Below are 51,676 nucleotides of genomic sequence, written 5' to 3'. Positions count from 1 at the left end.
TTTCAGGTTTGACAAAAAGCTGGTTCTTCATGAGATGCTGGAGGACCTGTCGGACGTGGAAAACGTGTTCTTGAGCTGAGCGGGAAAAGACGAACACAAACCAGTTCAACATGTCATGGAGAACATCATTAACCAAGGCCTGCAACACAGCAGGAGCATTGGTCAGACCGAATGGCATCACCAGGTATTCATAGTGTCTGCTAGCAGTGTTGAAGGCTGTCTTCAATCAATCAATCAAATGTATGTATTTATAAAGTCCATTTTACATCAGCCTATGTCACAAAGTGCTATACAGAAACCCAGCATAAAACCAGAAACAGCAAGCAACGCAGATGTAGAAGCACGGTGGCTAGGAAAAACTCCCAAGAAAGGCAGGAACATAGGAAGAAACCTAGAGAGGAACCAGGCTCTGAGTGGTGGCCAGTCCTCTTCTGGCTGTGCCGGGTGGAGATTATAACAGTGCATGTCCAAGATGTTCAAGCGTTCATAGATGACCAGCAGGGTCAAATAATAATAATAATAATCACAGTGGTTGTTAGAGGGTGCAACAGGTCAGCACCTCAGGAGTAAATGTCAGTTGGTTTCTCATAGCCGATCATTCAGATTTAGAGACAGCAGGTGCGGTAGAGAGATAGTCGAAAACACCAGGTCCGTGACAGGGTAGTACATCAGGTGAACAGGTTAGGGTTCCATAGACACAGGCAGAACAGTTGAAACTGGAGCAGCAGCACGGCCAGGTTAATTTGGGACAGCAAGGAGTCATCATGCCAGGTAATCCTGAGGCATGGTCCTAGGGCTCAGGTCCTCTGAGAGAAAGAGAGAATTAGAGAGGAGCTAATAAAAACCTCTCTATGGACAGGGTGTGACACCAGCTGGTGCGCGATGTCTAATATTAAAGAAGTCTCGAGAACAGCGGCGTCTGGTAAGACATGGGGCGGAGGACTATGTCTTTTTGCAAATAACAGGTGGCGTTGCACGATATCGAAGGAAGTCTCGAGCTATTGCTCGCCTGAGGTAGAGTACCTTAAAGTAAGCTGTAGACTACACTATCTACCAAGATAGCTCTCATCTATATTATTTATAGCCGTCTATTTACCACCACAGACCGATGCTGGCACTAAGACTGCACTCAACCAACTCTATAAGGCCATAAGCAAACAAGAAAATGCTCACCCAGGAGCGGCGCTCCTAGTGGCAGGGGACATTAATGCAGGCAAACTTAAATCAGTTTTACCAAATCTTTACCAGCATGTCAAATGTGCAACAAGAGGAAATCAATTCAAGACCACTTTTACTCCACACACAGAGATGCGTACTAAGCTCTCCCCAGCCCTCCATTTGGCATATATGACAATAAGTCTATCCTCCTGATTCCTGCATACAAGCAAAAACTAAAGCAGGAACCACCAGTGACTCGCTCAATACGGAAGTGGTCAGATGACGTGGATGCTACGCTTCAGGACTGTTTTGCTAGCAAAAACTGGAACATGTTACAGGATTCATCCAATGACATTGAAAAGTATACCACCTCAGTCATCGGCTTCATCAATAAGTGCATCGACAATGTCGTCCCCACAGTGACCTCACGTACATATTCAAACCAGAAACCATGGATTACAGGCAACATCCGCACCGAGCTAAAGGCTAGAGCTGCTGCTTTCAAGGAGCGGGACACTAATCTGACCGCCTTTAAGAAATCTTGCTATGCCCTCAGCCGAACCATCAAACAAGAAAAGATGCTCATCAGATGTGGCAGGGCTTGAAAACTATTACGGACTACAAAGGAAAAGCCAGATGCGAGCTGCCGGGTGAGCCTACCGGATGAGTTAAATGCATTGTGGAAAGCAGCACTGAAGCATCCACAAGAGCACCAGCTGTTTTGGATGACTGTGATAACGCTCCCGGTAGCCAGTGTGAGCAAGACCTCTAAATATGATGCTAGTTGTTTAAATAAATGTATTTGCTAGTTGTTTAACTAAATGTAGTTACTAGTAGTTTAACTAAATGTAGTTGCTAGATTTTGAACAACATTTGTTGCTAGTTGTTGAAATAAATGTGTTGCTTGAGTGTTGCCTGTATATGGTTCATTACACATGTATTTGATACAGTAGGAGGAGTATAGTAGGATAGTGAGTACAGTAGGATATCTAACAAGAGTGGAACAAAGCATGCAGCCCCAGAGTAATAATGTCATTATTGAGGCATGTCACAGGGCTCTGAAGAGGACTACAGCCCCAGAGTAATAATGTCATTATAGAGGCATGTCACAGGGCTCTGAAGAGGACTTCAGCCCCAGAGTAATAAAGTCATTATAGAGGCATGTGACAGAGCTCTGAAGAGGACTACAGCCCCAGAGTAATAATGTCATTATAGAGGCATGTCACAGGGCTCTGAAGAGGACTACAGCCCCAGAGTAATAATGTCATTATAGAGGCATGTCACAGGGCTCTGAAGAGGACTTCAGCCCCAGAGTAATAATGTCATTATAGAGGCATGTCACAGGGCTCTGAAGAGGACTTCAGCCCCAGAGTAATAATGTCATTATAGAGGCATGTCACACGGCTCTGAAGAGGACTTCAGCCCCAGAGTAATAATGTCATTATAGAGGCATGTCACAGGGCTCTGAAGAGGACTTCAGCCCCAGAGTAATAATGTCATTATAGAGGCATGTCACAGGGCTCTGAAGAGGACTACAGACCCAGAGTAATAATGTCATTATAGAGGCATGTCACAGGGCTCTGAAGAGGACTACAGCCCCAGAGTAATAATGTCATTATAGAGGCATGTCACAGGGCTCTGAAGAGGACTACAGCCCCAGAGTAATAATGTCATTATAGAGGCTTGTAACAGGGCTCTGAAGAGGACTTCAGCCCCAGAGTAATAATGTCATTATAGAGGCATGTCACAGGGCTCTGAAGAGGACTACAGCCCCAGAGTAATAATGTCATTATAGAGGCTTGTAACAGGGCTCTGAAGAGGACTTCAGCCCCAGAGTAATAATGTCATTATAGAGGCATGTCACAGGGCTCTGAAGAGGACTACAGCCCCAGAGTAATAATGTCATTATAGAGGCTTGTAACAGGGCTCTGAAGAGGACTTCAGCCCCAGAGTAATAATGTCATTATAGAGGCATGTCACAGGGCTCTGAAGAGGACTACAGCCCCAGAGTAATAATGTCATTATAGAGGCTTGTAACAGGGCTCTGAAGAGGACTTCAGCCCCAGAGTAATAATGTCATTATAGAGGCATGTCACAGGGCTCTGAAGAGGACTACAGCCCCAGAGTAATAATGTCATTATAGAGGCTTGTAACAGGGCTCTGAAGAGGACTTCAGCCCCAGAGTAATAATGTCATTATAGAGGCATGTCACAGGGCTCTGAAGAGGACTTCAGCCCCAGAGTAATAATGTCATTATAGAGGCATGTCACAGGGCTCTGAAGAGGACTTCAGCCCCAGAGTAATAATGTCATTATAGAGGCATGTCACAGGGCTCTGAAGAGGACTTCAGCCCCAGAGTAATAATGTCATTATAGAGGCATGTCACTGTGCTCTGAAGAGGACTACAGCCCCAGAGTAATAATGTCATTATAGAGGCATGTCACAGGGCTCTGAAGAGGACTACAGCCCCAGAGTAATAATGTCATTATAGAGGCTTGTAACAGGGCTCTGAAGAGGACTTCAGCCCCAGAGTAATAATGTCATTATAGAGGCATGTCACAGGGCTCTGAAGAGGACTTCAGCCCCAGAGTAATAATGTAATTATAGAGGCATGTCACAGGGCTCTGAAGAGGACTTCAGCCCCAGAGTAATAATGTCATTATAGAGGCATGTCACAGGGCTCTGAAGAGGACTACAGCCCCAGAGTAATAATGTCATTATAGAGGCATGTCACAGGGCTCTGAAGAGGACTTCAGCCCCAGAGTAATAATGTCATTATAGAGGCATGTCACAGGGCTCTGAAGAGGACTACAGCCCCAGAGTAATAATGTCATTATAGAGGCATGTCACAGGGCTCTGAAGAGGACTTCAGCCCCAGAGTAATAATGTCATTATAGAGGCATGTCACAGGGCTCTGAAGAGGACTTCAGCCCCAGAGTAATAATGTCATTATGGAGGCATGTCACAGGGCTCTGAAGAGGACTTCAGCCCCAGAGTAATAATGTCATTATAGAGGCATGTCACAGGGCTCTGAAGAGGACTTCAGCCCCAGAGTAATAATGTCATTATAGAGGCATGTCACAGGGCTCTGAAGAGGACTTCAGCCCCAGAGTAATAATGTCATTATAGAGGCATGTCACAGGGCTCTGAAGAGGACTTCAGCCCCAGAGTAATAATGTCATTATAGAGGCTTGTCACAGGGCTCTGAAGAGGACTTCAGCCCCAGAGTAATAATGTAATTATGGAGGCATGTCACAGGGCTCTGAAGAGGACTTCAGCCCCAGAGTAATAATGTCATTATAGAGGCATGTCACAGGGCTCTGAAGAGGACTTCAGCCCCAGAGTAATAATGTCATTATAGAGGCATGTCACAGGGCTCTGAAGAGGACTTCAGCCCCAGAGTAATAATGTCATTATAGATGCATGTCACAGGGCTCTGAAGAGGACTACAGCCCCAGAGTAATAATGTCATTATAGAGGCATGTCACAGGGCTCTGAAGAGGACTTCAGCCCCAGAGTAATAATGTCATTATAGAGGCATGTCACATGGCTCTGAAGAGGACTACAGCCCCAGAGTAATAATGTCATTATAGAGGCATGTCACAGGGCTCTGAAGAGGACTACAGCCCCAGAGTAATAATGTCATTATAGAGGCATGTCACAGGGCTCTGAAGAGGACTACAGCCCCAGAGTAATAATGTCATTATAGAGGCATGTCACAGGGCTCTGAAGGGGACTACAGCCCCATAGTAATAATGTCATTATAGAGGCATGTCACAGGGCTCTGAAGAGGACTACAGCCCCAGAGTAATAATGTCATTATAGAGGCATGTCACAGGGCTCTGAAGGGGACTACAGCCCCATAGTAATAATGTCATTATAGAGGCATGTCACAGGGCTCTGAAGAGGACTTCAGCCCCAGAGTAATAATGTCATTATAGAGGCATGTCACAGGGCTCTGAAGAGGACTACAGCCCCAGAGTAATAATGTCATTATAGAGGCATGTCACAGGGCTCTGAAGAGGACTACAGCCCCAGAGTAATAATGTCATTATAGAGGCATGTCACAGGGCTCTGAAGAGGACTACAGCCCCAGAGTAATAATGTCATTATAGAGGCATGTCACAGGGCTCTGAAGAGGACTTCAGCCCCAGAGTAATAATGTCATTATAGAGGCATGTCACAGGGCTCTGAAGAGGACTACAGCCCCAGGGTAATAATGTCATTATAGAAGCATGTCACAGGGCTCTGAAGAGGACTACAGCCCCAGAGTAATAATGTCATTATAGAAGCATGTCACAGGGCTCTGAAGAGGACTACAGCCCCAGGGTAATAATGTCATTATAGAAGCATGTCACAGGGCTCTGAAGAGGACTACAGCCCCAGGGTAATAATGTCATTATAGAAGCATGTCACAGGGCTCTGAAGAGGACTTCAGCCCCAGAGTAATAATGTCATTATAGAGGCATGTCACAGGGCTCTGAAGAGGACTACAGCCCCAGAGTAATAATGTCATTATAGAGGCATGTCACAGGGCTCTGAAGAGGACTACAGCCCCAGAGTAATAATGTCATTATAGAGGCATGTCACAGGGCTCTGAAGAGGACTACAGCCCCAGAGTAATAATGTCATTATAGAGGCATGTCACAGGGCTCTGAAGAGGACTACAGCCCCAGAGTAATAATGTCATTATAGAGGCATGTCACAGGGCTCTGAAGAGGACTACAGCCCCAGAGTAATAATGTCATTATAGAGGCATGTCACAGGGCTCTGAAGAGGACTTCAGCCCCAGAGTAATAATGTCATTATAGAGGCATGTCACAGGGCTCTGAAGAGGACTACAGCCCCAGAGTAATAATGTCATTATAGAGGCATGTCACAGGGCTCTGAAGAGGACTACAGCCCCAGAGTAATAATGTCATTATAGAGGCATGTCACAGGGCTCTGAAGAGGACTACAGCCCCAGAGTAATAATGTCATTATAGAGGCATGTCACAGGGCTCTGAAGAGGACTACAGCCCCAGAGTAATAATGTCATTATAGAGGCATGTCACAGGGCTCTGAAGAGGACTACAGCCCCAGAGTAATAATGTCATTATAGAGGCATGTCACAGGGCTCTGAAGAGGGCTACAGTCCCAGAGTAATAATGTCATTATAGAGGCATGTCACAGGGCTCTGAAGAGGACTACAGCCCCAGAGTAATAATGTCATTATAGAGGCATGTCACAGGGCTCTGAAGAGGACTTCAGCCCCAGAGTAATAATGTCATTATAGAGGCATGTCACAGGGCTCTGAAGAGGACTACAGCCCCAGAGTAATAATGTAATTATAGAGGCATGTCACAGGGCTCTGAAGAGGACTTCAGCCCCAGAGTAATAATGTCATTATAGAGGCATGTCACAGGGCTCTGAAGAGGACTTCAGCCCCAGAGTAATAATGTCATTATAGAGGCATGTCACAGGGCTCTGAAGAGGACTTCAGCCCCAGAGTAATAATGTCATTATAGAGGCATGTCACAGGGCTCTGAAGAGGACTTCAGCCCCAGAGTAATAATGTCATTATAGAGGCATGTCACAGGGCTCTGAAGAGGACTTCAGCCCCAGAGTAATAATGTCATTATAGAGGCATGTCACAGGGCTCTGAAGAGGACTTCAGCCCAGAGTAATAATGTCATTATAGAGGCTTGTCACAGGGCTCTGAAGAGGACTTCAGCCCCAGAGTAATAATGTAATTATGGAGGCATGTCACAGGGCTCTGAAGAGGACTTCAGCCCCAGAGTAATAATGTCATTATAGAGGCATGTCACAGGGCTCTGAAGAGGACTTCAGCCCCAGAGTAATAATGTCATTATAGAGGCATGTCACAGGGCTCTGAAGAGGACTTCAGCCCCAGAGTAATAATGTCATTATAGATGCATGTCACAGGGCTCTGAAGAGGACTACAGCCCCAGAGTAATAATGTCATTATAGAGGCATGTCACAGGGCTCTGAAGAGGACTTCAGCCCCAGAGTAATAATGTCATTATAGAGGCATGTCACATGGCTCTGAAGAGGACTACAGCCCCAGAGTAATAATGTCATTATAGAGGCATGTCACAGGGCTCTGAAGAGGACTACAGCCCCAGAGTAATAATGTCATTATAGAGGCATGTCACAGGGCTCTGAAGAGGACTACAGCCCCAGAGTAATAATGTCATTATAGAGGCATGTCACAGGGCTCTGAAGGGGACTACAGCCCCATAGTAATAATGTCATTATAGAGGCATGTCACAGGGCTCTGAAGAGGACTACAGCCCCAGAGTAATAATGTCATTATAGAGGCATGTCACAGGGCTCTGAAGGGGACTACAGCCCCATAGTAATAATGTCATTATAGAGGCATGTCACAGGGCTCTGAAGAGGACTTCAGCCCCAGAGTAATAATGTCATTATAGAGGCATGTCACAGGGCTCTGAAGAGGACTACAGCCCCAGAGTAATAATGTCATTATAGAGGCATGTCACAGGGCTCTGAAGAGGACTACAGCCCCAGAGTAATAATGTCATTATAGAGGCATGTCACAGGGCTCTGAAGAGGACTACAGCCCCAGAGTAATAATGTCATTATAGAGGCATGTCACAGGGCTCTGAAGAGGACTTCAGCCCCAGAGTAATAATGTCATTATAGAGGCATGTCACAGGGCTCTGAAGAGGACTACAGCCCCAGGGTAATAATGTCATTATAGAAGCATGTCACAGGGCTCTGAAGAGGACTACAGCCCCAGAGTAATAATGTCATTATAGAAGCATGTCACAGGGCTCTGAAGAGGACTACAGCCCCAGGGTAATAATGTCATTATAGAAGCATGTCACAGGGCTCTGAAGAGGACTACAGCCCCAGGGTAATAATGTCATTATAGAAGCATGTCACAGGGCTCTGAAGAGGACTTCAGCCCCAGAGTAATAATGTCATTATAGAGGCATGTCACAGGGCTCTGAAGAGGACTACAGCCCCAGAGTAATAATGTCATTATAGAGGCATGTCACAGGGCTCTGAAGAGGACTACAGCCCCAGAGTAATAATGTCATTATAGAGGCATGTCACAGGGCTCTGAAGAGGACTACAGCCCCAGAGTAATAATGTCATTATAGAGGCATGTCACAGGGCTCTGAAGAGGACTACAGCCCCAGAGTAATAATGTAATTATAGAGGCATGTCACAGGGCTCTGAAGAGGACTACAGCCCCAGAGTAATAATGTCATTATAGAGGCATGTCACAGGGCTCTGAAGAGGACTTCAGCCCCAGAGTAATAATGTCATTATAGAGGCATGTCACAGGGCTCTGAAGAGGACTACAGCCCCAGAGTAATAATGTCATTATAGAGGCATGTCACAGGGCTCTGAAGAGGACTACAGCCCCAGAGTAATAATGTCATTATAGAGGCATGTCACAGGGCTCTGAAGAGGACTACAGCCCCAGAGTAATAATGTCATTATAGAGGCATGTCACAGGGCTCTGAAGAGGACTACAGCCCCAGAGTAATAATGTCATTATAGAGGCATGTCACAGGGCTCTGAAGAGGACTACAGCCCCAGAGTAATAATGTCATTATAGAGGCATGTCACAGGGCTCTGAAGAGGGCTACAGTCCCAGAGTAATAATGTCATTATAGAGGCATGTCACAGGGCTCTGAAGAGGACTACAGCCCCAGAGTAATAATGTCATTATAGAGGCATGTCACAGGGCTCTGAAGAGGACTTCAGCCCCAGAGTAATAATGTCATTATAGAGGCATGTCACAGGGCTCTGAAGAGGACTACAGCCCCAGAGTAATAATGTCATTATAGAGGCATGTCACAGGGCTCTGAAGAGGACTTCAGCCCCAGAGTAATAATGTCATTATAGAGGCATGTCACAGGGCTCTGAAGAGGACTTCAGCCCCAGAGTAATAATGTCATTATAGAGGCATGTCACAGGGCTCTGAAGAGGACTTCAGCCCCAGAGTAATAATGTCATTATAGAGGCATGTCACAGGGCTCTGAAGAGGACTTCAGCCCCAGAGTAATAATGTCATTATAGAGGCATGTCACAGGGCTCTGAAGAGGACTTCAGCCCCAGAGTAATAATGTCATTATAGAGGCATGTCACAGGGCTCTGAAGAGGACTTCAGCCCCAGAGTAATAATGTCATTATAGAGGCATGTCACAGGGCTCTGAAGAGGACTTCAGCCCCAGAGTAATAATGTCATTATAGAGGCATGTCACAGGGCTCTGAAGAGGACTTCAGCCCCAGAGTAATAATGTCATTATAGAGGCATGTCACAGGGCTCTGAAGAGGACTACAGCCCCATAGTAATAATGTCATTATAGAGGCATGTCACAGGGCTCTGAAGAGGACTACAGCCCCAGAGTAATAATGTCATTATAGAGGCATGTCACAGGGCTCTGAAGAGGACTACAGCCCCAGAGTAATAATGTCATTATAGAGGCATGTCACAGGGCTCTGAAGAGGACTACAGCCCCAGAGTAATAATGTCATTATAGAGGCATGTCACAGGGCTCTGAAGAGGACTTCAGCCCCAGAGTAATAATGTCATTATAGAGGCAGGTCACAGGGCTCTGAAGAGGACTTCAGCCCCAGAGTAATAATGTCATTATAGAGGCATGTCACAGGGCTCTGAAGAGGACTTCAGCCCCAGAGTAATAATGTCATTATAGAGGCATGTCACAGGGCTCTGAAGAGGACTTCAGCCCCAGAGTAATAATGTCATTATAGAGGCATGTCACAGGGCTCTGAAGAGGACTACAGCCCCAGAGTAATAATGTCATTATACAACTAATAATAATTAATAATGTCAACAGAACAAATACATTAAAGAGTTGTACATGTAAAAGATAATTCAGTAAAGTAATACTAAAATGTAGTACTGTACTCTGATTCATATTTCATTACAATCTGTTGATGTTTTAGTGAGACTCAACGGTCTTCGGTAATCTATCATGTCCAAACAGGTCCTTCCTGTCAATTGTATTTTTATTGACTGTAAGTTTATTTTCAGGAACTGAAAGAGAGACATGAAAAAACATGTAAAAATAGACTTTCACAAGCTGTTTAACATACTGTGTGACTGTGCTGTACAAACAGCATGCTGCTCCTCGGACACATTCAGACATCAACTGTGGCGGTCAGAGAACACGTTGCAGCTCTGCATCCATTTCTTCATTGTCTGTGGAACATTTTATTGTTTCTTTACTTTTGGAACCAAACTAACCATTAAATATTTACTCCTGTTACCTTGAGATACAATTCAACTGCAGGGTGAAAGGTCACGACTTGCAGACTTGTTTTTGAGTTGCTGTGCGTTTTGTTGCCAACCTGTTTTGCTACCTGACAAATTTACGGTTTTTACTTTTTAATTACCGTTTATATTTTTGTTTTTTCCTACTCAACTTTTTCACTCCGGACGCTTTATCTGGACACGGTTCGTCAGGACCTCCAACAGCCGAAGCTAAGTAGTAACATTAACATGATGCCTTCTAATTGCAGTCGCTGTACTCGCCTTACGGCGAGGATAGCTGTGCTACAAGCCCAGCTTCGGACGCAATCGCTAGGCAAGGGTAATTTCAGTGTAGGAAAGGCTGAAACAGCGTCTGTGCCACCAGTAAGTACAGATAGTAGTATAAATCCCCTGGCACAGTCCCCGCAGCCGGACAACTTTCTCACGGTTTCTGGAAGGAAATGCTGTAGGAACGCTCAACCGGTGTCGCTCATTCAGCCGACAGAAACTTTCAACCGGTTTTCCCCATTAAGCAGCGGGTCGGAGTCAGAGGCCGAGTCTTCTCTGGTCTCTACTCCTCCCGTTACGGGGTCTGAGACGCCGAAGCCTCCCACAATTAGCTCTGACAAATTGAAAACTCTAGTCATTGGCGACTCCATTACCCGCAGTATTAGACTTGAGAATCATCCAGCGATCATACACTGTTTACCGGGGGGCAGGGCTACCGACGTTAAGGCTAATCTGAAGATGGTGCTGGCTAAAGCTAAAACTGGCGAGTGTAGAGAGTATAGAGATATTGTTATCCACGTCGGCACCAACGATGTTAGGATGAAACAGTCAGAGATCACCAAGCGCAACATAGCTTCTGCGTGTAAATCAGCTAGAAAGATGTGTCGGCATCGAGTAATTGTCTCTGGCCCCCTCCCAGTTAGGGGGAGTGATGAGCTCTACAGCAGAGTCTCACAACTCAATCGCTGGTTGAAAACTGTTTTCTGCCCCTCCCAAAAGATAGAATTTGTAGATAATTGGCCCTCTTTCTGGGACTCACCCACAAACAGGACCAAGCCTGACCTGCTGAGGAGTGACGGACTCTGTGCTCTCATTTTATCTACCAACATAGACAGGGCTCTAACTCCTCTAGCTCCACAATGAAATAGGGTGCAGGCCAGGCAGCAGGCTGTTAGCCAGCCTGCCAGCATAGTGGAGTCTGCCACTAGCACAGTCAGTGTAGTCAGCTCAGCTATCACCATTGAGACCGTGTCTGTGCCTCGACCTAGGTTGGGCAAAACTAAACATGGCGGTGTTCGCCTTAGCAATCTCACTAGGATAAAGACCACCTCCATTCCTGTCATTATTGAAAGATATCATGATACCTCACATCTCAAAATAGGGCTACTTAATGTTAGATCCCTTACTTCAAAGGCAATTATAGTCAATGAACTAATCACTGATCATAATCTTGATGTGATTGGCCTGACTGAAACATGGCTTAAGCCTGATGAATTTACTGTGTTAAATGAGGCCTCACCTCCTGGCTACACTAGTGACCATATCCCCCGTGCATCCCGCAAAGGCGGAGGTGTTGCTAACATTTACGATAGCAAATTTCAATTTACAAAAAAAAAAATGACGTTTTCGTCTTTTGAGCTTCTAGTCATGAAATCTATGCAGCCTACTCAATCACTTTTTATAGCTACTGTTTACAGGCCTCCTGGGCCATATACAGCGTTCCTCACTGAGTTCCCTGAATTCCTATCGGACCTTGTAGTCATAGCGGATAATATTCTAATCTTTGGTGACTTTAATATTCACATGGAAAAGTCCACAGACCCACTCCAAAAGGCTTTCGGAGCCATCATCGACTCAGTGGGTTTTGTCCAACATGTCTCTGGACCCACTCACTGTCACAGTCATACGCTGGACCTAGTTTTGTCCCATGGAATAAATGTTGTGGATCTTAATGTTTTTCCTCATAATCCTGGACTATCGGACCACCATTTTATTACGTTTGCAATTGCAACAAATAATCTGCTCAGACCCCAACCAAGGATCATCAAAAGTCGTGCTATAAATTCACAGACAACACAAAGATTCCTTGATGTCCTTCCAGATTCCCTCTGTCTACCCAAGGACGCCAGAGGACAAAAATCAGTTAACCACCTAACTGAGGAACTCAACTTAACCTTGCGCAATACCCTAGATGCAGTTGCACCCCTAAAAACTAAAAACATTTCTCATAAGAAACTAGCTCCCTGGTACACAGAAAATACCCGAGCTCTGAAGCAAGCTTCCAGAAAATTGGAACGGAAATGGCGACACACCAAACTGGAAGTCTTCCGACTAGCTTGGAAAGACAGTACTGTGCAGTACCGAAGAGCCCTTACTGCTGCTCGATCATCCTATTTTTCTAACTTAATTGAGGAAAATAAGAACAATCCGAAATTCCTTTTTGATACTGTCGCAAAGCTAACTAAAAAGCAGCATTCCCCAAGAGAGGATGACTTTCACTTTAGCAGTGATAAATTCTTGAACTTCTTTGAGGAAAAGATTATGATTATTAGAAAGCAAATTACGGACTCTTCCTTAAATCTGCGTATTCCTTCAAAGCTCAGTTGTCCTGAGTCTGCACAACTCTGCCAGGACCTAGGATCAAGAGAGACACTCAAGTGTTTTAGTACTATATCTCTTGACACAATGATGAAAATAATCATGGCCTCTAAACCTTCAAGCTGCATACTGGACCCTATTCCAACTAAACTACTGAAAGAGCTGCTTCCTGTGCTTGGCCCTCCTATGTTGAACATAATAAACGGCTCTCTATCCACCGGATGTGTACCAAACTCACTAAAAGTGGCAGTAATAAAGCCTCTCTTGAAAAAGCCAAACCTTGACCCAGAAAATATAAAAAACTATCGGCCTATATCGAATCTTCCATTCCTCTCAAAAATTTTAGAAAAGGCTGTTGCGCAACAACTCACTGCCTTCCTGAAGACAAACAATGTATACGAAATGCTTCAGTCTGGTTTTAGACCCCATCATAGCACTGAGACGGCACTTGTGAAGGTGGTAAATGACATTTTAATGGCATCGGACCGAGGCTCTGCATCTGTCCTCGTGCTCCTAGACCTTAGTGCTGCTTTTGATACCATCGATCACCACATTCTTTTGGAGAGATTGGAAACCCAAATTGGTCTACACGGACAAGTTCTGGCCTGGTTTAGATCTTATCTGTCGGAAAGATATCAGTTTGTCTCTGTGAATGGTCTGTCCTCTGACAAATCAACTGTACATTTCGGTGTTCCTCAAGGTTCCGTTTTAGGACCACTATTGTTTTCACTATATATTTTACCTCTTGGGGATGTTATTCGAAAACATAATGTTAACTTTCACTGCTATGCGGATGACACACAGCTGTACATTTCAATTAAACATGGTGAAGCCCTAAAATTGCCCTTGCTAGAAGAATGTGTTTCAGACATAAGGAAGTGGATGGCTGCAAACTTTCTACTTTTAAACTCGGACAAAACAGAGATGCTTGTTCTAGGTCCCAAGAAACAAAGAGATCTTCTGTTGAATCTGACAATTAATCTTAATGGTTGTACAGTCGTCTCAAATAAAACTGTGAAGGACCTCGGCGTTACTCTGGACCCTGATCTCTCTTTTGAAGAACATATCAAGACCATTTCAAGGACAGCTTTTTTCCATCTACGTAACATTGCAAAAATCAGGAACTTTCTGTCCAAAAATGATGCAGAAAAATTAATCCATGCTTTTGTCACTTCCAGGTTAGACTACTGCAATGCTCTACTTTCCGGCTACCCGGATAAAGCACTAAATAAACTTCAGTTAGTGCTAAATACGGCTGCTAGAATCCTGACTAGAACCAAAAAATTTGATCATATTACTCCAGTGCTAGCCTCTCTACACTGGCTTCCTGTCAAAGCAAGGGCTGATTTCAAGGTTTTACTGCTAACCTACAAAGCATTACATGGGCTTGCTCCTATCTATCTCTCTGATTTGGTCCTGCCGTACATACCTACACGTACGCTACGGTCACAAGACGCAGGCCTCCTAATTGTCCCTAGAATTTTTAAGCAAACAGCTGGAGGCAGGGCTTTCTCCTATAGAGCTCCATTTTTATGGAACGATCTGCCTACCCATGTCAGAGACGCAAACTCAACCTTTAAGTCTCTACTGAAGACTCATCTCTTCAGTGGGTCATATGATTGAGTGTAGTCTGGCCCAGGAGTGGGAGGGTGAACGGAAAGGCTCTGGAGCAACGAACCACCCTTGCTGTCTCTGCCTGGCCGGTTCCCCTCTTTCCACTGGGATTCTCTGCCTCTAACCCTATTACAGGGGCTGAGTCACTGGCTTTACTGGGGCTCTCTCATGCCGTCCCTGGAGGGGGTGCGTCACCTGAGTGGGTTGAGTCACTGATGTGGTCATCCTGTCTGGGTTGGCGCCCCCCCCCCCCCCTTAAGTTGTGCCGTGGCGGAGGTCTTTGTGGGCTATACTCAGCCTTGTCTCAGGATGGTATGTTGGTGGTTGAAGATATCCCTCTAGTGGTGTGGGGGCTGTGCTTTGGCAAAGTGGGTGGGGTTATATCCTTCCTGTTTGGCCCTGTCCGGGGGTGTCCTCGGAGTGGGCCACAGTGTCTCCTGACCCCTCCTGTCTCAGCCTCCAGTATTTATGCTGCAGTAGTTTATGTGTCGGGGGGCTAGGGTCAGTTTGTTATATCTGGAGTACTTCTTCTGTCCTATTCGGTGTCCTGTGTGAATCTAAGTGTGCGTTCTCTAATTCTCTCCTTCTCTCTTTCTCTCTCTCGGAGGACCTGAGCCCTAGGACCATGCCCCAGGACTACCTGACATGATGACTCCTTGCTGTCCCCAGTCCACCTGGCTGTGCTGCTGCTCCAGTTTCAACTGTTCTGCCTTATTATTATTCGACCATGCTGATCATTTATGAACATTTGAACATCCTGGCCATGTTCTGTTATAATCTCCACCCGGCACAGCCAGAAGAGGACTGGCCATCCCACATATGCTCTCTCTAATTCTCTCTTTCTTTCTCTCTCTCGGAGGACCTGAGCCCTAGGACCATGCCCCAGGAATACCTGACATGATGACTCCTTGATGTCCCCAGTCCACCTGACTGTGTTGCTGCTCCAGTTTCAACTATTCTGCCTTATTATTATTCGACCATGCTGGTCATTTATGAACATTTGAACATCTTGACCATGTTTTGTTATAATCTCCACCCGGCACAGCCAGAAGAGGACTGGCCACCCCACATAGCCTGGTTCCTCTCTAGGTTTCTTCCTAGGTTTTGGCCTTTCTAGGGAGTTTTTCCTAGCCACCGTGCTTCTTCACCTGCATTGCTTGCTGTTTGGGGTTTTAGGCTGGGTTTCTGTACAGCACTTTGAGATATCAGCTGATGTACGAAGGGCTATATAAAATAAATTTGATTGATTGATTGATTGAAAGGGAAGAACATTGGAACAACCAAAAGGTATGAACTGCTGTTAGTTACCAAGGAGGAACCCATCTGACAAACAACAAGAAGACCAGAGACTCCATACTGTTTACAGCGTTCATAAGGGTTTTACTGTATCAAACCAACGTCCTACAGAGATCCACCGGAACCAAACTATTCTGACAATTATCTCAGTAGATTTGACTGACGTTGGAAGAGATGAGATCTATGTTTTCCCACCCTGCCGTCCTGTTCCTGTGGATTCAGAGTTCTAGTGGATGGATGCATCCTAAATGCCAGATTTATGACAGTAGTGAAGACTTGGAAAACTTTCCCACCTGGACCTGCAGCCACATACCTCATCATGCAGAACGTTACACTGCTGCCTGTCAAGATGTCACAGCCATCGAGGAGGATCTACTTGGACTTCCCCCTAATATCAATACCCTCTGCATATATATGACACATGGTGAAAATAGATCCATGTCTCTGGGCTTTTTCTCTCAGTTTCAGGATCTAGAGTACCTGTACATTGATGGCTGTTTTACTCAAATCCTTCCAACTGCGAATAGTCACCTTCCAAATCTGCAACATATGCACTTAGGTAAATGGGGAACTGACTCAGATTGCTGTGAATGTCATATTGGGCCCCATACATTCAGAGATCTCGTCAACCTAAGTCATTTGATTCTTTGGAGATATAGACTGTCAGCAATGTCCCCGGATGTTTTCCATGGCATTCCTCTGTTACAAAGTCTCATCATTAGGGAACCCTATTTAGAGGATTTGTCAGAGATAGCATGCAGAATAATGAATATTAAGTCACTTGTTAGGTTATATGTAGACGCAACAAACATACGATCGTTAAACATTTCAAACTGCTCCGTCTTAAACACCAACGAAAGCATGACACCTGTTTATATAAATCTAGCGAGGGTTGGCTTATCATTTGGTGAAATAACACACATAGAGGAAGGTTCACTGGCTTGGCTCCAGAACCTCACAAGGTTAACAGGGGCTTTCAGCCAGGAAGTCCTACTGGACCTTCCCCTGTCTGGGATAAAACAAATCCAGGTCCTCAGTTGCTCTGGGATCAATGTCATTGATATTGAAAGTATCTGTAATGTAGTGTTTTTGCTTTCAATCAAGAAAATATATGTAAACAATGCCAATACAAGCAGCCTCTCTATGTCCAGTGTTGAATTGTGCACTGGGCTAGAATATATGTATTTAAGTGTACCTTTGTCTTTCCATCCTACTACCCATTTGGATTGGCATTTTATTTCCAGTCTCAAAAACCTTAGTCAATTAAACATAGTCGGCCTGGAAGACAACAGACTTGATATTTGCTCCTTCCAAAAACAACCAATAACATGGTTAACAAATCTCACTTTAGGGTTGAAAAATCAAATGCTTTTTGCTAAACAATTTATCTGTCTTGTTAAGCTCCTGTATCTGGATATAAAATATAATTTAATTTCAAACATTGAAGACTTTGCTTTCCTGGGATTGACAAATCTGGAGTCCTTAGACATTACAAGGAATAAGATAACACAGATAAATGCAAACACATTTTATGGTTTACATAGTTTGACATGGTTAGACCTCAGGAACAATCCACTTATTCACAACATTGAGGCAATGTCTTTCACACACCTCATGTCTCTTAGACAAGTGTTTCTCGGGCAAGTGCACTACCCACTAACAGAACCTGTGATCAAGCTGAATCTGACACTTATATTTGGTGGAATTCTGAGTCAGCTGACTCATCTGTACATTAGTTCAGCTATGAGGCCAATGCAGTTGACTATCGGCAGTAACATCACATCTAAACAGAACCTGAGTCTCCAGCTCAAAGGCCAGACGGTGTCATTTCAGGACTGTGACAGACCTTTCTTTCAGTCTGTAACCCATCTTCATGCTGATGCTGAAGAATTCCTTTGTGGATCTGAATTCATGGGAAAGTACTTCACGTCTGTGGAGACATTTGACTACAGATCAAAGCTTTCAGCTAAAAGGGTTGATTTAACATCAATTAATCAGCTGATTCACCTGAGGAAACTGACTCTACGACAGGTGGATCTTTTAATACAGCGTTCTGCCGACATCATTTTTCACAACTTGACCAAACTGGAGGTTCTGGAAATGTACCACTGCAGGATTTACTCTTTAGAGGGGAGTTTAACTAAAGACTTGAAATCTTTGAAAAGAGTGTATTTGCATATAGAGAACATTTATAATGTATTCTACAGCTTTATTGAACCTCTCTCTAGTCTTAAGCTTTTGACATTTGATAATTTACAGATGTTTTGCAGTTGTGACAATGCTTGGCTCATTACATGGGCAAAGGGGTGCAGGCAGGTTGAAGTGATCATGCTTGGTCCGTATGCTAAAACCGGTATGTATGCTTTGGAGGACTTGATATGCTTGTCGGACAATGGAATAGACACACCTAATTTTGTCAAGTACACAGAAGCCAACTGCACAACAGAGGTTGGCTTTGTGCTCTTTGTTGCGACTGAACAGGAGTCCTGTTCTTCATGCTGGTGGTGTTGGTCCATAACCTGGCCGGCCCCTACCTCCTCCCCCTCTACCACATCACCCTTGGCTGGCTGTTAGAAGCCATGCGATCCAACACCAGGGGGCGCTACCACTACGATGCGTTTGTCTCCTATAGCGGGAAGGACGAGCGCTGGGTGGTGGAGGAGCTGCTTCCCAATCTGGAGCAGAGGGGTCCTCCTTTCCTGCGCCTCTGTCTGCACAGCAGGGACTTCCAGCTGGGGAAGGACATTGTGGAGAACATCACAGACAGCCTCTACCGGAGCCGCCACACTCTCTGCCTAGTCAGCCGCCACTACCTACGCAGTAACTGGTGCTCTCTGGAGATGAAGCTGGCCACCTACAGGCTGCAGCTGGAGCAAAGGGACATCCTCCTTCTGGTCTTCCTGGAGAAGATCCCCCCTCGACATCTGTCTGCCCACCACAGGCTGGCTCGCCTGCTGAAAACCAGGACTTATCTGGACTGGCCCCAGGACCCCCTTCAGCACCAGGCATTCTGGGACAGACTGTGGGCTAAACTGAAACCTCAGACCGAGCTTGAGATCAGAGGTTGATGTTGAACCATGTGGACTGAAGCTAGACATCAGCTGTTGATGTAGAACCTTGTGAACTGAAAAGTGACATCAGAGGTTGATGTAGAACCTTGTGGACTGAAGCATGAGATCAGCGGTTGATGTAGAACCTTGTGGACTGAAATGTGACATCAGAGGTTGATGTAGAACCTTGGGTATAGAAATTTGACCAGAGGTTGATGTAGGACTGTGTAGACTGACTTGTGTCTTCAGAGGTTGATGTAGAACCTTGTGGACTGAAATGTGACATGAGAAGATGATGTTTAACCTTGTGGACTGAAATGTGACATGCAATGTTGACACATATGTTGAGCTGTTGAATTTGTTGTTAAAAGTCCTCCGTACAAAATGTCTACCGCTGTTTGAAATTTGTCTTGTCAATTCCTTTTAAATGCTCTGTCTGGAGTGTACTTTTTGCGATTCATCTGAAATTACTTTTAATAGCCTTATTTAAATTGCTCATAAAAATGCCTAAACATTTTATAAATTCCCTAAATTTTATCAGATCCTATTTGTATTTTTAAACACCTAATTGCTAACACATATCTTTGTTTGTATATTTGTTGCTAAGAGGAACTGAAAAAGGGTGTGACTACTGTGTACTGCAGTGAATGACTAAACATACATACAACATATCCAATGACCATGAACCAGTTATTAATGACTATACATGAATGACCAATGACCATGAACCAGTTATTAATGACTATACATGAATGACCAATGACCATGAACCAGTTATTAATGACTATACATGAATGACCAATGACTATGAAGCAGTTATTAATGACTATACATGAATGACCAATGACCATGAACCAGTTATTAATGACAAAACATAAATGTCCAATGACCATGAACCAGTTATTAATGACTATACATGAATGACCAATGACCATGAACCAGTTATTAATGACTATACATGAATGACCAATGACCATGAACCAGTTATTAATGACAAAACATAAATGTCCAATGGCCATGAAGCAGTTATTAATGACAAAACATAAATGTCCAATGACCATGAAGCAGTTATTAATGACTATACATGAATGACCAATGACCATGAAGCAGTTATTAATGACAAAACATAAATGTCCAATGACCATGAAGCAGTTATTAATGACTATACATGAATGACCAATGACCATGAAGCAGTTATTAATGACAAAACATGAATGACCAATGACCATGAAGCAGTTATTAATGACAAAACATGAATGACCAATGACCATGAAGCAGTTATTAATGACAAAACATAAATGTCCAATGGCCATGAAGCAGTTATTAATGACAAAACATAAATGTCCAATGACCATGAAGCAGTTATTAATGACTATACATGAATGACCAATGACCATGAAGCAGTTATTAATGACAAAACATAAATGTCCAATGACCATGAAGCAGTTATTAATGACTATACATGAATGACCAATGACCATGAAGCAGTTATTAATGACAAAACATAAATGTCCAATGGCCATGAAGCAGTTATTAATGACAAAACATACATGTCCAATGACCATGAAGCAGTTATTAATAACAAAACATAAATGTCCAATGACCATGAAGCAGTTATTAATGACAAAACATAAATGACCAATGACCATGAAGCAGTTATTAATGACTGTACATGAATGACCAATGACCATGAACCAGTTATTAATGACAAAACATAAATGACCAATGACCATGAAGCAGTTATTAATGACTATACATGAATGACCAATGACCATGAAGCAGTTATTAATGACTATACATGAATGACCAATGACCATGAAGCAGTTATTAATGACTATACATGAATGACCAATGACCATGAAGCAGTTATTAATGACTATACATGAATGACCAATGACCATGAAGCAGTTATTAATGACTATACATGAATGACCAATGACCATGAACCAGTTATTAATGACAATACATGAATGACCAATGACCATGAACCAGTTATTAATGACAATACATGAATGACCACGATGCAGATATTTTATTTGAACATCGATCGAAGAGATTTGTACAGAAACGTTGTTGCTAGTTGTTTAACTAAATGTTGTTGCAAGTGTTTTAACTACAGTGCCTTGCGAAAGTATTTGGCCCCCTTGAACTTTGCGACCTTTTGCCATATTTCAGAATTCAAACATAAAGATATAAAACTGTATTTTTTTGTGAAGAATCAACAACAAGTGGGACACAATCATGAAGTGGAACGACATTTATTGGATATTTCAAACTTTTTTAACAAATCAAAAACTGAAAAATTGGGCGTGCAAAATTATTCAGCCCCTTTACTTTCAGTGCAGCAAACTCTCTCCAGAAGTTCAGTGAGGATCTCTGAATGATCCAATGTTGACTTAAATGACTAATGATGATAAATACAATCCACCTGTGTGTAATCAAGTCTCCGTATGAATGCACCTGCACTGTGATAGTCTCAGAGGTCCGTTAAAAGCTCAGAGAGCATCGTGAAGAACAAGGAACACACCAGGCAGGTCCGAGATACTGTTGTGAAGAAGTTTAAAGCCGGATTTGGATACAAAAATATTTCCCAAGCTTTAAACATCCCAAGGAGCACTGTGCAAGCGATAATATTGAAATGGAAGGAGTATCAGGCCACTGCAAATCTACCAAGACCTGGCCATCCCTCTAAACTTTCAGCTCATCCAAGGAGAAGACTGATCAGAGATGCTGCCAAGAGAACCATGATCACTCTGGATGAACTGCAGAAATCTACAGCTGAGGTGGGAGACTCTGTCCATAGGACAACAATCAGTCGTATATTGCACAAATCTGGCCTTTATGGAAGAGTGGCAAGAAGAAAGCCATTTCTTAAAGATATCCATAAAAAGTGTCGTTTAAAGTTTGCCACAAGCCACCTGGGAGACACACCAAACATGTGGAAGAAGGTGCTCTGGTCAGATGAAACCAAAATTGAACTTTTTGGCAACAATGCAAAACGTTATGTTTGGCGTAAAAGCAACACAGCTGAACACACCATCCCCACTGTTAAACATGGTGGTGGCAGCATCACAGTTTGGGCCTGCTTTTCTTCAGCAGGGACAGGGAAGATGGTTAAAATTGATGGGAAGATGGATGGAGCCAAATACAGGACCATTATGGAAGAAAACCTGATGGAGTCTGCAAAAGACCTGAGACTGGGACGGAGATTTGTCTTCCAACAAGACAATGATCCAAAACATAAAGCAAAATCTACAATGGAATGGTTCAAAAATAAACATATCCAGGTGTTAGAATGGCCAAGTCAAAGTCCAGACCTGAATCCAATCGAGAATCTGTGGAAAGAACTGAAAACTGCTGTTCACAAATGCTCTCCATCCAACCTCACTGAGCTCGAGCTGTTTTGCAAGGAGGAATGGGAAAAAATGTCAGTCTCTCGATGTGCAAAACTGATAGAGACATACCCCAAGCGACTTACAGCTGTAATCGCAGCAAAAGGTGGCGCTACAAAGTATTAACTTAAGGGGGCTGAATAATTTTGCACGCCCAATTTTTCAGTTTTTGATTTGTTAAAAAAGTTTGAAATATCCAATAAATGTCGTTCCACTTCATGATTGTGTTCCACTTGTTGTTGATTCTTCACAAAAAAATACAGTTTTATATCTTTATGTTTGAAGCCTGAAATGTGGCAAAAGGTCGCAAAGTTCAAGTGGGCCGGATACTTTCGCAAGGCACTGTAAATGTGTTTGCTATTTGTTTACCAAAATGTAATTGCTAGTTGTTTAACTAAATGTAGTTGCTAGTTGTTTAACTAAATGTAGTTGCTAGTTGTTTAGCTAAATGTAGTTGCTAGTTGTTTAACTAAATGTAGTTGCTAGTTGTTTAGCTAAATGTAGTTGCTAGTTGTTTAACTAAATGTAGTTGCTAGTTGTTTAGCTAAATGTAGTTGCTAGTTGTTAAACTAAATGTGTTGTTAGTTGTTTAACTAAAATGCAGTAGCTAGATGTTTAACTCAATGTGTTGAAGTTTTTTAACTAAATCTAATTGCGAGTTGTTTAGCTAAATCATGTTGTTATTTTTTTAAATAAATGTGTTGCTATTTGTTCAACTAATTGTAGTTGCTAGTTATTAACTAAATGTAGACTTTTGTGGTTTAACTAAAGGTAGCTTGTTGTTTAACATTTTGAAGATGCTAGTTGTTTAACTAAATTTAGCTGCTAGTTGTATAACTAAATGTAGTTGCTAGTTGTTTAACTAAATGTGTTGCTAGTTGTTTAATTAAATGTAGTTGCTATTTCTTTAACCAATTGTAGTTTCTATTTGTTTACCTAAATGTGTTGCTAGGTGTATAACTAAATGTAGTTGCTAGGTGTTTAACTAAATGTAGTTGCTAGTTGTTTAACTAACGGTGTTGCTTGAGTGTAGCCTGTATATGGTTCATGGCTCATATATTTGATACATTTCTTAACTCATGGGTGTGGGGAGGTGTACCCCTTTCTGGACAATGAAGTAATTTCTGCGCAATATTGGAGGTAACATAGTTTTATTGAATTATTTCATTACTGTTTATGCTTTTGATAAAGACATACAGCCGAAATGTTGGAAACTGTCTTCTGTTTTCTGTTTTTAAATAAAGAGCATCCCTGCATTAGAATAACTCATTGTATTGTTCTATTCTAGAATGCCTCCATATTCTCTATTCTATAAGTTCTTAGATCTGACACATGCAGAACAGATAACAGTCTCTAACTGAGGCCAGCTTTCAGCAGCTTGCCCAGGCTATCAATGCTCTGACTACAGTAGACCACAGAGTAAGCCTGATATGTCTGGTTAACCTCCATTATCATGGTGTATGATGGAGACTCCAGCCTTATCAGTTCTAGTCACAGATAAGCATCATCCCTCCAGCTGAAGGTCAGGTCTTCCCCGGTGGTAACCTCGACTGAGACCTGAAGAATTATTCTACTAGAGTCCTAGGCTTGAGTTCTGTTTTAATTTAATCTTTATTTTACCAGGTATTTTGACAGAGAACACATCTTCATTTACATCAACAACCAGGGGAATAGTTACAGGGGAGAGGAGGGATGAGCCAATGCTGGGGAGAGTTAGATGGTCATGACGGTATGAGGTCCAGATTAGAAATATAGCCAGGACATCGGGGTTAACACCTCTACTCGTATGATAAGTCCTGCATGTACAAATAACCTCAACTAACCTGTAACCCTGAAAACTGACTCAGTACCACTACCCCTGCACACTGACTCAGTACCTGTACCCCTGCACACTGACTCATTACCTATACCCCTGCACACTGACTCAATACCTGTACCCCTGCACACTGACTCAGTACCTGTACCCACACACACTGACTCAGTACCTATACCCCTGCACACTGACTCAGTACCTGTACCCCCGCACACTGACTCAGTACCTGTACCCCCGCACACTAACTCAGTACCTGTACCCCTGCACACTGAATCAGTACCTATACCCCTGCACACTGACTCAGTACCTGTACCCCCTGCACACTGACTCAGTACCTGTACCCCCGCACACTAACTCAGTACCTGTACCCCTGCACACTGACTCAGTACCTGTACCCCAGCACACTGACTCGGTACCGGTGCCCCTGTATATAACCTCATTATTGATATTCTAATTGTGTTACTTTTAATTATTACTTTTTTTTAAAAGTCTACCTGGTAAATGTTTTCTTTAGCTCTGCATCCATTTCTTCAATGACCATGGAACATTTTATTGTTACTTTACTTTTGGAACCAAACTAACCATTAAATATTTACTCCTGTTACCTTGAGATACAACTCAACTGCAGGGTGAAAGAGAAGAACATTGGAACAACCAAAAGGTATGAACTGCTGTTAGTTACCAAGGAGGAACCCATCTGACAAACAACAAGAAGACCAGAGACTCCATACTGTTTACAGGTACTGATTCAGTGTCCAGGGGTACATGTACTGAGTCAGTGTCCAGGGGTACATGTACTGAGTCAGTGTGCGGAGGTACAGGTACCTAGACAGTGTACAGGGGTACAGGTACCTAGACAGTGTACAGGGGTACTTATCATACGAGTAGAGGTTTTAACCCCGATGTCCTGGCTAAATTTCTAATCTGGACCTCATACCATCATGACCATCTAACTCTCCCCAGCATTGGCTCATCCCTCCTCTCCCCTGTAACTATTCCCCTGGTTGTTGATGTAAATGAAGATGTGTTCTCTGTCAATTTACCTGGTAAAATAAAGATTAAATTAAAACAGAACTCAAGCCTAGGACTCTAGTAGAATAATTCTTCAGGTCTCAGGCAAGGTTACCACCGGGGAAGACCTGACCTTTAGCTGGAGGGATGATGCTTATCTGTGACTAGAACTGATATGGCTGGAGTCTCCATCATACACCATGATAATGGAGGTTAACCAGACATATCAGGCTTACTCTGTGGTCTACTGTAGTCAGAGCATTGATAGCCTGGACAAGCTGCTGAAAGCTGGGCTCAGTTAGAGACTGTTATCTGTTCTGCATGTGTCAGATCTAAGAACTTATAGAATAGAGAATATGGAGGCATTCTAGAATAGAACAATACAATGAGTTATTCTAATGCAGGGATGCTCTTTATTTAAAAACAGAAACACAAGACAGTTTACAACGTTTCAGCTGTATGCCTTGGTCAAGAGCACGAACAATAATGAAATAACACAACAAAACTATGTTACCTCCAATATTGCGCAGAAATTACTTCATTGTCCAGAAAGGGGAAATGTATCAAATATATGTGCCATGAACCATATACAGGCTACAGTCAAGCAACACCGTTAGTTAAACAACTAGCAACACATTTAGTTAAACAACTAGCAACTACATTTAGGTAAACAAATAGAAACTACAATTGGTTAAAGAAATAGCAACTACATTTAGGTAAACACCTAGCAACACATTTAGTTAAACAACTAGCAACCCATTCAGTTAAAAAACTAGCAACACATTAAGTTAAACAACTAGCAACACATTCAGTTAAAAAACTAGCAACTACATTTAGGTAAACAAATAGAAACTACAATTGGTTAAAGAAATAGCAACTACATTTAGGTAAACACCTAGCAACACATTTAGTTAAACAACTAGCAACCCATTCAGTTAAAAAACTAGCAACACATTAAGTTAAACAACTAGCAACACGTTCAGTTAAAAAACTAGCAACTACATTTAGGTAAACAAATAGAAACTACAATTGGTTAAAGAAATAGCAACTACATTTAGTTAAACAACTAGCAACACATTTAGTTAAACAACTAGCAACTACATTTAGTTAAACAACTAGCAACACATTTAGTTAAACAACTAGCAACTACATTTAGTTAAACAACTAGCAACTACATTTAGTTAAACAACTAGCAGCTAGATTTAGTTAAACAACTAGCATCTACAAAATGTTAAACAACTAGCTACCTTTAGTTAAACAACTAAAAACAACATTTAGTTAACAACTAGCAACTACAATTAGTTGAACAAATAGCAACACATTTATTTAAACACATAGCAACATGATTTAGCTAAACAACTCACAATTAGATTTAGTTAAAAAAACTTCAACACATTGAGTTAAACATCTAGCTACTGTATTTTAGTTAAACAACTAACAACACAAATAGGATCTGATAAAATTTTGGGAATTAACGTTTTTTTGGGGCTTTTTTATGAGCAAAAGTAATTTCAGATTAATCACAAAAAGTAAACTCCAGACAGAGCATTTAAAAGGAATTGACAAAACACATTTCAAACAGTGGTAGACATTTTGTACGGAGGACTTTCAACAACAAATTCAACAGCTCAACATATGTGTCAACATTGCATGTCACATTTCAGTCCACAAGGTTCTACATCAACTTATGATGTCACATGTCAGTCCACAAGGTTAAACATCATCTTCTCATGTCACATTTCAGTCCACAAGGTCCTACATCAACCTCTGAAGACACAATTCAGTCTACACAGTACTACATCAACCTCTGAAGTCAAATTTCTATACCCAAGGTTCTACATCAACCTCTGATCTCATGCTTCAGTCCACAAGGTTCAACATCAACCTCTGATGTCACATTTAGGTCCACAAGATTCTGCATCAACCTCTGATCTCATGCTTCAGTCCACAGGGTTCTACATCAACCTCTGATCTCATGCTCAGTCGGAGGTTTCAGTTTAGCCCACAGTCTGTCCCAGAATGCCTGGTGCTGATGGGGGTCTTGGGGCCAGTCCAGATAAGTCCTGGTTTTCAGCAGGCGAGCCAGCCTGTGGTGGGCAGAAAGCCGGCGAGGGGGGATCTTCTCAAGGAAGACCAGGAGGAGGATGTCCCTTTGCTCCAGCTGCAGCCTGTAGGTGGCCAGCTTCATCTCCAGAGAGCACCAGTTACTGTGTAGGTAGTGGCGGCTGACTAGACAGAGGGTGTGGCGGCTCCGGTAGAGGCTGTCTGTGATGTTCTCCACAATGTCCTTCCCCAGCTGGAAGTCCCTGCTGTGCAGACAGAGGCGCAGGAAAGGAGGACCCCTCTGCTCCAGATTGGGAAGCAGCTCCTCCTCCACCCAGCGCTCGTCCTTCCCGCTGTAGGAGACAAACGCATCATAGTGGTAGCGCCCCCTGGTGTTGGATCGCATGGCTTCTAATAGCCAGCCAAGGGTTATGTGGTAGAGGGGGAGGAGGTAGGGGCCGGCCAGGTTATGGACCAACACCACCAGCATGAAGAACAGGACTCCCAGGCCAGTCGCAACAAAGAGCACAAAGCCAACCTCTGTTGTGCAGTTGGCTTCTGTGTACCTGACAAAATAAGGTGTGTCTATTCCATTGTCCGACAAGCATATCAAGTCCTCCAAAGCATACATACCGGTTTTAGAATACGAACCAAGCATGATCACTTCAACCTGCCTGCACCCCTTTGCCCATGTAATGAGCCAAGCATTGTCACAACTGCAAAACATCTGTAAATTATCAAATGTCAAAAGCTTAAGGCTAGAGAGAGGTTCAGTAAAGCTATAGAATACATTATAAATGTTCTCTATATGCAAATACACTCTTTTCAAAGATTTCAAGTCTTTAGTTAAACTCCCCTCCAAAGAGTAAATCCTGCAGTTGTCAAGTTCCAGAACCTCCAGTTTGGTCAAGTTGTGAAAAATGATGTCGGCAGAACGCTGTATTAAAAGATCCACCTGTCGTAGAGTCAGTTTCCTCAGGTGAATCAGCTGATTAATTGATGTTAAATCAACCCTTTTAGCTGAAAGCTTCGATCTGTAGTCAAATGTCTCCACAGACGTGAAGTACTTTCCCATGAATTCAGATCCACAAAGGAATTCTTCAGCATCAGCATGAAGATGGGTTACAGACTGAAAGAAAGGTCTGTCACAGTCCTGAAATGACACCGTCTGGCCTTTGAGCTGGAGACTCAGGTTCTGTTTAGATGTGATGTTACTGCCGATAGTCAACTGCATTGGCCTCATAGCTGAACTAATGTACAGACGAGTCAGTTGACTCAGAATTCCACCAAATATAAGTGTCAAATTCAGATTGATCACAGGTTCTGTTAGTGGATTGTGCACTTGCCCGAGAAACACTTGTCTAAGAGACATGAGGTGTGCGAAAGACATTGCCTCAATGTTGTGAATAAGTGGATTGTTCCTGAGGTCTAACCATGTCAAACTATGTAAACCATAAAATGTGTTTGCATTTATCTGTGTTATCTTGTTACTTGTAATGTCTAAGGACTCCAGATTTGTCAATCCCAGGAAAGCAAAGTCTTCAATGTTTGAAATTAAATTATGTTTAATATCCAGATACTGCAGCTTAACAAGACAGATAAATTCTTTAGCAAAAAGCATTTGATTTTTCAACCCGAAAGTGAGATTTGTTAGCCATGTTATTGGTTGTTTTTGGAAGGAGCAAATATCAAGTCTGTTGTCTTCCAGGCCGACTATGTTTAATTGATTAAGGTTTTTGAGACTGGAAATAAAATGCCAATCCAAATGGGTAGTAGGATGGAAAGACAAAGGTACACTTAAATACATATATTCTAGCCCAGTGCACAATTCAATACTGGACATTGAGAGGCTGCTTGTATTGGCATTGTTTACAAATAATTTCTTGATTGAAAGCAAAAACACTACATTACAGATACTTTCAATATCAATGACATTGATCCCATAGCAACTGAGGACCTGGATTTGTTTTATCCCAGACAGGGGAAGGTCCAGTAGGACTTTCTGGCTGAAATCCCCTGTTAATCTTGTGAGGTTCTGGAGCCAAGCCAGTGAACCTTCATCTATATGTGTTATTTCATCAAATGATAACGCAACACTTGCTAGATTTATAAAAACAGGTGTCATGCTTTCATTGGTGTTTAAGACAGAGCAGTTTGAAATGTTTAACGATCGTATGTTTGCTGCGTCTACATATAACCTAACAAGTGATTTAATATTCATAATTCTGCATGCTATCTCTGACAAATCCTCTAAACAGGGTTCCCTAATGATGAGACTTTGTAACAGAGGAATGCCATGGAAAACATCCGGGGACATTGCTGGTAGTCTATAACTCCAAAGAGTCAAATGACTCAGCTTGACGAGATCTCTGAATGTATGGGGCCCAATATGACAATCACAGCAATCGGAGTCCATTTCCCATTTACCTAAGTACATATGTTGCAGATTTGGAAGGTGACTATTTGCAGTTGGAAGGATTTGAGTAAAACAGCCATCAATGTACAGGTACTCCAGATCCTGAAACCGAGAGAAAAAGCCCAGAGACATGGATCTATTTTCACCATGTGTCATATATATGCAGAGGGTATTGATATTAGGGGGAAGTCCAAGTAGATCCTCCTCGATGGCTGTGACATCTTGACAGGCAGCAGTGTAACGTTCTGCATGATGAGGTATGTGGCTGCAGATCCAGGTGGGAATGTGTTCCAAGTCTTCACTACTGTCATAAATCTGGCATTTAGGATGCATCCATCCACTAGAACTCTGAATCCACAGGAACAGGACGGCAGGGTGGGAAAACATAGATCTCATCTCTTCCAACGTCAGTCAAATCTACTGAGATAATTGTCAGAATAGTTTGGTTCCGGTGGATCTCTGTAGGACGTTGGTTTGATACAGTAAAACCCTTATGAACGCTGTAAACAGTATGGAGTCTCTGGTCTTCTTGTTGTTTGTCAGATGGGTTCCTCCTTGGTAACTAACAGCAGTTCATACCTTTTGGTTGTTCCAGTGTTCTTCCCTTTCACCCTGCAGTTGAGTTGTATCTCAAGGTAACCGGAGTAAATATTTAATGGTTAGTTTGGTTCCAAAAGTAAAGAAACAATCAAATGTTCCACAGACAATGAAGAAATGAATGCAGAGCTGCAACACTGTTGATGTCTGAATGTGTCCGAGGAGCAGCATCCTGTTTGTACAGCACAGTCACACAGTATGTTAAACAGCTTGTGAAAGTCTATTTTTACCTGTTTTTTCATGTCTCTCTTTCAGTTCCTGAAAAGAAACTTACAGTCAATAAAAATACAATTAACATGAAGGACCTGTTTGGACATGATAGATTACAGAAGAACGTTGAGTCTCACTAAAACATCAGCAGATTGTAATGAAATATGAATTACAGTACAGTACTTCATTTTAGAATTACTTTATTGAATTCTCTTGTACATGTAAATATAAATATCAAATGAGGAGGTGGGTATTGTAAGGGTTTTCCTCGTCCTCTTCATCTGTAGAGGAGAGGCGAGAAGGACCAATGCTCAGCGTCGTAAGTGTCCATGGTTTTTTAATAAGAGAACTCAAAACATAAACACACTACAAAACAATAAACGTGGCAGAACCCGAAAACAGTCCTATCTGGTGCAGAGAACACAAAGACAGGAAACAACCACCAACAAAACCCAACACAAAACAGGCTACCTAAATATGGTTCCCAATCAGAGACAATGACTAACACCTGCCTCTGATTGAGAACCATATCAGGCCAAACATAGAAACTGACAAACTAGACACACAACATAGAATGCCCACCCAGCTCACGTCTTGACCAACACTAAAACAAGGAAAACACACAAGAACAATGGTCAAATCAAATCAAATCAAATGTATTTATATAGCCCTTCGTACATCAGCTGATATCTCAAAGTGCTGTACAGAAACCCAGCCTAAAAAACCCCAACAGCAAGCAATGCAGGTGTAGAAGCACGGTGGCTAGGAAAAACTCCCTAGAAAGGCCAAAACCTAGGAAGAAACCTAGAGAGGAACCAGGCTATGTGGGCTGGCCAGTCCTCTTCTGGCTGTGCCGGGTGGAGATTATAACAGAATGTTCAAATGTTCATAAATGACCAGCATGGTCCAATAATAATAAGGCAGAACAGTTGAAACTGGAGCAGCAGCACGGCCAGGTGGACTGGGGACAGCAAGGAGTCATCATGTCAGGTAGTCCTGAGGCATGGTCCTAGGGCTCAGGTCCTCCGAGAGAGAGAGAGAAAGAGAGAATTAGAGAGAGCACACTTAAATTCACACAGGACACCGAATAGGACAGGAGAAGTACTCCAGATATAACAAACTGACCCTAGCCCCCCGACACATAAACTACTGCAGCATAAAAACTGGAGGCTGAGACAGGAGGGGTCAGGAGACACTGTGGCCCCATCCGAGGACACCCCCGGACAGGGCCAAACAGGAAGGATATAACCCCACCCACTTTGCCAAAGCACAGCCCCCACACCACTAGAGGGATATCTTCAACCACCAACTTAGCATCCTGAGACAAGGCTGAGTATAGCCCACAAAGATCTCCGCCACGGCACAACTCAAGGGGGGGGGGGGCGCCAACCCAGACAGGAAGATCACATCAGTGACTCAACCCACTCAAGTGACGCAGCCCTCCCAGGGTCGGTATGAAAGAGCCCCAGTAAGCCAGTGACTCAGCCCCTGTAATAGGGTTAGAGGCAGAGAATCCCAGTGGAAAGAGGGGAACCGGCCAGGCAGAGACAGCAAGGGCGGTTCGTTGCTCCAGAGCCTTTCCGTTCACCTTCCCACTCCTGGGCCAGACTACACTCAATCATATGACCCACTGAAGAGATGAGTCTTCAGTAAAGACTTAAAGGTTGAGACCGAGTTTGCGTCTCTTACATGGGTAGGCAGACCATTCCATAAAAATGGAGCTCTATAGGAGAAAGCCCTGCCTCCAGCTGTTTGCTTAGAAATTCTAGGGACAATTAGGAGGTCTGCGTCTTGTGACCGTAGCGTACGTGTAGGTATGTACGGCAGGACCAAATCAGAGAGATAGGTAGGAGCAAGCCCATGTAATGCTCTGTAGGTCAGCCCTTGCCTTGACAGGAAGCCAGTGTAGGGAGGCTAGCACTGGAGTAATATGATCACATTTTTTGGTTCTAGTCAGGATTCTAGCAGCCGTGGTTAGCACTAACTGAAGTTTATTAAGTGCTTTATCCGGGTAGCCGGAAAGTAGAGCATTGCAGTAGTCGAACCTAGAAGTGACAAAAGCATGGATTCATTTTTCTGCATAATTTTTGAACAGAAAGTTTCTGATTTTTGCAATGTTACGTAGATGGAAAAAGGCTGTCCTTGAAATGGTCTTGATATGTTCTATATATATATATTTGAGACGACTGTACAACCATTAAGATTAATTGTCAGATTCAACAGAAGATCTCTGTTTCTTGGGACCTAGAACAAGCATCTCTGTTTTGTCCGAGTTTAAAGTAGAAAGTTTGCAGCCATCCACTTCCTTATGTCTGAAACACATGCTTCTAGCGAGGGCAATTTTGGGGCTTCACCATGTTTCATTGAAATGTACAGCTGTGTGTCATCCGCATAGCAGTGAAAGTTAACATTATGTTTTCGAATGACATCCCCAAGAGGTAAAATATATAGTGAAAACAATAGTGGTCCTAAAACGGAACCTTGAGGAACACCGGAATTTACAGTATATTTGTCAGAGGACAAACCATTCACAGAGACAAACTGATATCTTTCCGACAGATAAGATCTAAACCAGGCCATGTCACGTTTCTTCAAAATCGAACTCAGAAGCAGACCAGGACAAGGAGAGTAGGAAGAAGGTGAGAATTTATTTACAAGTGAATGTGAATGGGTAGATATATCCAGGTGGCGTAGCGGGTAGCGTTGGTGAGTTGATGGGAGTAAATAGGTGGATCCAATGGGGAAGCGGAATCCTCAAACGACCAGGCGGGAATGGGGTAAATGATCCGGGTGAGTAACTGAAGACAGGACAAACGGAGGTAAGTTCAAGGCAAGCAATACGTAACAAACAACAAAACAAATTCTATCCAACTTGAGGCTGATACTCTGGCACAACATACTGTTCATGGCTAACGATCCGGCAGGGAATGGATGTCAGGTCCGGGCTTATGAAGAGGAGAGATGATGATCAGGACCAGGTGTGCAGATAGCTGATGGGATACAGGTGCGGGTAATCAGAAACCCCAACTGGCTACATTGCCCGGCAACCAGACAGGGTGCGTTCCAGGACGCCGGAAAAAAACACTCCAGGACAGAACATAGGCAAAAAACAGAGACTCAGGAAACGGGATTCGTGACAGGCCAGAACTTGTCCATGTAGACCAATTTGGGTTTCCAATCTCTCCAAAAGAATGTGGTGATCGATGGTATCAAAAGCAGCACTAAGGTCTAGGAGCACGAGGACAGATGCAGAGCCTCGGTGTGATGCCATTAAAAGGTAATTTACCACCTTCACAAGTGCAGTCTCAGTGCTATGATGGGGTCTAAAACCAGACTGAAGCATTTCGTATACATTGTTTGTCTTCAGGAAGGCAGTGAGTTGCTGCGCAACAGCCTTTTCGAAAATTTTTGAGAGGAATGGAAGATTCGATATAGGCCGATAGTTTTTTATATTTTCTGGGTCAAGGTTTGGCTTTTTCAAGAGAGGCTTTATTACTGCCACTTTTAGTGAGTTTGGTACACATCCGGTGGATAGAGAGCCGTTTATTATGTTCAACATAGGAGAGTCAAGCACAGGAAGCAGCTCTTTCAGTAGTTTAGTTGGAATAGGGTCCAGTACGCAGCTTGAAGGTTTAGAGGCCATGATTATTTTCATCATTGTGTCAAGAGATATAGTACTAAAACACTTGAGCGTCTCTCTTGATCCTAGGTCCTGGCAGAGTTGTGCAGACTCAGGACAACTGAGCTTTGAAGGAATACGCAGATTTAAAGAGGAGTTCGTAATTTGCTTTCTAATAATCATGATCTTTTCCTCAAAGAAGTTCATGAATTTATCACTGCTAAAGTGAAAGCCATCCTCTCTTGGGGAATGCTGATTTTTAGTTTGCTTTGCGACACTATCAAAAAGGAATTTGGGATTGTTCTTATTTTCCTCAATTAAGTTAGAAAAATAGGATAATCGAGCAGCAGTAAGGGCTCTTCTGTACTGCACGGTACTGTCTTTCCAAGCTAGTCGGAAGACTTCCAGTTTGGTGTGGAGCCATTTCCGTTCCAATTTTCTGGAAGCTTGCTTCAGGGCTTGGGTATTTTCTGTGTACCAGGGAGCTAGTTTCTTTTGAGAAATGTTTTTAGTTTTTAGGGGTGCAACTGCATCTAGGGTATTGCGCAAGGTTAAATTGAGTTCCTCAGTTAGGTGGTTAACTGATTTTTGTCCTCTGGCGTCCTTGGGTAGACAGAGGGAATCTGGAAGGACATCAAGGAATCTTTGTGTTGTCTGTGAATTTATAGCACGACTTTTAATGTTCCTTGGTTGGGGTCTGAGCAGATTGTTTGTTGCAATTGCAAACGTAATAAAATGGTGGTCCGATAGTCCAGGATTATGAGGAAAAACATTAAGATCCACAACATTTATTCCATGGGACAAAACTAGGTCCAGCGTATGACTGTGACAGTGAGTGGGTCCAGAGACGTGTTGGACAAAACCCACTGAGTCAATGATGGAACGTGACAGAATCCCCCCCCCCCCACCTAAATCTATAGGGGAGGGTCTGGGTGGGCATCTGTCCGCGGAGGCGGCTCTGGCGCTGGACGTGGACCCCACTCCATCATTGTCTTAGTCCACCTCCTTAGCGTCCTTTGAGTGGCGACCCTCGCCGCCAACATTGGCCTAGGAACCCTAACAAAGGGCCCCACTGGACTGAGGGGCAGCTCCGGACTGAGGGGCAGCTCGGGACTGAGGTAGCTCAGGACTGAAGGGTAGCTCAGGACCGAGGGGTAGCTCAGGACCGAGGGGTAGCTCAGGCCTGAGAGGTAGCTCTGGCTGGTTGATGGCTCTGGCAGCTTCTGGCTGACTGACGGCTCTGGCAGATCCTGGCTGAATGGCGGCTCTGGCAGATCCTGGATGAATGGCGGCTCTGGCAGATACTGGCTGAATGGCGGCTCTGGCAAATCCTGGCTGAATGGCGGCTCTGGCAGATCCTGGCTGAATGGCGGCTCTGGCAGATCCTGGCTGACAGGCGGGAGACTCTAGCAGCTCTGGACAGACGGGAGACTCTAGCAGCTCTGGACAGACGGGAGACTCTAGCAGCTCTGGACAGACGGGAGACTCCGGCAGCGCTGGTGAGGAGGAAAGCTCTGACTGCGCTGGACAGAGGAGCTCTGGCGCCTCTGGACTGAGGGGCTCTGGCACCTCTCGACTGAGGGCCTCTGGCGCCTCTCGACTGAGGGGCTGAAACTCTGGTAGCGCCGGACAGGCGGGAGCACCTGTATTGATGGGACGGAGAGACAGCCTGGTGCGGGGTGCCGGCACTGGTGGTACCGGGCTGGGGACACGCACCTCAGGGCGAATACCTTGCATACTACGCCAAATCAACTGCTCTCTCTCTTCACTCTCCCCCAATTCTATTAACACCTCCTCGAGTGTCTCCTCATCTCCCATCCGTTCACTCTCCTCCATTCTGTCCAATAACTCCTCGACCCTCTCAGACTCAGCCCTCAGCTTCACCGACAGCTCCAAGTGCCGGCCCCCAATACATTTTTGGGGCTGCCTCTAGGGGCTTCCTTGCCAGTCTCGTTCCCTCGTATCGATGGATCCTCTCTCCGGCTGCCTCTGCTTTCCTCAATGCCTCCACCTGTTCCCATGGTAGGCAATCCCTACCAGCCTGGATCTCCTCCCATGTGTAGCAACCCTTGCCATCCAACACATCATCCCATGTCCAGGAATCCTGACATTTCTACTGCTTCTGCTGTTGCTGCTGCTGCCGCTTCCTCTGCTGCTTCTGTTGCTTCTTCTGCTGCTGCTTTTGCTGCTGCTGCTGTTTCTCCTGCTGCTGCTGCTTCTCCTGCTGCTGCTGCTGTTTCTCCTGCTGCTGCTGCTTCTCCTGCTGCTGCTGCTTCTCCTGCTGCACCTTGGGACGGCGACACTCCCCTGGCTTTGCCCAGGGTCCTCTCCCGTCAAGTATAACCTCCCATGTCCAGGAGTCTTGTGTCTTCGGCCGCTGTTGCTGCTGCCCGTTACCACTGCTTCTTCTGCTTGGTCCTGTTGTGGTGGGTGGTTCTGTAAGGGTTTTCCTCCTCCTCTTCGTCTGAAGAGGAGAGGCGAGAAGGATCAGAGGACCAATGTGCAGCGTGGTAAGTGTCCATGGTTTTTTAATAAGAGAAAACTCAAAACATGAACACACTACAAAACAATAAACGTGGCAAAACCCGAAAACAGTCCTATCTGGTGCAGAGAACACAAAGACAGGAAACAACCACTAACAAAACCCAACACAAAACAGGCTACCTAAATATGGTTCCCAATCAGAGACAATGACTAACACCTGCCTCTGATTGAGAACCATATCAGGCCATACATAGAAACGGACAAACTAGACACACAACATAGAATGCCCACCCAGCTCACGTCCTGACCAACACTAAAATAAGGAAAACACACAATAACTATGGTCAGGTATACTCGTTAATGTATTTGTGCTGTTGACATTATTAATTATAATTTTAACATTTTAATTATTATTAGTTGTATTACTCTGGGGCTGAAGTCCTCTCCAAAGCCCTGTGATATGCCTCTATAATGGCATTATTACTCTGGGGCTGTAGTCCTCCTCAGAGCCCTGTGACATGCCTCTATAATGACATTATTACTCGTGGGCTGTAGTCCTCATCAGAGACCAAGGCTCTATAATGACATTATAACTCTGGGGCTGTAGTTCTCTTCAGAGCCCTGTGACATGCCTCTATAATGACATTATTACTCTGGGGCTGTTGTCCTCTTCAGAGCCCATGCTTCTAGAATGACATTATTACTCTGGGACTGTAGTTATCAGACCTGAGGATAAGACCCAGATGAAGACAGTTAAGAATAATAAAAGGTTATTACAAAAACAGGGGGCAGGCAAACGACAGGTCAAGGGCGGGCAGAGGTCAGTAATCCAGGGCAGAGTCCGTAAGGTTCAGAACTGCAGGCAGGCTGGGGATCAGTCTTGTTCTGAGCACTGAAGGCGGCGACGAACACGGAGACGTCAGGGACCACGGTGTGACACCAAAAGGGTTGTCGCACAAAGGCCAGGGTCTGACGGGAACCAGGGTGACAGGCAAGCCTGGAGGAACGAGCCCATACCAGGACCGTGGAGCGGGCAGCATCTGAGGTAGGAGGAATGGTCTCTGGGTCCGAGGGTGTAGATGTGGGGCTAGAGGCATGAAAGTGTGTCCAGGAGATGGTGAATTTGAACCGGCCCACTGAGCTTGCCTGGAGTTGAGACCCTTGGTGATGCGAAAATATTCCAGGTTCTTGTGGTCCGTCCACACTATGAACGGACATTCCGCCCCCTCTAACCAGTGTCTCCTCTCCTCCAATGCCATCTTCACCGCATGCAGTTCTCGATTCCACACATCATAATTCCCCTCTGTGGCGTAAAGACGATTGGAGAGGAATGCGCATGGATGTAGCTTAAGGCCCAGGGCAGAATGCTGGGACAGGACGGCCAGCACTCTCTCATCCGAGGCGTCTACCTCCACCACGAGCTGACGGGACGGATCCGGTTGGATCAATATGGGAGGGTTGGTGGAGAGGTGTTTAATGTGAACGGGACATTGGAAGAGGTGGGTGCTCTTACCTCTCCTGGATCCATCTGCACAGTCCCAGCAGCTTTCACATATCCAAGGAAGGAGATGGTAGAGTGATGGGAATCACATTTTTCAGGTTTGACAAAAAGCTGGTTCTTCATGAGATGCTGGAGGACCTGTCGGACGTGGAAAACGTGTTCTTGAGCTGAGCGGGAAAAGCCGAACACAAACCAGTTCAACATGTCATGGAGAACATCATTAACCAAGGCCTGCAACACAGCAGGAGCATTGGTCAGACCGAATGGCATCACCAGGTATCCATAGTGTCTGCAGTGTTGAAGGCTGTCTTCAATCAATCAATCAAATGTATGTATTTATAAAGTCCATTTTACATCAGCCGATGTCACAAAGTGCTGTACAGAAACCTAGCATAAAACCAGAAACAGCAAGCAACGCAGATGTAGAAGCACGGTGGCTAGGAAAAACTCCCAAGAAAGGCAGGAACATAGGAAGAAACCTAGAGAGGAACCAGGCTCTAAGTGGTGGCCAGTCCTCTTCTGGCTGTGCCGGGTGGAGATTATAACAGTGCATGTCCAAGATGTTCAAGCGTTCATAGATGACCAGCAGGGTCAAATAATAATAATAATAATCACAGTGGTTGTTAGAGGGTGCAACAGGTCAGCACCTCAGGAGTAAATGTCAGTTGGTTTCTCATAGCCGATCATTCAGATTTAGAGACAGCAGGTGCGGTAGAGAGATAGTCGAAAACACCAGGTCCGTGACAGGGTAGTACATCAGGTGAACAGGTTAGGGTTCCATAGACACAGGCAGAACAGTTGAAACTGGAGCAGCAGCACGGCCAGGTTAATTTGGGACAGCAAGGAGTCATCATGCCAGGTAATCCTGAGGCATGGTCCTAGGGCTCAGGTCCTCTGAGAGAAAGAGAGAATTAGAGAGGGGCTAATAAAAACCTCTTTATGGCCAGGGTGTGACAACAGCTGGTGCGCGATGTCTAATATTAAAGAAGTCTCGAGAACAGCGGCGTCTGGTAAGACATGGGGCGGAAGACTATGTCTTTTTGCAAATAACAGGTGGCGTTGCACGATATCGAAGGAAGTCTCGAGCTATTGCCCGCCTGAGGTAGAGTACCTTAAAGTAAGCTGTAGACTACACTATCTACCAAGATAGTTCTCATCTATATTGTTTATAGCCGTCTATTTACCACCACAGACCAATGGTGGCACTAAGACTGCACTCAACCAACTCTATAAGGCCAAAAGCAAACAAGAAAATGCTCACCCAGGAGCGGCGCTCCTAGTGGCAGGGGACATTAATGCAGGCAAACTTAAATCAGTTTTACCAAATCTTTACCAGCATGTCAAATGTGCAACAAGAGGAAATCAATTCAAGACCACTTTTACTCCACACACAGAGATGCGTACTAAGCTCTCCCCAGCCCTCCATTTGGCATATATGACAATAAGTCTATCCTCCTGATTCCTGCATACAAGCAAAAACTAAAGCAGGAAGCACCAGTGACTCGCTCAATACGGAAGTGGTCAGATGACGCGGATGCTACGCTTCAGGGCTGTTTTGCTAGCAAAAACTGGAACATGTTACAGGATTCATCCAATGACATTGAAAAGTATACCACCTCAGTCATCGGCTTCATCAATAAGTGCATCGACAATGACGTCCCCACAGTGACCGCACGTACATATCCAAACCAGAAACCATGGATTACAGGCAACATCCGCACCGAGCTAAAGGCTAGAGCTGCTGCTTTCAAGGAGCGGGACACTAATCCGGACGCCTTTAAGAAATCTTGCTATGCCCTCAGCCGAACCATCAAACAAGAAAAGATGCTCGTCGGATGTGGCAGGGCTTGAAAACTATTACGGACTACAAAGGGAAAGCCAGATGCGAGCTGCCCAGTGAGCCTACCAGATGAGTTAAATGCATCGTGGAAAGCAGCACTGAAGCATCCACAAGAGCACCAGCTGTTTTGGATGACTGTGATAACGCTCTCGGTAGCCAGTGTGAGCAAGACCTCTAAATATGTTGCTAGTTGTTTAAATAAATGTATTTGCTAGTTGTTTAACTAAATGTGTTGCTAGATTTTGAACAACATTTGTTGCTAGTTGTTGAAATAAATGTGTTGCTTGAGTGTTGCCTGTATATGGTTCATTACACATGTATTTGATACAGTAGGAGGAGTATAGTAGGATAGTGAGTACAGTAGGATATCTAACAAGAGTGGAACAAAGCATGCAGCCCCAGAGTAATAATGTCATTATTGAGGCATGTCACAGGGCTCTGAAGAGGACTACAGCCCCAGAGTAATAATGTCATTATAGAGGCATGTCACAGGGCTCTGAAGAGGACTTCAGCTCCAGAGTAATAATGTCATTATAGAGGCATGTCACAGGGCTCTGAAGAGGACTTCAGCCCCAGAGTAATAATGTCATTATAGAGGCATGTCACAGGGCTCTGAAGAGGACTTCAGCCCCAGAGTAATAATGTCATTATAGAGGCATGTCACAGGACTCTGAAGAGGACTACAGCCCCAGAGTAATAATGTCATTATAGAGGCATGTCACAGGGCTCTGAAGAGGACTACAGCCCCAGAGTAATAATGTCATTATAGAGGCATGTCACAGGGCTCTGAAGAGGACTTCAGCCCCAGAGTAATAATGTCATTATAGAGGCATGTCACAGGGCTCTGAAGAGGACTACAGCCCCAGAGTAATAATGTCATTATAGAGGCATGTCACAGGGCTCCGAAGAGGACTTCAGCCCCAGAGTAATAATGTCATTATAGAGGCATGTCACAGGGCTCTGAAGAGGACTTCAGCCCCAGAGTAATAATGTCATTATAGAGGCATGTCACAGGGCTCTGAAGAGGACTACAGTCCCAGAGTAATAATGTCATTATAGAGGCATGTCACAGGGCTCTGAAGAGGACTACAGCCCCAGATAATGGTGACATCATAGAGGCATGTCACAGGGCTCTGAAGAGGACTACAGCCCCAGAGTAATAATGTCATTATAGAGGCATGTCACAGGGCTCTGAAGAGGACTTCAGCCCCAGAGTAATAATGTCATTATAGAGGCATGTCACAGGGCTCTGAAGAGGACTTCAGCCCCAGAGTAATAATGTCATTATAGAGGCATGTCACAGGGCTCTGAAGAGGACTTCAGCCCCAGAGTAATAATGTCATTATAGAGGCATGTCACAGGGCTCTGAAGAGGACTACAGCCCCAGAGTAATAATGTCATTATAGAGGCATGTCACAGGGCTCTGAAGAGGACTTCAGCCCCAGAGTAATAATGTCATTATAGAGGCATGTCACAGGGCTCTGAAGAGGACTTCAGCCCCAGAGTAATAATGTCATTATAGAGGCATGTCACAGGGCTCTGAAGAGGACTTCAGCCCCAGAGTAATAATGTCATTATAGAGACATGTCACAGGACTCTGAAGAGGACTACAGCCCCAGAGTAATAATGTCATTATAGAGGCATGTCACAGGGCTCTGAAGAGGACTACAGCCCCAGAGTAATAATGTCATTATAGAGGCATGTCACAGGGCTCTGAAGAGGACTACAGCCCCAGAGTAATAATGTCATTATAGAGGCATGTCACAGGGCTCTGAAGAGGACTACAGCCCATAGAGTAATAATGTCATTATAGAGGCATGTCACAGGGCTCTGAAGAGGACTACAGCCCCAGAGTAATAATGTCATTATAGAGGCATGTCACAGGGCTCTGAAGAGGACTACAGCCCCAGAGTAATAATGTCATTATAGAGGCATGTCACAGGGCTCTGAAGAGGACTACAGGCCCAGAGTAATAATGTCATTATAGAGGCATGTCATAGGGCTCTGAAGAGGACTACAGCCCCAGAGTAATAATGTCATTATAGAGGCATGTCACAGGGCTCTGAAGAGGACTACAGCCCCAGAGTAATAATGTCATTATAGAGATATGTCACAGGGCTCTGAAGAGGACTACAGCCCATAGAGTAATAATGTCATTATAGAGATATGTCACAGGGCTCTGAAGAGGACTACAGCCCCAGAGTAATAATGTCATTATAGAGGCATGTCACAGGGCTCTGAAGAGGACTACAGCCCCAGAGTAATAATGTCATTATAGAGGCATGTCACAGGGCTCTGAAGAGGACTTCAGCCCCAGAGTAATAATGTCATTATAGAGGCATGTCACAGGGCTCTGAAGAGGACTACAGCCCCAGAGTAATAATGTCATTATAGAGGCATGTCACAGGGCTCTGAAGAGGACTTCAGCCCCAGAGTAATAATGTCATTATAGAGGCATGTCACAGGGCTCTGAAGAGGACTACAGCCCCAGAGTAATAATGTCATTATAGAGGCATGTCACAGGGCTCTGAAGAGGACTACAGCCCCAGAGTAATAATGTCATTATAGAGGCATGTCACAGGGCTCTGAAGAGGACTACAGCCCCAGAGTAATAATGTCATTATAGAGGCATGTCACAGGGCTCTGAAGAGGACTACAGCCCCAGAGTAATAATGTCATTATAGAGGCATGTCACAGGGCTCTGAAGAGGACTACAGCCCCAGAGTAATAATGTCATTATAGAGGCATGTCACAGGGCTCTGAAGAGGACTTCAGCCCCAGAGTAATAATGTCATTATAGAGGCATGTCACAGGGCTCTGAAGAGGACTACAGCCCCAGAGTAATAATGTCATTATAGAGGCATGTCACAGGGCTCGGAAGAGGACTACAGCCCCAGAGTAATAATGTCATTATAGAGGCATGTCACAGGGCTCTGAAGAGGACTACAGCCCCAGAGTAATAATGTCATTATAGAGGCATGTCACAGGGCTCTGAAGAGGACTACAGCCCCAGAGTAATAATGTCATTATAGAGGCATGTCACAGGGCTCTGAAGAGGACTACAGCCCCAGAGTAATAATGTCATTATAGAGGCATGTCACAGGGCTCTGAAGAGGACTACAGCCCCATAGTAATAATGTCATTATAGAGGCATGTCACAGGGCTCTGAAGAGGACTACAGCCCCAGAGTAATAATGTCATTATAGAGGCATGTCACGGGGCTCTGAAGAGGACTTCAGCCCCAGAGTAATAATGTCATTATAGAGGCATGTCACGGGGCTCTGAAGAGGACTACAGCCCCAGAGTAATAATGTCATTATAGAGGCATGTCACGGGGCTCTGAAGAGGACTACAGCCCCAGAGTAATAATGTCATTATAGAGGCATGTCACAGGGCTCTGAAGAGGACTACAGCCCCAGAGTAATAATGTCATTATAGAGGCATGTCACAGGGCTCTGAAGAAGACTACAGTCCCAGAGTAATAATGTCATTATAGAGGCATGTCACAGGACTCTGAAGAGGACTACAGCCCCAGAGTAATAATGTCATTATAGAGGCATGTCACAGGGCTCTGAAGAGGACTTCAGCCCCAGAGTAATAATGTCATTATAGAGGCATGTCACAGGGCTCTGAAGAGGACTTCAGCCCCAGAGTAATAATGTCATTATAGAGGCTTGTCACAGGGCTCTGAAGAGGACTACAGCCCCATAGTAATAATGTCATTATAGAGGCATGTCACAGGGCTCTGAAGAGGACTTCAGCCCCAGAGTAATAATGTCATTATAGAGGCATGTCACAGGGCTCTGAAGAGGACTTCAGCCCCAGAGTAATAATGTAATTATAGAGGCATGTCACAGGGCTCTGAAGAGGACTACAGCCCCAGAGTAATAATGTCATTATAGAGGCATGTCACAGGGCTCTGAAGAGGACTACAGCCCCAGAGTAATAATGTCATTATAGAGGCATGTCACAGGGCTCTGAAGAGGACTACAGCCCCAGAGTAATAATGTCATTATAGAGGCATGTCACAGGGCTCTGAAGAGGACTTCAGCCCCAGAGTAATAATGTCATTATAGAGGCATGTCACAGGGCTCTGCAGAGGACTTCAGCCCCAGAGTAATAATGTCATTATAGAGGCATGTCACAGGGCTCTGAAGAGGACTACAGCCCCATAGTAATAATGTCATTATAGAGGCATGTCACAGGGCTCTGAAGAGGACTTCAGCCCCAGAGTAATAATGTCATTATAGAGGCATGTCACAGGGCTCTGAAGAGGACTTCAGCCCCAGAGTAATAATGTCATTATAGAGGCATGTCACAGGGCTCTGAAGAGGACTACAGCCCCAGAGTAATAATGTCATTATAGAGGCATGTCACAGGGCTCTGAAGAGGACTACAGCCCCAGAGTAATAATGTCATTATAGAGGCATGTCACAGGGCTCTGAAGGGGACTACAGCCCACAGAGTAATAATGTCATTATAGAGGCATGTCACAGGGCTCTGAAGAGGGCTACAGTCCCAGAGTAATAATGTCATTATAGAGGCATGTCACAGGGCTCTGAAGAGGACTACAGCCCCAGAGTAATAATGTCATTATAGAGGCATGTCACAGGGCTCTGAAGAGGACTACAGCCCCAGAGTAATAATGTCATTATAGAGGCATGTCACAGGGCTCTGAAGAGGACTACAGCCCCATAGTAATAATGTCATTATAGAGGCATGTCACAGGGCTCTGAAGAGGACTTCAGCCCCAGAGTAATAATGTCATTATAGAGGCATGTCACAGGGCTCTGAAGAGGACTTCAGCCCCAGAGTAATAATGTCATTATAGAGGCATGTCACAGGGCTCTGAAGAGGACTACAGCCCCAGAGTAATAATGTCATTATAGAGGCATGTCACAGGGCTCTGAAGAGGACTACAGCCCCAGAGTAATAATGTCATTATAGAGGCATGTCACAGGGCTCTGAAGGGGACTACAGCCCACAGAGTAATAATGTCATTATAGAGGAATGTCACAGGGCTCTGAAGAGGGCTACAGTCCCAGAGTAATAATGTCATTATAGAGGCATGTCACAGGGCTCTGAAGAGGACTACAGCCCCAGAGTAATAATGTCATTATAGAGGCATGTCACAGGGCTCTGAAGAGGACTACAGCCCCAGAGTAATAATGTCATTATAGAGGCATGTCACAGGGCTCTGAAGAGGACTACAGCCCCAGAGTAATAATGTCATTATAGAGGCATGTCACAGGGCTCTGAAGAGGGCTACAGCCCCAGAGTAATAATGTCATTATAGAGGCATGTCACAGGGCTCTGAAGAGGACTACAGCCCCAGAGTAATAATGTCATTATAGAGGCATGTCACAGGGCTCTGAAGAGGACTTCAGCCCCAGAGTAATAATGTCATTATAGAGGCATGTCACAGGGCTCTGAAGAGGGCTACAGTCCCAGAGTAATAATGTCATTATAGAGGCATGTCACAGGGCTCTGAAGAGGACTACAGCCCCAGAGTAATAATGTCATTATAGAGGCATGTCACAGGGCTCTGAAGAGGACTACAGCCCCAGAGTAATAATGTCATTATAGAGGCATGTCACAGGGCTCTGAAGAGGACTACAGCCCCAGAGTAATAATGTCATTATAGAGGCATGTCACAGGGCTCTGAAGAGGACTACAGCCCCAGAGTAATAATGTCATTATAGAGGCATGTCACAGGGCTCTGAAGAGGACTACAGCCCCAGAGTAATAATGTCATTATACAACTAATAATAATTAATAATGTCAACAGAACAAATACATTAAAGAGTTGTACATGTAAAAGATAATTCAGTAAAGTAATACTAAAATGAAGTACTGTACTGTAATTCATATTTCATTACAATCTGTTGATGTTTTAGTGAGACTCAACGTTCTTCTGTAATCTATCATGTCCAAACAGGTCCTTCCTGTCAATTGTATTTTTATTGACTGTAAGTTTATTTTCAGGAACTGAAAGAGAGACATGAAAAAACATGTAAAAATAGACTTTCACAAGCTGTTTAACATACTGTGTGACTGTGCTTTACAAACAGCATGCTGCTCCTCGGACACATTCAGACATCAACTGTGGCGGTCAGAGAACACGTTGCAGCTCTGCATCCATTTCTTCATTGTCTGTGGAACATTTTATTGTTACTTTACTTTTGGAACCAAATTAACCATTAAATATTTACTCCTGTTACCTTGAGATTCAACTCAACTGCAGGGTGAAAGGGAAGAACACTGGAACAACCAAAAGGTATGAACTGCTGTTAGTTACCAAGGAGGAACCCATCTGACAAACAACAAGAAGACCAGAGACTCCATACTGTTTACAGCGTTCATAAGGGTTTTACTGTATCAAACCAACGTCCTACAGAGATCCACCGGAACCAAACTATTCTGACAATTATCTCAGTAGATTTGACTGACGTTGGAAGAGATGAGATCTATGTTTTCCCACCCTGCCGTCCTGTTCCTGTGGATTCAGAGTTCTAGTGGATGGATGCATCCTAAATGCCAGATTTATGACAGTAGTGAAGACTTGGAACACTTTCCCACCTGGATCTGCAGCCAACTACCTCATCATGCAGAACGTTACACTGCTGCCTGTCAAGATGTCACAGCCATCGAGGAGGATCTACTTGGACTTCCCCCTAATATCAATACCCTCTGCATATTTATGACACATGGTGAAAATAGATCCATGTCTCTGGGCTTTTTCTCTCAGTTTCAGGATCTGGAGTACCTGTGCATTAAGGGCTGTTTTACTCAAATCCTTCTATCTGGGAACAGTCACCTTCCAAATCTGCAACATATGTACTTAAGTAATTGGGGAATGGACTATGATTGCTGTGAATGTCATATTGGGCCCCATACATTCAGAGATCTCGTCAAGCTGAGTCATTTGACTCTTTGGAGTTATAGACTGTCAGCAATGGCCCCGGATGTTTTCCATGGCATTCCTCTGTTACAAAGTCTCATCATTAGGGAACCCTATTTAGAGGATTTGTCAGAGATAGCATGCAGAATTATCAATATTAAGTCACTTGTTAGGTTATATGTAGACGCACCAAACATACAATCGTTAATCATTTCAAACTGCTCCGTCTTAAACACCAATGAAAGCATGACACCTGTTTTTATAAATCTAGCGAGGATTGACTTATCATTTGGTGAAATAACACATATAGAGGAAGGTTCACTGGCTTGGCTCCAGAACCTCACAAGGTTAAAAGGGGTTTTCAGCCAGGAAGTCCTACTGGACCTTCCCCTGTCTGGGATTAAACAAATCCAGGACTTCAGTTGCTCTGGGATCAATGTCATTGATATTGAAAGTATCTGTAATGTAGTGTTTTTGTTTTCAATCAAGAAAATATATGTAAACAATTTCAATACAAGCAGCCTCTCTATGTCCAGTGTTGAATTGTGCACTGGGCTAGAATATATGTATTTAAGTGTACCTTTGTCTTTCCATCCTACTACCCATTTGGATTGGCATTTTATTTCCAGTCTCAAAAACCTTAGTCAATTAAACATAGTCGGCCTGGAAGACAACAGACTTGATATTTGCTCCTTCCAAAAACAACCAATAACATGGTTAACAAATCTCACTTTAGGGTTGAAAAATCAAATGCTTTTTGCTAAACAATTTATCTGTCTTGTTAAGCTCCTGTATCTGGATATAAAATATAATTTAATTTCAAACATTGAAGACTTTGCTTTCCTGGGATTGACAAATCTGGAGTCCTTAGACATGACAAGGAATAAGATAACACAGATAAATGCAAACACATTTTATGGTTTACATAGTTTGACATGGTTAGACCTCAGGAACAATCCACTTATTCACAACATTGAGGCAATGTCTTTCACACACCTCATGTCTCTTAGACAAGTGTTTCTCGGGCAAGTGCACAACCCACTAACAGAACCTGTGATCAAGCTGAATCTGACACTTATATTTGGTGGAATTCTGAGTCAGCTGACTCATCTGTACATTAGTTCAGCTATGAGGCCAATGCAGTTGACTATCGGCAGTAACATCACATCTAAACAGAACCTGAGTCTCCAGCTCAAAGGCCAGACGGTGTCATTTCAGGACTGTGACAGACCTTTCTTTCAGTCTGTAACCCATCTTCATGCTGATGCTGAAGAATTCCTTTGTGGATCTGAATTCATGGGAAAGTACTTCACGTCTGTGGAGACATTTGACTACAGATCGAAGCTTTCAGCTAAAAGGGTTGATTTAACATCAATTAATCAGCTGATTCACCTGAGGAAACTGACTCTACGACAGGTGGATCTTTTAATACAGCGTTCTGCCGACATCATTTTTCACAACTTGACCAAACTGGAGGTTCTGGAACTTGACAACTGCAGGATTTACTCTTTAGAGGGGAGTTTAACTAAAGACTTGAAATCTTTGAAAACGTTGTATTTGCATATAGAGAACATTTATAATGTATTCTACAGCTTTACTGAACCTCTCTCTAGCCTTAAGCTTTTGACATTTGATAATTTACAGATGTTTTGCAGTTGTGACAATGCTTGGCTCATAACATGGGCAAAGGGGTGCAGGCAGGTTGAAGTGATCATGCTTGGTCCGTATGCTAAAACCGGTATGTATGCTTTGGAGGACTTGATATGCTTGTCGGACAATGGAATAGACACACCTAATTTTGTCAAGTACACAGAAGCCAACTGCACAACAGAGGTTGGCTTTGTGCTCTTTGTTGCGACTGGCCTGGGAGTCCTGTTCTTCATGCTATTGGTGTTGGTCCATATTCTGGCCGGCCCCTACCTCCTCCCCCTCTACCACATCACCCTTGGCTGGCTGTTAGAAGCCATGCGATCCAACACCAGGGGGCGCTACCACTACGATGCGTTTGTCTCCTATAGCGGGAAGGACGAGCGCTGGGTGGTGGAGGAGCTGCTACCTAATCTGGAGCAGAGGGGTCCTCCTTTCCTGCGCCTCTGTCTGCACAGCAGGGACTTCCAGCTGGGGAAGGACATTGTGGAGAACATCACAGACAGCCTCTACCGGAGCCGCCACACCCTCTGCCTAGTCAGCCGCCACTACCTACGCAGTAACTGGTGCTCTCTGGAGATGAAGCTGGCCACCTACAGGCTGCAGGTGGAACAAAGGGACATCCTCCTCCTGGTCTTCCTTGAGAAGATCCCCCCTCGCCGTCTGTCTGCCCACCACAGGCTGGCTCGCCTGCTGAAAACCAGGACTTATCTGGACTGGCCCCAGGACCCCCTTCAGCACCAGGCATTCTGGGACAGACTGTGGGCTAAACTGAAACCTCAGACTGAGCTTGAGATCAGAGGTTGATGTTGAACCTTGTGCTTATGAAGACGCAATGTTGACACATATGTTGAGGTATTGAATTTGTCGTTAAAATTCCTCTGTACAAAATGTCTTCCAGAATTTGTGATGTGTTTAGACAATTCTAATGAAGTCATTTTAAATGCTCTGTACTTTTTCTGATTAATCTTCAACTAATATGTATATGTATTCCTATTTAAATTACATAGAAATAATCATAGTTAAATTACTTAAAAATAACCCTTTTTACATTTCATAAAATAATGGTATTTAAATGACATTTTTTTACTTCCACAAATTTTATCATATCCTTTTTGTACTTTTTTTATCACCTAATCGCTAACACATGTCTTTGCCTGTATATTTCTTGCCAAGAGTCACTGAAAAAGGGTGTGAACGACAATACATGAATGAATGAAACACATACAATGAAATACATGAATGAATGACCATGAAGCAGTAATTAATGATAATATGTGAATGACCGCAAAGCAGTTACTTTATTTCAATATTGATCAAAGAGCTTTGTACTGAAATGTCCTTTTCAGTTGTTTAACTAAATGTAGTTGCTAGTTGTTTAACTCAATGTAGTTGCTAGTTGTTTAACTAAATGTAGTTGTTAGTTGTTTAACTAAATGTGTTGCTAGTTGTTTAACTAAATGTAGTTGTTAGTTGTTTAACTAAATGTAGTTGCTAGTTGTTTAACTAAATGCAGTTGTTAGTTGTTTAACTAAATGTAGTATCTAGTTGTTTAACTAAATGCAGTTGCTAGTTGTTTAACTAAATGTAGTTGTTAGTTGTTTAACTAAATGTAGTTGCTAGTTGTTTAACTAAATGTAGTTGCTAGTTGTATAACTAAATGTAGTTGCTAGTTGTTTAACTAAATGTAGTATCTAGTTGTTTAACTAAATGCAGTTGCTAGTTGTTTAACTAAATGTAGTATCTAGTTGTTTAACTAAATGTAGTTGCTAGTTGTTTAACTAAATGTAGTATCTAGTTGTTTAACTAAATGTAGTGGCTAGTTGTTTAACTGAATGTAGTTGCTAGTTGTTTAACTGAATGTAGTTGCTAGTTGTTTAACTAAATGTAGTTGCTAGTTGTTTAACTAAATGTAGTTGCTAGTTGTTTAACTAAATGTAGTTGCTAGTTGTTTAACTAAATGTAGTATCTAGTTGTTTAACTAAATGTAGTTGCTAGTTGTATAACTAAATGTAGTTGCTAGTTGTTTAACTAAATGTGTTGCTAGTTGTTTAACTAAATGTAGTTGTTAGTTGTTTAACTAAATGTAGTTGCTAGTTGTTTAACTAAATGTGTTGCTAGTTGTTTAACTAAATGTAGTTGCTAGTTGTTTAACTAAATGTAGTGGCTAGTTGTTTAACTCAATGTGTTGCTAGTTGTTTAACTAAATGTAGTTGCTAGTTGTTTAACTAAATGCAGTTGCTAGTTGTTTAACTAAATGTAGTTGCTAGTTGTTTAACTAAATGTAGTTGTTAGTTGTTTAACTAAATGTAGTTGTTAGTTGTTTAACTAAATGTAGTTGTTAGTTGTTTACCTAAATGTAGTGGCTAGTTGTTTAACTCAATGTGTTGCTAGTTGTTTAACTAATTGTAGTTGCTAGTTGTTTAACTAAATGTAGTTGCTAGTTGTTTAACTCAATGTGTTGCTAGTTGTTTAACTAAATGTAGTTGCTAGTTGTTTAACTAAATGTAGTTGCTAGTTGTTTAACTAAATGTAGTTGCTAGTTGTTTAACTAAATGTGTTGCTAGTTGTTTAACTAAATGTAGTATCTAGTTGTTTAACTAAATGTAGTATCTAGTTGTATAACTAACTGTATATGGTTCACTCATGGGCTTGGGGAGGTGTACCCCTTTCTGGACAATTAGGTCATTTCTGCGCAATATTGGAGGTAACATAGTTTTGTTGTGTTATTTCATTATTGTTCGTGCTCTTGACCAAGGCATACAGCTGAAACGTTGTAAACTGTCTTGTGTTTGTGTTTTTAAATAAAGAGCATCCCTGCATTAGAATAACTCATTGTATTGTTCTATTCTAGAATGCCTCCATATTCTCTTTTCTATAAGTTCTTAGATCTGACACATGCAGAACAGATAACAGTCTCTAACTGAGGCCAGCTTTCAGCAGCTTGCCCAGGCTATCAATGCTCTGACTACAGTAGACCACAGAGTAAGCCTGTAATGTCTGGTTAACCTCCATTATCATGGTGTATGATGGAGACTCCAGCATTATCAGTTCTAGTCACAGATAAGCATCATCCCTCCAGCTAAAGGTCAGGTCTTCCCCGGTGGTAACCTCGCCCGACCCCTGAAGAATTCTGCTGCTTGAGTTGGGTTTTTATTTAACACTCATTTTACCGGGTAAGTTGACGGAGAACACATTCTCCTTTAAATCAACAACCTGGG

At 43.5% G+C, this 51,676-nt stretch overlaps 3 protein-coding genes across 3 annotated transcripts; 2 read left to right on the top strand and 1 right to left on the bottom strand.

Moving 5' to 3' along the window:
- Positions 1-17,943: 17,943 nt before the first annotated feature.
- Positions 17,944-19,368, top strand: LOC118948230 (toll-like receptor 13). Its single transcript, XM_036973282.1, has one exon. The coding sequence runs from the start codon at positions 18,427-18,429 to the stop codon at positions 18,997-18,999; it is 573 nt and encodes a 190-aa protein (XP_036829177.1). The 5' UTR covers positions 17,944-18,426; the 3' UTR covers positions 19,000-19,368.
- A 5,455-nt stretch (positions 19,369-24,823) lies between these two features.
- Positions 24,824-49,819, top strand: LOC118948227 (toll-like receptor 13). Its single transcript, XM_036973275.1, has 2 exons — positions 24,824-24,926; positions 46,264-49,819. Exon 2 carries the CDS (start codon positions 46,368-46,370, stop codon positions 49,260-49,262), a length of 2,895 nt encoding a protein of 964 aa, XP_036829170.1. The 5' UTR covers positions 24,824-24,926; positions 46,264-46,367; the 3' UTR covers positions 49,263-49,819.
- On the bottom strand, positions 25,607-30,465 carry LOC110496442 (toll-like receptor 13). Its single transcript, XM_021572355.2, has one exon. It carries the CDS (start codon positions 30,050-30,052, stop codon positions 27,158-27,160), a length of 2,895 nt encoding a protein of 964 aa, XP_021428030.2. The 5' UTR covers positions 30,053-30,465; the 3' UTR covers positions 25,607-27,157.
- Positions 49,820-51,676: the final 1,857 nt, after the last annotated feature.

Source organism: Oncorhynchus mykiss, unplaced genomic scaffold (assembly GCF_013265735.2).
Source record: "Oncorhynchus mykiss isolate Arlee unplaced genomic scaffold, USDA_OmykA_1.1 un_scaffold_227, whole genome shotgun sequence".
NCBI classification, from domain to species: domain Eukaryota; kingdom Metazoa; phylum Chordata; class Actinopteri; order Salmoniformes; family Salmonidae; genus Oncorhynchus; species Oncorhynchus mykiss.
This window is presented reverse-complemented; position numbering and strand designations above follow the sequence as displayed.

Bases quoted from the DNA above. Each gene is read 5' to 3' on its own strand.
- LOC118948230 (XM_036973282.1), top strand. From the start codon at position 18,427: ATGCTGGTGGTGTTGGTCCATAACCTGGCCGGCCCCTACCTCCTCCCC.
- LOC110496442 (XM_021572355.2), bottom strand. From the start codon at position 30,052: ATGAGATCTATGTTTTCCCACCCTGCCGTCCTGTTCCTGTGGATTCAG.
- LOC118948227 (XM_036973275.1), top strand. From the start codon at position 46,368: ATGAGATCTATGTTTTCCCACCCTGCCGTCCTGTTCCTGTGGATTCAG.